At 44.7% G+C, this 71,655-nt stretch overlaps 1 protein-coding gene and 1 pseudogene across 1 annotated transcript; both read right to left on the bottom strand.

The window, feature by feature from the left end:
* Positions 1-19,363: 19,363 nt before the first annotated feature.
* On the bottom strand, positions 19,364-24,042 carry Fzd7 (frizzled class receptor 7). Its single transcript, XM_042667029.1, has one exon. It carries the CDS (start codon positions 23,261-23,263, stop codon positions 21,539-21,541), a length of 1,725 nt encoding a protein of 574 aa, XP_042522963.1. The 5' UTR covers positions 23,264-24,042; the 3' UTR covers positions 19,364-21,538.
* Positions 24,043-45,249: 21,207 nt separating this feature from the next.
* LOC122096438 lies at positions 45,250-45,719 on the bottom strand (annotated as a pseudogene).
* Between the last annotated feature and the right edge of the window lie 25,936 nt (positions 45,720-71,655).

Raw genomic sequence — 71,655 nt, 5'->3', positions numbered from 1 at the left:
GGGGAGGCAGCCTTTGAAAGTTGGCATTTTCTTGGTAGGAACTCAAGCCCCAATGGCAAGCTGACTTGGGCTGCAATGGAAAATAGATTCCAAAGCTGCCCCTGGAATGTGAACTTTTCCTGGAAACCTTCCACGCTGCTTCTGAAAGAACAGCAGGCATCAACATTTTCGCACCAGGAGTCAATTAAAGAAACCCAAATTATTGCCATTCCAATAAGCAGTGATTTCTCTTCCTTTTCAAATCAACTTGTTAGGATGGCCTCAGAGCCGGTACTAATTACACAATCAGATAGCATAAATCTGATTAGAAGCTTTTCGTCTTCTTTAATTAATTTGCCCCGCAATCAAAACTATTTTTAGTAAATGTTAAATATGTATTTAAACAACTTCAATATATGTCTTTTCTAAAACCTGCTGAGATTCTCTTTCATTCATCTTTCTTCTCTTTTGATGAGGCATGCTCCTAGAACACAATATTCAGATGAAAAGATTTGAGTGAATTGTATGGTTTCATTATTTAGTCTGCAATATAAAAACATATCTACAACATAAATACACAAAGATCATATTCTGTAAGTTACAGTGGAGGTCATTTAAGGTGGTCTGCAGGTTGGGTTCACTGGATAGGAAGAGGAAGAAGTAAAATGGTAGAAATATTAGAGTTAGAGGATAAAAAACTGTCAGACTTGTCTGAAATAAGACCTTCCAAGTATGATCATTCTTGCCAGTTACTTTCCTCTTGCTTCTCTTCTTTCTTCCCACACATCAGACAGGTGCAACTCTGCTCATCCAAAACATCAAAATCTATGGGCTGGGAAGGTGACTTAGTGGTAGAGTGCTTGCCTTGCATGTACAAAGCCCTGGGTTCAATTCCTCACTACCACATATGCAGAAAAAGCCAGAAGTGGTGCTGTGGCTCAGGTGGTAGAGTTCTAGCCTTGAGCAAAAGGAGCTCAAGGACAGCACCAGCCCTGAGCTCAAGCCACAGGACTGGCAATATAGATATATTGTACTATATATATATTACAATCCAATGGTTGCAATGGCAGTATTGTAGGTAATAGAAAACATCTTTACTTAGCATAGTGCCTAGTATATAATAGGCAGTCATTATATGTATGGAAGGAAGGGAGGGAAGGGAAGGAAGAAAGGAAGGAAAAGAGAGAGGGAGAAAAGGAAGGAAGAAGGGAGAGAGGACAGGAGAGAAGATATAACATGGTTAGGATGCATATGGTTAGGATGCGATGAACTCTTTGAAAGGTCACAGTTCTTGTTGAAAAGTATGACAAGGGGCTGGGAAGGTGGCTCAGTGGTAGAGGGCTTGCCTTGCATGCATGAGGCCCTGGGTTCGATTCCTCAGCACCACATAAGCAAAAAGAAAAAAGCCGGAAGTGGCGCTGTGTCTCAAGTGGTAGAGCGCTGGCCTTGAGATGAAGAGCTGAGGGACAGTGCCCAGGCCCAGAGTTCAGGCCCCACGACCGGACCCCCAAAAAAAAAAAAGAAAAGTATGACAAGTGGAATCAGTATAGTTAGACCAAATGCAGAGCGCTGGCTGGCACACGTCACATACTATCACTCGGTATGAGGAGCTGGTAATTGAGGGCAAATTCTTCCTCTTTTGTAGTAGTATTTCTTAAGTGTCTGAGATTCTATGTCATCTTCATATTGATGAGAATTATTGCTGTTATTTTGGGCTCCTCTCAGTTCATTATATCTTTGCCAATTCTGATAATTAAAAACAAAAAACAAGTACTTGGAGATTTTAATAAATTTAGCTGGTGGCCTACGCTTGTAATCCTAGCTTCTCAGTAGGCTGAGATTTGAAGAGCATGGTGCAAAGTCAGCCGGGCAGGAAAGGCTGTGAGACTATCTCCTATAAACTACTCAGACAAGGTTAGAAGGGCACTGTGGGTCAAGTGGTAGGGCTATCCCTGAGTCAAAGAGCTCAGAGACAATTCCCACGCCCAGAGTTCAAGCCCCATGACTGACCAAAAAGTTTGAAACAAAGCCAGGGACTGGTGGCTCACACCTGTAATCCTAGCTACTCAGGAGGTAGAGATCTGAGGATTGAGGTTTGAAGCCAGCTGGGGCAGGGAAATCTAGGAGACGCTTCTCTTCAATAAATTACTCAGAAAAATCTGGAAGTGGCGCTGTAGGTCAAGTAGTGGTCGAGCGCTAGCCTTTAGCAAAAGATGCTTAGAGACAGAGCCCAGGCCTAGAGTTCAAGGCCCATGACCGGCAAAAAAAAAAAAAAAAAAGTTTGAAACATTTCAGTTTGCTAGCTATAGAAATTACTTCACTCCCTTTAGTAAGTTCTGAAATTAGTGTTCTGGAAGCCGGTGATATTATTTTTTTAAATCTTTTTAATCTATTTTATGAATTTGCCTAGAACAATAGAAAGAAAGGAGAATTCCTATGTAATCATTCCTAAGAGGGAATGAAAAAACATCAAAAACTCCAAAAGAAAAAAAAGATATATTTTCCCTTTGCTATATCTTAATAATGCACATTGAAGTTATACACAGTGAGGGAAGAATTCTTTCAATATGTCTGCATGACGAGACTGGGACTGTTAGTCAAGGACGGGCCTGTCATCAAATGTAGTTAAATGATGTTTGCGCTGCTCCAGCGGAGGTGATAGGGGCCACTTATCAGGAGATGATGGGGACCACTTATCTGGGTCTCAGACTCCCGAGACCTCCCGTACTTTCTTCTTAGAGAAAAAAATCCAATTTGGCCAAACAATGATAAGAAAGAGGACTCACTACTACAAATGGGCCGTGGAAAGCAGAGTAGAAGTTTGATAACATGTAATAATATCTCATGTTTACATAGGAGCCCTTTCCTGGGGGCAAAGTGCTAAACCACCATTATCTCATTAACCTGTCCTGTGACCCTAAGAGAGGCCAAGTTGACTAAGGCTGGGGGTGAGTGGAGGAGAGGGAACCAAAGAGCTCTGTACAGTATTTTCACAATAAAAAAAATATATTAAATATAAAAAAAAAAAAGAGTTGGGTTTGGAACTCAGGCCTCTACATTTCCAGGCCAAGTTGCTCTCTCATAGCTCTTCCTGGCTCTCCCTGAGCCCATTCCAAATGATGAAGGCCTAGTCATCTGATGTGGCCTCCTTTAAAAAGGAGAAACGATTCTGTTGTTTTCCTTCTTTTGGTGTCTGAGAAATAGGTGAATCTCTCAAGGATTCTGCCTGCATCTTCTTAGAAGTGCAGGAAATGATCACTGTGGCTCAGTGGATTCCACAAGGGACCAGATGTAGAAAGCCATTGCTGCAATGTGGGTGCAGATACATGCCATCCTCATGCTTTTTCCTGGGGATTGAGAACATAGCTTCTATTAGATTACCTTAAGGATCTGTGATTCCTTGCAAAGAACCCTTGCATTCTACGTTTTGTTCTCTTGAGTTCTCTGAGATAGGGTAGCCATTCTATAGCAAATGATTAGTAGACTATTTAGAATTCTGACTATATATTCAGTTCTGATCTAGTTAGGTGGTCGTGGGGTGAGAAAAATTGATTTTTGTTAATAACCTACAAATCATCTATCTGAGTGTCAATACTTGGTTCATTTGGCTGAAAATAATTTTGTTTTCGTGATCTAGTGCACTGGTTCTTTTATGCATTTTTCTAACATTCACCGAGTGTGTTACTTTCCTAAGGTTGATGACCTGATGGACACACATGGCTTAAACAATGGGCATGTCTGCTCTTCTAGTTCTGGAGACAAGAGACTGAAGGCAAGACATCAAGAAAGCTATAGAAGAAGCTGGGTGCTGGTGGCTCATGCCTGTAATCCTAGCTACTAAGGAGGCTGAGATCTGAGGATTGTGGTTCAAAGCCAGCCCAGGCAGGAAAACCCATGAGACTCCAATAAACCATCAGAAAACATATCTCCAATAAACCATCAGAAAACCGGAAGTGGCATTGTGGCTCAAGTGGTAGAGCACTAGCTTTGAGCTGAAGAGTGCAGGGATAACACCCGGGCCCAGAGTTCAAGTCCCACGACCAACAAAACGAAAAAGAAAGAAAGCTCTAGAAGAGGCATTTTCCTACTTCTTTTGTGCTCCTAGAGGTTTCTGGCAAAGCTCTGTGTTCCTAGCCCACACAGACTACAATCTCTCTGTCATCTTTGGCTCTAAGAGGTAGAGCACTAGCCTTGAGCAAAAGAGCTCAGGGACAACACCCTGGTCCTGAGTCAAGCCCTACAATGGACCACCACCACCACCATCAGCAGCAACAACAACACCCAGTAAACTAGGCACTGGTGGTTCATGCCTGTAATCCTAGCTACTCAGGAGGCTGAGATCTGAGGATCACAGTGTAAAGCCAACCCAGGCAGAAAAGTCTGAGAGACTCTTATCTCTAAACAACCACCACCAATCTGGAAATAGAGCTGTGGCTCAAAGTGATAGAGCGCTAGCCGTGAAAACAAAAGCTCAAGGACAGACCCCAGGCCTTGAGTTCAAGCCCCATTACAGACCAAAAATAAAAACTAAAAAAATCAAGTAATGTCCCTTCTTCTGGGGGTTGCCCTAGGATGGTGCAGAAGTGTTGGAGGCCTAGGCTTTGCCCTTCTTTCTGGACACATATTCCTGTCCATTTCTCAAGGGAGTCAGAAATCTGGGATATGTGTAATAAAGAGCTTAAACTTTCTTTCAAAAATCATAATGCTGTCTGATGCCAGTGGCTCATGCCTATAATCCTAACTCCTTGTGACTGAGATTGTTGGGACTGTGGTTTGAGGCCAGCCTCAGAAAGAAAAGTCTGAGAGATTACTTCTCAATGAAGAGCTGGATGTGACAGCATTGTTCTAGCTCCTGGAATGTCTCACATAGGTGGATTGTACCCAGACATGGACCTGGGCAGAAAGTGAGGCCATATCTCAAAATTATCAGCAGAAAATTGTGCAGGAGGCAATGCTCAATGGCTAGCGTTTCTATCCGGTACCAGTATAGAAAAAAAAAATTGTAATTCCTGCAAATTCACCCTGTCACCAAAATACTACACAAGTTTATAGGACATCAGCAGCTGTGTCTGCCTCACCTTATGGTTTCCAACAAGGAAATAATGGAGACTTCTAAACATGCTGTTCTCTTCCCCAAGATGCCCCTGGGAGAAGAAGAGGGCATGTCAGGCTGTGGAATGGAGGAGGCTGGTGGCCTGGGGAACCTTCTTGGGTCCCTTAAGCACCTTAACTCCACATACTCAACAACTGAAGATCCTTCTCCAAACTGGGGTGATTCTTTTCATGTTTGGAGAAAGCCATGAAGGTATTCTCCTCAAGGAACTTCTGGTCATTCCTACCTTCAACTCCCTCATTCTCAAGGGGAATTTGGAACAAGAAGCCAGGAGTGACTTTTCAGAGCACCTGCATTGAGTCATTTGGACTTGGAGGCTGACTTTCCCTCTAGCATGAAGGCACTTGCCAGGTTCCCCTGCAAGCTTCTCATGTAAGCACACAAGGAGATGAGCTAAATCCAAATCAGTTCCCTCGGTCTATCAGCTCCACTGGCCATAATCCTCCGGTGAAACCCTGTCACATGGGGCGAGGTCATTAGCCATAGGTCATGGAAAAGCAGGGTCTAATTCCTTGCTAACAAGTAGCACATGATATGGAGCAAATGCATTTGAATCATAAAACTGCTAATCACAGTTTTAGTAATATTTCAAAGAATGAGGGGCAATTCTATGGAGACCAATAATTTGGTAGTCAGTACTGGAGGGGAAAAGTAAGAAGAGGAAGCAGTACAGAACAGGAATCAAGGGGTTTGGGCAAGTGAACCTTTTGGTGTCTTGGCTTTTCCTATCTTTAAAATGGGGACAGGAGAATCTATTTCAGAGCTGTTGAGAGGATGGAATGAGATAGGATGTGTAGAAGCTTAACTCACTCCACGTATATGCCTGCTACTTTCAGCCTCCAATGTTTGTTCACAGGGAAGGACAGTACTGAGCAGTCAATGTATATTCAGTTTGTTGTCAAAATAGTGATTGAATAAAGGTTTCAGAAAGGGTTAACATTAGTGTCTTAAGAAAGGGTTATCAAACAATCACCAAGAAGGCCATAATAAAGCTACCAGCACAACTATGTTTATCACAGCATTATTCCACATAGCTAAGATATGGAACCAACCCAGATGCCCCTCAGTAGATGAGAGGATATATATATATATATATATATATATATATATATTACATATATATATAATATATATATAATGGAATGCCTCCATCAGAAAGAATGACACTGCCCCATTTGTTAGGAAATGGAAAGACTTGGAAAAAATTATATTAAGTGAAGTAAGCCAGACCCAAAGAAACATAAGTCCCATGGTTTCCCTTATTTGCAATAACTAGTATACATCTAGGATAATCTTACTAGACAAGCAGAAAAGATCAAAAGCTATGTACATATGACCATATAAGATGATGCTAAGTGAAATGAACCCCAAGATAGGGAGGTTTTATTTTTGTCACTGTTATTTTTAATGTACTATATGATTTTTTGGTTTCTTTTATATATTCTTCCCCCATAGTATAACCCCTGTTTTCACATATTTGATTCTGGTGCCCTGCATCTTGTATCTTGTGTGTGTGTGTGTGTGTGTGTGTGTGTGTGTGTGTGTGTATAAATATTTCTATTTCGGGAGGGGAAGGGAAATAACAAAATACTGAAACAAGGATACAGGTTGACCCATTGTAACAATGAGATGTACAAGACACTATGTTGAAAACGAACTTTACAATTTGGGAGGGGGAGGGAGGAGTTGGGAAGGGAAGGGATGGTAGGGAAAAAACAAAGGAGGGGGTAACAATGCTATATATATGTATATATATTATTGTAAAGATACTGTACAGAGGGGATAGAGTTATATGAGTAAGGTAATGAGTACATTTCCTATGGAGCATTGTTACACACACACACACACACATACACATGCACATGCACACACACACACACACACAAACACACACACACACACACACACACACACACACATACATATATATGAAATGGTTATGCCAGTCTCTGGTGGCTCATGCTTGTAACCCTAGCTACTCAGGAGGCTGAGATCTGAGCATCATGGTTGGAAGCCAGCCCTGGCAGGAAAGTCTGTGAAGCTCTAATTTCCAGAAAACCGGAAGTGGTGCTGTGGCTCAAGTGGTAGAGCACTAGCATTGAGCTAAAGAGCTGAGGGACAGCACCCAGGCCCAGAGTTCAAGCTCATAACTGAAAAAGAAAGAAAGAAAGAAAGGAAGGAAGGAAGGAAGGAAGGAAGGAAGAAAGAAAGAAAGAAAGAAAGAAAGAAAGAAAGAAAGAAAGAAAGAAAGAAAGAAAGAAAGACAGAAAGAAAGAAAGAAAGAAAGAAAGAAAGAGGGTTTTGTTCAGAATTTCCTCTTGCTATTTTGCTTTCTGACATTTTCTTTCATGGGGTTTCCTTTTTCTTTCTCTCTCTTTCCTTCTTTCTCTTTCTTTCTTTCTTTCTTTCCTAGGACTCCTACTTTCTCTTCTTCCTTCTCCTTCTCTTTCTCCTGCTCTTTAACTCAATTCATCTTCGTTTCCTTTTTCTTGTAGAGTGAACAGGTAAGATCTCTAGGTTAAAATAAGCATCCCCAAGGAAAATAAGGCTAGCTCCATTGCTATTTTTCTGATCTTATGCAAGAAGTTATATACTCTACTTCAACTCTTTAATTTTAGGAATCAGGAATTGGAAGATACTATATTTACTCCCTTCTAGCCCTGCATTAACTGTCTTGCAGGTGGAATTGGTTGAATACTTTTATTTACATTTAGTTATTCGTGCTTAATGTTCTGAGTAGCAGATATAGTATTTTATCATTTTAAAATAAAAGGAAATTTAAGTAGGTATTCTGATTGTATAACAGAGAATGTAGTGTGTGTGTGTAAGAGAGAGAGAGTGAGAGAGAAAGAGAGAGAGAAAGGGAGAGAGAGAGAGAAGGAGAGAGAGAGGAAGAGAGAGCAGAACTGGGGCTTGAACTCAGGGCCTGGGCACTGTCTCTTAGCTTTTTACTCAAGGCTAGTCCTCTACCACTAGAGCCACAGCTCCACTTCTTGATTGATGATTAGATGGAGATGGACCTTCATGTTCAGGTGGGCTTCCAATCCTCAGAGCTCAGCCTCCTGAGTATTTTGGTGTGAGCCACCAGTGCCTGGCTGAGAATACATTTTGTTTTTTCTCAGTAGCCACTTCAGCTACTCAAATAAAGTCCAGTAGTCCTAAGGGATGGACATTGGATCATTATAAATAAATAATAGGGGTGATTTGTCCTGGTTATTTGAAGGAAACATTTAGTACAACTTATAAACCAAAAACCAATTAGTGAATGGGAGAGTTGTCTGAGGTTTTCCTTAGAGATGAAAGAAATGAATTCTTGCTATTTTTCTTAATTTTTACAGTGCTGTAGTTTCCCTCCTTATATGAACTAAGAATCCATTTTGCTCCAGGAAGATCTCTTGAGCTGACCCTGAATGAAGAATGCAAAGGTTTAATTTTCAGCCTTCTTTTTGTGTCAGCCAAGTGTGCTTGCTGACAGTAAAATGAAACTTCTTTGTGACTGGAGAGGAAGGTTTGGTTTGAAACATTTGTTCTCATTTTCTGGTCTCTGCTGACTTTATCAAGCCATTTGGCTTTTGAAGAATGTGGCAAGAAGGACTGGCAAATGCATGCTGTGCTGGAAGATGGAGGTGCTGATGGCCAATGTATGTGGCGTTGTCTTTCTAAGGAACTGTGTACCTTTACTAGCTTAACTGTTTGGAAGTTGCGAGTGCCAACTGTGATGAAATCGCAACAAGTCATGCTTCCAGGACTTCTGCTAAGTGTTAAAGAGTCTCATTTGTCTTTGTATAAAGGCAACATATGACATTCGCTTGACTTCCATGTCAACTATCAACCTTCAGAGAAGGGTAATGATGATAAAACCTTCTATAACTATGGCATTTCAATGGAGGAAAGGAGACTGGGGGGAGAGGAGAAAGAGAGAGATGGAGAGAGAGAGGAGGAGAGACGGAAAGGGAGAGGGAGAAGGAGAGGAAGGGAGAGGGAGAGAGAGAGAATGTTGAAAAAAGTATTTTGTTTTGTTTTTGAGACAGTGTGTTATGCAGCCCATGCTGGTCTGGAGCTCACAATCCTCTTGCCTTTATTTCCTGAGTGCTGGGATTATAGGTGTGAACTACTACACTCAGCTAAGAAATAGTGTTTCAGTTGTGAACAAAATTTTAAAAATTGTATGTTAAGAGGCTGGGAAGGTGTCTCAGTGGTAGAGTGCTTGCCTTACATGCCTGAGGCTCTTGGTTCAATTCCTCAGCACCACATAAACAAAAAGAAAAAAGCCAGAAGTGGTGCTGTGGCTCAAGTGGTAGAGCACTTGCCTTGAGCTGAAGAGCTGAGGGACAACACCCAGGCCCAGAGTTCAGGCCCCACAACCGGACCCAAAAAAAAAAATTGTATGTTAGCTGTTAGGTTTTTCTTCTGTATGTCTGCCTCCTTTAGATTCACAAAGCTTGAACTATCCAACTCAAGGCCCTTTTGATTTGAAATCATTCACACACACACACATAACTACCTCCACCAACAATAACAACTTTTCACATATTTTATGTATGACTTAAATTTCAGTGAAAATCTAGATTTTCTAAACAATGTGAAGCTTGTTTAGGCCCTTAATAAACATTCTCTTTATCATATTTAACCTATGTCAAGCATTCATCATAGGTAGTAAGATGCTTGTTCTGGGCAAAACCTTCTGGAGTTTTATTTACCAGGTTCTGCGACGAAGTCTTCTCTAGTGGAATCCCAGTGATCCTATGCCTTGTGAGTAAATGTTGTAAGCCTGCAGAACACAAATGCAGAAGGAGAGGCCCATGGGCCAGGGGTGCAAGGTACTGTTTCACCCTGCCATTCAGTGCCAGAAATAGGAAACATCCTACTGCTTCCTCTGCAGATGCACTGGATTTATTGTTTTTGAAACCCATGGAATTATTGTATGTATGTATGTATGCATGCATGTATGTATGTATGTGTATATGCATGTATGTAGGTATGTATGTGCTTAGTCCTGAGGCTTGAACATGGGACTTGTGCCCTTGCATGTCTTTTTCTGCTTACAGCTGACATTTTCCCACTTGAGCATTTTCCTGATTATCTGGAGATAAAGTCTCATGGACTTTTCTGCCCCTAGTGACTTTGAACTTCAATCCTCAGATCTCAGCCTCCTGAGAAGTTAGGATTAAGAGGCATGAGCCACTGATACTAGGCTTCTCCCACTGCTGCTGCTGCTGCCGCTGCCTCCTCCTCCTCCTCCTCCTCCTCCTCCTCCTCTCCTCCTCCTCCTCCTCCTCCTCCTCCTCCTCCTCCTTCTTCTTCCAAAAAAGTCTTGCCTTCAGAATTTACACTTCCTAGATAATCTTAAAACTCCCTCTGTTTTTCCCCCAAATAGTTTCTTATTCGTATGAGAGCCTGTTTCAGTGGGAAGCTTCCCTAAAATAGTCCTCCAATCTCCCTCCTTCTGTGCCTCAGTTGTCCTTTCTGGAAAAGGATATTTAATGTGGGAAGCTTGCACAGATGTCCCTTGAGTTCTTGTCCAGGTGCACTGCATAGTATGATTCCAGACTGTAAGATGAGAATGATAGCGATTTCTCTACTATAATGTATGGACTAAATGAGCCCGTAGAAGTGCTTACCACAGAACTGATGTATAATAAGCAGTTGTGATGGTGGCACACATCTACAATCCCAGCACCCAGAATACAAAGGCTGGAGGATTGTGAGTTTGAAGCTAGACTGAGCTACATAGCAAGACCCAATCAATAATATTGATGATGGGGGAAAATCACTTCTTTTTCTTGGGGGGGGGGAACCAGTTGTGGGGCCTGAACTCTGGGGCTGGGCGCTGTCCCTCAGCTCTTCAGCTCAAGGCTAGCGCTCTACCACTTGAGCCACAGTGCCACTTCCGGCTTTTTTTCTTTTTGCTTATGTGGTGCTGAGGAATCGAACCCAGGGCCTCATGCATGCAAGGCAAGCGCTCTACCACTGAGCCACCTTCCCAGCCCTCACTTCTTATATAACAACTATCAATGTTATAATTTCATTATCATCTTGGTATATGTGAAAATAATAATGTGAGTATTTTTGTAATTCCCAGCATGGGCCTTGGAAGGGGATTTCCATGATCTTGGGTTTTTTCCTCATGTTCCCACTCAAGGCAGGGGAGAGCCTGCCTTGGTCAACAAGAAGCTGAACTTTCCCGCTATTCTACCCTTTAGAGCCAGCATCTGCTTAGGGCTGGAATGGCAGACAAGGAGCACATAGCATGGAGGAGGCTTGTGAGGGGCATTTAAGGGGCTGGCCAGCCGTCTGAGGAACACCTCCAGCTCATTCTGGCTACCAGGCCCTCCAAACAGATGTAAAACTCCTTTACCATCAGGGCTGGGAAGGTGGCTCAGTGGTACAGCGCTCGCCTTGCATGCTTGAGGCCCTGGGTTCGATTCCTCAGCACCACATAAATAGAAAAAAAAAAAAAAAGCCAGAAGTGGCGCTGTGGCTCAAGTGGTAGAGTGCTAGCCTTGAGCTGAAGAGCTGAGGGACAGCGCCCAGGCCATGAGTTCAGGCCCCATGACCGGACCCCCAAAAAATAAAAATCCTTTACAATCAAAACAGCACCTGGGAATCTACGGATTCCTACTAAGAGAGGAAAAAACAAAAAAAGAAAAAGCAACTTTTGGGAACTAGTAGTGAAAAATCATATCCTCAATTCCATCGTATCCTGAATGAAATTTTCTTTCTTCCTTTTGAGTGGTTCTGGGTTAAATTAAAAAGAGTAATAGAGAATGGAAGACATTAAGACCTCAGTAAATATTTGTGGCATGATGATTAGTGACACAGAGCAGGGCCAGTGCTCCCCACTTTACCTTGTAGGGTATTTCCTCATGTGTCTAGTGAGGAACAATCACACTTGCCTCCTATATTGTTGGTATGAATAAGTGGATCATCAAACTTTAAACATAATGTTGCTGATATTTACAATCACTTGTTCGATGCCAAATACTGTGGTTAGGGTTTTGTGTGGGTTATCTTACCTACTATACCATATTATATCTGTATAGTCAGTGTTCAATAAATGATGTCAACTATAAAGATAATACTCACCAGCCCAGCACTGATGGCTCATGCTTGTAATCCGAGCTATTTAGGTGGCTGAGATCTGAGGATTGTGATTTGAAGGCAGCCAGGGCAGGAAAGATCATGAGACTCTTTTTTTTTTTTTAGAACTTCTAAAGAGCATACTTGCTTTAATATGCTTTACTAATAAACAGAGCCACAAAAAATAGACATCATTTATCAGATTCCACTCAAAATACTGTTTAATATACAATAATAACTCAATTCAAAGTGTGCTAAGTGATTGCAACACAGTTATCAACATTGACTAAGATGATCAAGAAATGCTTCATGGAACAAGTGACTTGTGCTGGAACTCGAACTATTTCATTAGACTGAAAAATTAAAGGGTACAGAGAATGTTGATCATGAGACTCTTATCTCCAATTGACCACCCAAAAGCCAGAAGTAGTTTGAGCACAAAAGCTCAGGAACAGTACCCAGGCACTTAGTTCAAGCCCAAGGATTCACACACACACACACACACACACACACACACACACACACACACACACACACACACGCTCATCATATCAACAAAGAAGCACTCTGTACAGCCCTTGGTGACATGTTTGTACCATCATGCTCTCTTTCACCAAGCTGGTCCAAACCTTTAGCCATATTCTGCCCTCTTAGGACACTATTTCTGGCCATGCCACATCTTTATATCCACCTGCTCTGGGGTAAAGATGACCATATTCAGAGTCTTCTGAAGGTGGATCTTTCATTGTGGCTTAGCCATGATTGATTACTTGTGACATACAACAAGCTGTTTTCATCTCACAGTCCAGTAATGGTTTCCTCACCTCTGGAATGCCATCTGATCAAGATACCACACTCCATTTATTTTAGTACTTTATAAGACCTGGGGAGAAAGATGCTTTGAAAACACAGACTGTTTCTGCCCCCCATGCCCTGGAGCTAGGACAGGGTATCACTTGCAGGTTGCAGTTCTGGCTGAGACTCAGGATAGCAAGTCCCAGCAGCCATTGGTCTAGACACAGGCACAGCACAGAGCACATGGTCGGCCTCCAGAACCATCTGTGGGAGCCGAAGAGGATTCATGATTTTTAGCTCAAGGTCATGTTCTCTACATCTGCTGAAAAAAAAAAAAAAAAGCAATTCAGAGACCAGCTGCCACTTTCTCTCTTTCCAGCTACTCCAGACCTGGAAACTAGAACTAAATGCTGTATGCCATTTATTTTCTTCTAAAAATTATGGACTGGAACCAGGCGCTGGTGGCTCATGCTTGTAATCCTAGCTACTCAGGGGGCTGAGATCGAGGACTATGGTTCAAAGCCAGCCCAGACAAGAAAGTGCATGAGACTCTTGGCTCCAATTAATCACCAGAAAACTGGAAGTGGCGCTGTGGCTCAAAGTGGTAGAATGCTAGCCTTGAGCTGAAGAGCTCAGGTACAGTGACAAGGCCCAGAGTTCAAGCCCCATGACCAATGAAATAAATAAATAAATATTAGAATAAATAAATAAAATTATGGGCTGGGAATGTGGTTTAGTGGTAGAGTGTTTGCCTAGCATGCATGAAGCCCTGGCTAGAAGTAATGCTGGGGCTCAAACGGTAGAGTACGAGCCTTGAGCTAAAGAATCTCAGGGACAATTCCCAGACCTGTAGTTCAAGCCCCAGGACTGAAAAAAAAATTAGTGTGTGTGTGTGTGTGTGTGTGTGTGTGTGTGTGTGTGTGTAATTAGTGTTAGGTTATGCAGCACATGTTTTGTTGGTGGCAGTGTTCTCTATTCCTTGCCCCACCATATTTTCTGAGCATATTTTTTCCTTTGGTTGAATGGGACTCTAGAATCTGCAAGGCTAAGCTAAAGTTTGGGGAATTACTTTTTTTTAAGAGTGAGTAGAATTCAATCTTTTTGAACAGCCTGCCTGTTTTGTGGGCTCTGGGGAATCTTATCACCTCCCTCCTCCTTTGTCCCTGTCTCCTAAATGCCTTTTCTTGCTTCTGATATGATTATCTCTCCAGTCCACTTCTTGAACTCTCTAAGCTGTATCTGATGGCAGGGCCGAGCAACACAAAGAGCTTCTCAGGTGAGAAGTGTGAAAAGAAGTTCACCTGGAAAGAAACAGACTTGAGTTCTGCAAAGAGTCTACAAAGTGAAGTGGACTCCAATGTAAGCACCCTTAAACTCCTCAAGGTAGCTTTAATTTTATTTTGTCGGAAGTCTTTTGAAAGGGGCTTTAGGAACCTAGAGAAGCATTTAAGTTCCTGTCTATGCATAACTGATCAGAATCTCTCTCCTAGCATTACAACCATTTCAATACAAGTTTGGTCCTGAAATATCCAGCACCAGAAATTCTAAGCTTACCAAGACTCTAGCTAAACTGGGCTGTCAAATGGCCACATGTTTGGCACCCAAGATTCTATGGACTACAACTTCTTGGGTTGTTTTATTGTTTATTTTTTTTAAGACAGAATTTCACTATGTAGCCCAGGGTAGACTAGACTTTTGATCCAATCAATTGCCTCAACCTCCAGAATGTTGGGGTTACAAGCACACACCATCATGCCTGGCCATCTTGGATTTTAAGGGAGATGAACTATCAGTAGGTAGCAATACAGTAGAGATTTTAACTCTCTCTCTCTCTCTCTGTGTGTGTGTGTGTGTAAGGGCACTGGGACTTAAGCTCAGGGCTTTATACTAGTGTTTGATGTTCTACCACTTGAGCCATGCCTCCAATTTTTTATTTTTGCCAGTGTAGAATTGTCTTGGGAAAAGAAAGTTGTCTTGTGGGTTTGTCTGCTCCAGCTGACTTCAAACCAAGATCCTCAGGCTTCAGCCTCCTGAATAGCCAGGATTAGCTAGCATTAGCCATCTGTGCCCACCATAAGATTATTATTATTACTGTTTTATTATTATTATTTTATCAGTTTGGATTGGTCAACATTAAAGTTCATATTGCTCAGAGGATTCTCTGATGTTGTTGGTTGAAGGATGGGACTCACTGACCTACAGGAGATAAAAATCAACCAGTCAGAGATTTGAAAATAGCTGTGGTGGGCAAGTTTAGTACCATACAATACATATGCTCATAATCATAGTGTGCTGGAAGAGGGCCTTGGCCTCTGTGGTGTCTGCACCCTGAGCAGGCAAGGCCCACAGAGCAAGAAAACTGATCTAAAACAGCACAAGATGTCACACAATATGAGAGTTCCAGGAGAGAGGCCAGGTGACAGGCTACAGAAAGTGCCTCAAGAGACCAGCGCTGGGAGCTGGGAAGGTGGCTCAGTGGTAGAGCACTTGCCTTGCATGCATGAGGCCCTGGGTTCGGTTCCTCAGCACCACATAAGCAAAAAGAAAAAAGCTGGAAGTGGCGCTGTGGCTCAAGTGGTAGAGTGCTAGCTTTGAGCTGAAGAGTTGAGGGACAGCGCCCAGACCCAGAGTTCAGGCCCCACGACCGGACCCAAAAAAAAAAAAAAAAAAAAAAAAGGAGACCAGCACTGGTGGCTCATGCCCGTAATCCTAGCTATTCAGGAGGCTGAGATCTGAGAATCATGGTCCGAAGCCAGTCCAGGCAGGAAAGTCCGTGAGATTGTTATCTCCAATTAACCACCAGAAAGCCAGAAATGGTGTTATGGCTTAAGAGGTAGAGTGTTAGCCTTGAGCAAGAGAGCTCAGGAAAGCATCAGTTCCCAAATTCAAGCTTTATGACTGACAAAAAAAGAAAATAAAAAGTGCATGGAATTTAGTGAGAACACACAAGTTTCATTCTTCTACTCATATCTTTGTGCTCAGCAAGTCTTTCAGTTGCTTCATCTTTCAGATAGGAATTATTTTTTCATGTTAGCCTTTGAGTAAGTGGATAAAGTCAAATAATGAGCCTTTAAAAACACTAAATGCCAGCAAATATCAGGCAATATTATTTTAATAGCATAATGGTATTTCTCTCATGCCATTGCCAAGACTGCCCAACACTGTGGTCAATTCCTTATTCTTCCTCGGGAGATGTCATCCTCACTCTGAAGTAGGCCTGGTGTTACCTACTGCAGATAATCTTTGTCTTTTTCACTTCCATGCATTGAGATTCTGGTACCTTCTACCTACTGGCTGTTGATCAGTGCTTGTAGAAATAGAACACTTGTAATAAACTATTGTCAAATGTGCTTTTATTCTCTACACAGTGATATTGAAATAATTCTAAAAGACTTCAAAAAAAATCAGCCAAAGAGAATAAGCAACACAGCGTATGTTTACTAAAAAGAACTGACATTTTCATGATACCTTTTAACTAGTTTGCTTTCATATGAAATCGGAGGAATACAAATTTAGATATAAGAAAAGTCATATATTGAGAAGAATTTAAAGTTGGGTGCCAGTAGCTCACATCTGTAATCCTAGCTACTCAGGAGGCTGAGATCTGAGAACGATAGCTCAAAGCCAACTGGGGTAGGAAAGTCTATATGAATCTTTACCCCCAATTAACCAGCAAAAAGCTGGAAGTGGAGGTGTGGCTCAGATGGTAGATCACCAGCTTTGAGCAGAAAAAGCTAAGGGACAGCACTCAAGCCCTTAGTTCAAGCCCCAGTATGGTCACACAGGCATATAAAACGAACTTAAGAAGTAAACTTTATGAAACTAGTTTAATGCACCAAAGGGCTAAGAGGAAAACAGACCCCATCTATGAATTGTTTATTTAAGTGCTGAGAATTTTGGGTCCCTTCTAGGATTTCCTGGAGCCTTGTAGACTGGAATTCACTGTGCACATATGTCTATATATAAATATACCATCTATAAATAGCCACCTGCCTTTGCAGTGAAATTAAAGATGGGAGAGTTGGAGGAGATTTCCTCAGGATAATTACAGGACTCAAACCCACAGCCGTTATATGACTATCATTCTATCCGAGTTTCTAATATCACCATTTTTCAGCAAGCATATTCAAAAAAAATTAACGGTAAGATGTTAACAAGACAATTATTTTTGGCCAAAAATTTCTCACCTACTTAACTTTAAAAGAGTAAGCATGGCATGGGATTGTTGTATAGACTGGTTTTGTTTTATAAACTGCAGAAAATTTTCACAAGTGTTTGGCTTCTTATCTGGGGATTAACACCAAACTGCTGCCAATGTTTTTCTCCAACTCTCTGTGTGCTCTTTGACAAATATTCTCCCTCACCTATTTTCTGCTAAAATGTATCCCCTTAAGAAAAATCCTCCACTGCCTATAATTCTTAGGTAAGACTTCATAAAGAAGGCATCACCATGTGAAAGGAATTAACGTGAACACTTTTATCTCTGCTTACCAAAAAAGCAGGTAGCAATTTATTCACATGCTGTCTTTGTTCTCCAGTGAAGGACCAACATCATTTAATCTTTAAGAGCCCTGCAACACTATGCAACCCTGACATAGGGAAGGGGCTTGCCACATGGCTCCCCAGAAAGGCCTAAGTGCCTTTAGCACTTAATTTGCAAGAAAAAAACCCTAAAAACCCATTGGGAATCTTCCACCTACTCTGAAAGCAAACATTCTTAACAGGCGGTATTAGCAAGGTGTTAAAAGAGGCATGCTTTAACATAAAGGGTGTCATTTTATGAGGAAAAACTGGATAAACCTTAAGAGACTTGAAGTCGCTCTTTTCTTCCTCCCTTGATGCCCAAATCTCCATCGTGAGGATGACTTCACCCTCATTGTGAGGTTCAAAACCCCGGGAGGATCGTAAAGACAATCGGCTTTGCAGTGTCTACACACAGGCAGCTTCCTCCTCCTGGAGCGATCTGTCTGTCACTGGTTTTCCTGCTAGCGTTTGTGAAAACCCACCACCATGTGTGTAAGCCTGCTAATTAAAACAAAAACACAACTGTTTCTGTTATGCTTTTGGAGAAACAGCAGAACCTAGCCTGCTGCGGGGTCTCCACTGCTGCTGGGGGGGGGGGGGGGAGGTGGAGGAGCTGGCACCTGAATTAAACAAGAGGTGGGCGGAAAAACCCTGGTAAGGAATATGAGGCTCCTGGGAGTTTGAGAAAGCCTTGAGCAGCCCCCTAGGAGCTGTGTAATGTCAGTAATGTCAAAGTGTTTGGGGGGAGAGAGAGAGAGGCCTTCCAGCCCCATCTGACTCCTAAGCTGGCCTCTTCCACAAGAGCAAAGAATAGCCTGGTGGCTCCTGAGGCCACCCCAGGGTCAGGCCTGGCGTCTATTTCTGCCAGAGCTGCTGAGTCACTGCTGTTCTCTTGTTCAGGTTACCTAGAAGGTAGAGGGAAGCCTTTAGTTCAAAACTCTAGAAACAGACTTCCGCTCTTATCTGGAAGCTTCAGTGGACTTTCCCTACAGTTAGGACACCCAAGTATTAACTATTTAGATAAAGTACATTAGGAGGTATCTCCCTAGCTCCCAAGCTCACTAAATTTCTCTCTCCTCCATTCCTCCTGGGGCTTAAACTCAGGGCCTGCTGGCCTTCCCTGGACTTCTTTTGCTCAAGTGTTCTTGTACTTGAGCCACAGCTGTTGGAGACACAAATTTCACTGCCTGGGTTGGCTTTGAACCTTGAGCCTCAGATCTCAGCCTCCTGAGTAACTAGGATTATAGGCAACAGCTACCAGTGCTCAGCATCTGAATTATTCCCAAGGGTATAGGGATCTCTAGATAAACAGCACAGCATAGTCACAAAGTATCTTTTAGCTCTTGCATAGTCACAAAGTATCTTTTAGTTCTTCATTCAGTAAGCATAGAACATAGGGCTGCTCTGAGGAAATGTGTGTTCTGTACCTCTAGTAGGTTGACCAAAGCTTGATGAGAAAAGGCCTAGGGTATGTGGGGTGACTGTGAAGAGAAGCAGGAAGCAGCCACAAAATTCCAGGAGAGTCAAGACCTGAATAACATCATCTTTGGGGGACATACCCAATGGTGTCGGTCAGATGTTTCTGTTTTCCCAGTCCTGGGGCTTGAACTCAGGGCCTGGGCACTGTCCCTGAGCTTCCTTTGCTCAAGGCCAGCACTCTACCATTTGAGCCACAGCACCACTTCTGGTGGCTTTTTCTGTTCATGTGGTACTGAGGAATTGGACCCAGGGCTTCATGTATGCTAGGCAAGCACTCTACCACTAAGCCATATTCCCAGCTCCTCAGATGCTTTTATAATAAAGTTTTGGGTCCCCCCCCCCATTAGTGGCACAGGAATATTAAAGCAAATAAATATTCCTTTTGTGTTTTTAAAAAAATTTATTTGTGATCTGTACATGTGATAAAGTGAGGGCTTCATTGTAGACTTTTAAAGGCAAAACAAACCAAAAAATCCAAAGTAAAAATGTATAAATACAATATATATTTTCTTACAAAAACGGGAGATTTACAAAATATACATACTGCACTTGTCTGTATTTTACAAATTTCACATGCACTTAAAAGAGATACAACACAAAAGATGCCAAAACCTGTGTGGTGGCATTTAAAAAGAAAACAACCAAAACCACAACTGACAGGTGAGTCAGTTTTGAAGGTTTAAAAAATACAAGTCAACTTTGCAATCTCATGTAAGAGCAGCTCTTCTCAACCAAATGTTACATATATTAAGTAACTTGTACAGACAGTATCCACTGACCAGCCCTTCAAAGCTGCTCTAAGAATCAGTGTGGCAAGATTGGAGGGCAGTGTCAAAGCCAAGTGACGGTCAGCTCCCACGATCCTTTGCTCAGTTTTACATCATTAAGCAAAAGAACCAGAGTTCTAGTATAAGGGGAAAAAAGTACATGATTTAAGATTAATAAATTTAAGTCTTCCAGCACATTTCAAAGAACTCCAGGATCACTTTGAAGTTTACCTTTTTTTAATGACTTTCTTTAAAAAATGGGGCCCATGGTTCAAACTTTCTGCTTCATTTACTATCATTTCTGCAGTGTGCAGATCACCTCCCCACCCAAGCAGAGACAGGGTCAATATACACATGATGTTTTTACAAGACATATGGAACTAGAAAAATAAAATAAAATGGTTGTTTACCTTTTAACTTTAAAATTTTTAACTATAAAAATTTTGAATTTAACCTTTAAATTTTTAACTTTCTTTTATGAATCTGTTGAGGGCATTATGCTTTTGTCTTTTATCTTGAAGTATCCCAATTGGAGGGGAAAAATAGGATGAAGGCTAAATGTAAGCTTATAGCTAGGAAAAGAAAAAGGGGGGGGGAGGATTACCCTAAACACTTTAACAGACCCTGTTGGATCATATGTTCTGAATTAAACGTGCTTTAAACAAACAAAACCCCTTGCATTTCCTTTATCCAAGTCAGATCCGCGGGCTGAGAGGGTATGCAAGCACACTGCCCTTCACTTTTCCTTAAAAAGGAATGTTTATCTCAACCAAATTAACAACTAAAAGGAAACCTCAGATTTGTGCTGATTTACCTATAAAAGTTGCTGTCTTCACAGTTATGCCTTTCTACAGGGACACTTTTGTTTCCTCTTTTGTCTCTTATAACAAAGACAAGAGGGAAAACACATTCCTGTTTTGAAAAGCAACAAGTCATCACTTCTTTTCAAGGTATTAAACCAAATAAAATAAAATAAAATAAAACACCCTTCTTTCTGCAGGCTGCCTTCCCAACAAAACGAAAAAGTAGCCAAAATAGCTACTCCTCTTCTCCATGGCCTCATCTTGAAATGTGACCGTCACTTCTGCATCTTCACGTTAGGATTGTAGCAGGCAGGCAGGCAGGCCTCCCAGGACTTCCAAATGCTTATTTTCCAAGACTTGAAAGGAGTAGGGGAGGAAAAACAGGAGGGAGGGGGGTAGGGGAAGAGAGACGGTAATGTCTGACCCTGGAAATTAACCCATCTGGGCTCCAGTTTGGCCCTAGTGAAAAGAGATTATGGTTTGAACACTGCTTGACAAGGACACCGCAGGGGTCCCCCCTCTCCCCAACAAAGCCTCGGCTGCAGACAGAGCCGTACCTTTTCCGCAGGCCTTTCAGGAGCCAGGGCAGCCACTTTTGCCTTGCAGCGGGGGGAGGACGGCTCGCAGCCCCAGCTCGGCCCAGAGCGGGAAGAACTCACAGCAGCTTCGGTTGCTCTCAGCCGACTCTACTGGCTCTAGCCAGCCCAAACCTTTCACAATGAACGCCTCCTCCTCCTCCTCCTGCAAGTCTTTGCCAGAAGTCTTTTCATCCTTTCTACCCAGCCTCCTCTCCAAACCTCCCATCACTTCCAATCTCTTCTCATTTCCAGGTCAACTCTCAGTGGAGGGGGTGGTTACGAAACCCAGCTTCCCCCCTGCCAGCTCCCCTCAAACCAGCACTTCGCTCCCTATAGTGAGTGCCTCTCCCCTACCCCTCCCCCCAGCAAAGAAGTCGGGGTGTGTGTAGGGGGGTCGCAGGCTGGGAGAAGAGCCGCCGCTCATACCGCAGTCTCCCCTTTGCTACTGTGGCTGAGTCTGTGGTAGAAGCGGCGCCATGACTGCAGGGTCTTGCCGGACCAGATCCAGAAGCCGGTGGTGATGCCCACGATCATGGTCATCAGGTACTTGATCATGAAGACCGTGAAGTCGGGGCTCATGGGCGGGAAGTGGCCGGGCGGGCAGGGGACGGCGTAGCTCTTGCACGTCTGCAGGAGCCAGGTGCGCTCCCAGTGCTCGCGGAAGGCCTGCTCGTAGAAGTAGCAGGCCAGCACGATGGTGGCCGGCACGGTGTAGAGCACGCTGAAGACGCCGATGCGCACCATGAGCTTCTCCAGCTTCTCCGTCTTGGTGCCGTCGTGCTTCATGATGGTGCGGATGCGGAAGAGCGACACGAAGCCCGCCAGCAGGAAGGACGTGCCGATGAAGAGGTAGACGAACAGAGGCGCCAGCACGAAGCCCCGCAGCGCGTCCACGCTGGACAGGCCCACGTAGCACACCCCGCTGAGCAGGTCCCCGTCCACCTGGCCCATGGCCAGGATGGTGATAGTTTTGACGGCAGGCACGGCCCACGCGGCCAGGTGGAAGTACTGCGAGTTGGCCTCGATGGCCTCGTGGCCCCACTTCATGCCGGCCGCCAGGAACCAAGTGAGGGACAGGATGACCCACCAGATGGAGCTGGCCATGCCGAAGAAGTAGAGCACCATGAAGAGGATGGTGCAGCCCTCCTTCTTGGTGCCCTGCGCCACCGTGCGGTAGCCGTCGTCCGAGAAGCGCTCCACGCAGACGGCGCGGTCCTCCAGCAGGAAGCCCGCCACGTGCGCCACGGCCACCATGAAGTAGCAGCCCGACAGGAAGATGATGGGCCGCTCGGGGTAGCTGAAGCGCCGCATGTCCACCAGGTAGGTGAGCACGGTGAAGAGCGTCGAGGCGCAGCACAGCACCGACCACACGCCCACCCAGAGGCGGGCGAAGCGCCTCTCCTCCTCCTTAAAGTACATGAGGCCGTTAGCCCGGCCCGGCTCGCACGGGGCGCCGCAGTCGCGCTCGCCCAGGAAGCGGTAGCCCAGGTAGGGGGGCACCTTGAGCTGGCGGGGACACGAGAAGGGGAAGGCGTGCCGGCCTCTGCCATCGGAGGCCCCCGGGGGCAGCGCGGTGAAGGGCAGATCGGGCAGATAGGGCGCCGTAGGATAGGCGGTGGGATTGCCGCCCGCGCCCCCCGAGCCGTCCGACGTGTTCTGGCCCACGCAGATCTCGCCGGCGCCGTGCACCGGGAAGTTCTCGCAGCGCAGGCGCTCAGGCCACTGGAAGCCGAACTTGTTCATGAGCGCCTCGCAGCCCTGGCGGGCGCGTTCACATAACGAGCGGCACGGCGGGATGGCCTGATCCAGCACGGTGCACACGGGCGCGTACATGGAGCACAGGAAGAAGCGCAGCTCGGGAGAACACTGCACCTTCACCAGAGGGTAGAACTGGTGCACCTCGAGGCCCGCGTCCTCTTGGTTTGTGTGGCCCAGCAGGTTGGGCAGGATCGTCTGGTTGTAGGCGATGTCCGTGCACAGCGGGATGGAAATGGGCTGGCAGAAGCCATGGTCCGGCACCGAGATGCCCTTTTCGCCGTGGTACGGCTGCGCCCTGGTGCCCGCGGGCAGCGCGCCCAGCAGCGCCAGCACCAGGGCGCACAGGCCCAGGGGCGAGCGCGACGCCGCTACGCGGGAGCCCCGCATCGCCGGCCGCGGGAGCAGCGGCGTTCTCAGCTGGAGGAGCGAGACGAGGCGAGGGCGAGAGGCGTGGATGCAGGGAGGCGCCGCCGCGCCCGGCGCATGGGAGTCCTCCCGGCGCCGGGGCCGGGCCGTGGGCGGCGCGGAGCGGAGGGCGCTGCCGCTGGGGTGCCTGCGCCGCGGGGGCGAGGCCGCCAGCCGCGGGGGCGCCGCAGCCGCCTCCGCCGGGCCCTCGCGCTGCCGCCGGGGACCCAAACGCGTCGGCCAGGGCCAGGGGCTCCGGGAGGGGCGGGAGGCGCCTTCCCGTCTCCGGCGAGACGTAACGGTGAGGCTTTCTCTGCGGCGAGGATCAACAAGCGTCTCCGGTTACCCTGCAAAGTTTGTCCAAGTCTCTCGACCCCCCAGCGCACAGCAATGCGCACGCCCCCCGCACCCAGTCCGGCCCCCTCCGGGCGGGAGCCCCGCGCCGCCGACTGCGCGACCCCGCCGCTGCCTCCGCGGTGCTGTTCCGTCTCGTTGCCCCGAGGCTCCGCCGGCCGCCGCCTCCCTCCTTCGCCGCCTCCTCCACACCCCCTCGCCTCCTTCGGCCCCAGAGGTCGGCCCCAAGTTTCAGTCGAGTGGCTGAGTCCGATCGGTGCCCGGGAGCCAGGAACTGGGCGAGCTCTTTTTTGGAAATCCGGTTATGCGGCGTCTCAATCTGCGAGGCCCTTTTGCGCCCGAGGCCTGAACCCGGCCTCTCCAACTCAGCGCAACCCCGGTCGGCGACTCCCGACGCCGGCCGCCGCCGCCGCCGCCGCCGCCGCCGCCGCCGCCCCCCGGGAACGAGTGCGGAGTAACGCCTGGGAGACGTGCTAGTGGCCAGGAGAAGCGTCGGGCTCACAGGGTTCCGGGCCGCCCCGCCCCCTCCCCTCCCCCCATTCACAAACCACTCGGGGGCGGGCCCCGAGACCCCGGGAGGCCCAATGGGGGCCTTTGTTTTCTCTGTGGCCGTCTCCCTATTGGGTGGAGGTCGGAAGGGGTTGGCGAGGGAACGGGGCGGGATGGGGGGGCGGGGAGGCGATGTCTGCTGCGCTCTGGGCGGATTCCTGAGGGGAGGGGCAGAGAACAGGGAGGGAAAAGTTAGGAAAAACTTTTACCCTGAATTTGCTCGGGAGAGAAAAACGCACCAGAAAGGGAATTGGTTTGAAAGATTTGCTCCTCTTCCGGGCACACTAAAGTACACATTCCTGAACAGAAGAGCGCATTTGCCAAAGCAGCGCCTCCGCGGAGAGACGTGACCCAGAGAGAGACACGTTAGCCGTGCCTGGCCGGCGTGTGTGTGCGTGTGGTGTGTGTGTGTGTGTGTGTGCGCGTGGTGTGTGTGTGTGTGTGTGCGTGCGTGTGTGGCAGGGGAAGGGTTGCTTAGCTGGACTCTTAACTATAGGTTTGAGTAACCAGGAGAAAGGAGTGCGACTTGCAAATCGTTTTTCTTTCCCCAGACTCCTGCAGAACACGTGGGGCCGCACTCCCGTCTCGCTCCCCTCCCCCAGTTGTAAAAAGGAGGAAGGGCCGCCTCGGAGGAGTAACCGGAGTCGGCGGGAGGAGGTGCAGCCCCTCGGAGGAGAGGGCCTGGGGCTGGGGTGTCCCGATCGCCGACCCAGCCACCCCGCCCGCGCGCCCGGTCTGGGGTCGAGCGAGCGAGCTGTCGTGGCTTTAGTGAGCTTTCAGCTCAGACTGCGCTGGGCGAATGGGTAGAGAAGTAACCTGAGACCAGTGCCCAGGAACTCTGCGTACGATTTGCTGGGCGTCTTCGGTGGCCCTGCTTTCCTTCCTTGTGTTGGATTGTGAAGTGGCCTTTGCAGAGCCCATCTCTTGCACAAATCATCATTTGATCCTTCCTTTGGAGTCTTTGTAGAAAAGTTTTTTTTTTTTTAACGCGAATTAGCAACCGAGGCATTTGTTCATTAAAGGGCTTCCAAAACACAGAGGGGTTATTTCATTTTCTTTATTTCAGAATAGAGTTTTCTATCGGAAAACGTTCTTTTGCAGCAGGCAGACGTTCTTTTGTTCTCGGTCAAACCTTCTGTAGCCTGCTGCAGACACTGGGCGCCCGCCCGCGCGCGCGCGCTCTCCGGTTCCTCCTGACCGGTCCAAAGTTACAGACCGGCCCCTCCAAAGTCCTCCCGGGTCAACTGGAAACATCGAGAATTCCTGTGCAGGATGGGGACGTGTTGAAAAAGAAAAGGAAACAAAATCAATCCCCCCGCCCCTCTCACACACACACAGAATTTTTGTTTTATTTAAAAAGGATTTAGTTCAGGTGCCCTGGGCTGAGGGACTTCCGACCAAGTTGTTTGCTGGCTGAAGTTGCTGCCTCAGAAGAGCTTCTTCAGCTAGAACAAACAAACAACAAACAAAAACCCAATTTTAAAATCTAAGACAGCGAATTGGATTCCCTTCCTAACAGTGTTGGGCTTTTGCTGTTTTTCTCTCTGTTACTGAAGTTTCCTTCCACTTCACAATTCTTTGTCATTGCCATTCCTGTGAATGGGTCTAAAGGTTTTAGTCCTTTGGACGCAGGTAGGGTGTTAGACTGCTCACATCCTGCATCCGGCCTCAACAGGAGTCATGTTATTTTTTTTTCCATCTGTTATTTTTTTCCTTCTAAGCATCGTTTTCCCTTTCACACTGGATCTTTCCCCCTCACTCTGGTCTCTGCCTCAAGGTAATAAAAGATCAGTGATACAGTGTTTTCTTTTACAATGTTATATTCTTCTCTTGTAATTTTTCAAGCTCTCCTCTTTTTTCCTAAATTATTATTCTATTGCTTACTATAGTGTTGTGTTGAAAGATGTTTAAAAGCATTGCTGCCACTTTGCTTTGTTATTTAAAGTGTGTGTGAGGGGGTTAGATTCCTTTATTCACACCATGAGGTTCGGGATATTCTTTTCTAAATCAAAATTTCATGCTTATTCATCAGGCCACTGATCTAGGTCATCTTTGCTTATTGAGGGAGGAATACCAAGCACTGTAATTAAATAAATAAAATGAAAACTGATAAGATAAAGCACTGTTTCAATACAACTAACACCAGTTAGTTGGAGTCTCTGGTCCTCATTTTATAGCCTGAAGACAGTTCAGATGTTAGGTGATAAGGACAATAATGTTATTTTGGGGGGACAAACTAAGGCAAAATAACAAATTTCAAATTTTAAAAATGAAGCTATGCATCTGAGACAGGAAACCCACTGATAGAAAATGTCACAGATGTGAGTCCTTTTTGCTCCGTTACATCAGACCAGTACAAAGTAGCAGAGAAGCAAAGGTAGATGTTTTTTCCTCTTAGCTCACTCAATCATCTTTTTAAAAGATTAGTCTAGAGTTAGGTCAGTGGTACAAAATTGCCTAGCACCTCCACTTCCAGCACCACAAGCAAACAAACAAAAAAAGTCCTCAAACCAAAATTAGTCCTAAAAAGCACAAATTTGTTCTTTGTGAGACAGTGTTGTAATTTTCCATGCCCTGCCTGACATAGAATGCTATGATTTTAAGGAACTAATAAAAGAAGTAGATAAGAAAAAGTTAAGTGCACATGTAAAGAGCTAAGCAATCCCGGGGCTGGGAAGGTGGCTCAGTGGTAGAGCACTTGCCTTGCATGCATGAGGCCCTGGGTTCGATTCCTCAGCACCACATAAGAAAAAAGCCAGAAGTGGCACTGTGGCTCAAGTGGTAAAGCGCTAGCCTTGAGCTGAAGAGTTGAGGGATAGTGCCCAGGCCCAGAGTTCAGGCCCTACGACCGGACCGCCCCCTCCCCCAAAAAAAGAGCTAAGCAATCTGTTCTTTAGCCCTTAAGATGAGTATAGCAACATTGAGTTACACTGTCAAGGATGAATTTTCTTTCCAAGCAATACCTTCCACACCCAATTCCCAAAGCCATTTACTGGTATCATCTTTGGAAAGCTAGAGGTGGAAAATTTTGTAACTGTCTGCTGCAAAACTTCCAATTGTCCCTGCCCTTTAAAATAACAAAGGCTTTAATTTCTTCACGTTATTGTCTTATGGATCCACAGAAAAGTGATGCTATTCATTAGCTCCTATTCATTAGCTGCATGTTTTCAAATGATACTTATTTTGGCTAAGTCCCAGGTTAATCTAGACTTACATTCTGATGTCAGGCCAAGTTTGACAATGGTCATCTTCTGGTGAAAGTCTAGCTGTGAGGATTTCTCATGCAAAACCAGAAAGGACATCTTTTAGTACAGACTCTCCTGTCCTGGCTGGCTTTGAACCTTGATCTTCAGAGTAGCAAGGATTATAGGCAGGAGTCACCAGCACTGAGTGTAGAACTTTATCAGATAGTTTTGACATTGTGATATTGAGGACTTGGGATATCTAGTTCTAGTTTGCTATTGGCTAATGATCATTTTTGCTTGAGGATCACATTTTTATCCTTAAAACACTTTGAAATATTATGAAAGTTAGGGAGGCCCAGACCAAAAAAGAAGAAGCACACACTATAATCTTGATTGATACATAGGTCTCATTCTGTAGAGATGATTTATATGGTAACTACCCTTATTGAATCGGACCACCATTTCCCTTGCTGGTTGGGAGTTGAATTAGTTGTCTATTGTTGTACAAAAACATGCCAAAATTTTAGCAGCTTAAAATACCCATGTCTCCTAGTTTCTAAATGTCAAGATTTGGGTGTACTTAGCTTGGCCCTTAGGTTTGGAGGGTTCTCCAAGACCAAAATTAGTGTGTTGGTGGTGCCTGCAGTTACCCTAAGGCTCCACTGAAGAACACTTCCAAATTCATAGCGCTGCTGGCAGTTGTCAGGATTTCACTAGTTGTTGACCAGAGCTATCAATTATTTGCCATGTGAAGCACACAAACTTTGGCATCTCGCTTCCTTCAGATCAAAGACTTAGAAAGCAAAAGAGAGCGAAAGATGGCAACCCAGATGGAAGCCACAGTCTTTCTATAATCTCATCTGGGAAGTGACATCCTGTCATTTTTGCCATAATCTGTCCCATAGAAACACTAGATCTAATGGCACTGAAGAGGTGGCAGCAATTAGGCTAGGGTGTAAAAGTCCTTGGAGGGAGGGTGAGGACATGGGGCATTTCAGAAGTTGCTGATTACCAGAGTTAGTCATTTCTTCCTTGCCACAGGATTATGAAGCTGAGGTCACAGAGGGAAACTGCTCTAGGTTGTCTGATTTGGGTGAGTTTGGGGAAAGTTTACAAATAAAAATATAGTGTGGTACCGGGCACCGGTGGCTCACGCCTATAATCCTAGCTACTCAGGAGGCTAAGATCTGAGGATTGCAGTTCAAAGTCAGCCCTGGCAGGAAAAGTCCATGAAACTCTTACCTCCAGAAAACTGGAAGTGGCGCTGTGGCTCAAGTGGTAGAGTGCTAGCCGTGAGCTGAACTGAGGGACAGCGCCCAGGCCCAGAGTTCAAGCCCCGTGACCAACAGAACAAAATAAAACAAAAACAAACAAACAAACAAAAAAAACCCAACAGTGTGGGCTGGTTATAGTGCTACTTGCATCTATTAGTGTCAAAATAGAACCCTAACTCTGGCCAATTGTTTTTTCCCCCTCCCTGCCCACCCTAAACACAGCTTTGGGGGTGGAGGAAGTTAATGAAAGACTAAAAGCAATCCTGGAAGAGAACACACACACACACACACACACACACACACACAAACTTCGAAGTGCAGAAGGTGGCTCATTTGGGAGGATCAAATCTGTATTTATAGGACGGAGTTGGAACCATTGTCTGAGAGGCTTGGGGCCTCTGAGTTACAAGGTGAAAGCATTGCCACCCTGGTCTACTATTGTAGGCAGAATTGAGGTATAGGAGGGTTGCAGACCAGTTAGTACATACTGGTTTAGTTCTGCTTTCACCACTGATTTCCTGTCCTGCCTTGGCAAGTCACTGAGCCTCCCTAACTTCCCTAGGGTGTAGAGAGAAAGAATGACATGAGGTTTATAAAATGCCCTATGATCCATGGGGGTCGGGGGAGAGGAGAATCGTCAAGGTAGCCTTCTGGTTTGGTTGTATACACGCATGAAGATAATATAAAAAGCCAAGTTAGAAGCATATTTAGTGGCTTTGGGTCTTTGCTGAAGTTATTATTTTTTTTACAGTGGTATGCTGGCAAATGTTTAACAATGACTCTTCAGCAAAAAAAAGCCTTGATTTGTACACATGCCAATTTCCAGGGTGTAAATCCTACCACAGCCAGTTTCAAGATCTCAAGCCAACGTGGTGTTAGTGAACTTGGAGTTGGAGAAAGATGCACAGAAATAGCTCCATAAGACCTTAAGAGCTGGCTGGAGCACACCTCTAGGTTTATGTTACTTCCCTTCAGATTATTTTGAGTCTCAAAAATAGTCATATTTTATTTTTATTGGTTGTACTGGGGCTTGAACTTAGGGCATCACACTTGTTAAGCAAGAGCTCTACTACTTGAGCCATACCCCAGCCCTTTTTGCTTCAGTTATTTTATTTTATTTTATTGTCGGTCATGGGGCTTGAACTCTGGGCCTGGGTGCTGTCCCTCAGCTCTTCAGCTCAAGATGAGTGCTCTACCATTTGAACCACAGCTCTACTTCCCGTTTTCTGGTGGTTTATTGGAGATAAGAGTTTCACAGACTTTTCCTGCCCAAGCTGGCCTTGAACGGACATCCTCAGGTCTCAGCCTCCTGAGTAGCTAGGATTACAGATGTGAGCCACTGGCACCCAGCTGCTTCAGTTATTTTTTAGATAAGATCTCATGCTTTTTGTCCTGCTCCCACCTTGATCCTCCAACATCCAACTCCCACACAGCTGGTCTTATAGGTGTACCTTATCACACCTAGCCAACATTAGCTATAATTTAAATATAATAATGATTTATATAGTACCAAGTGCTTCAGATACAGTATCTCATTTCATAACAAACCTGTGCGATTCAAGATATATATTCCTTTTTGCAGTAGCCAAAAATAGACTAAAACTTAAATATATTACCATTCTTTACTTCTTACTATACTGACCCTGATGTCTTTACAGTAAGCACAGCTAATTTTTGTCCTTTTATATGTCTAATCAAAAGCTATCCCAAATTTAGAGATGTCCTAGAATTTCTTGGCATGGGGTATTAAGCCTCAGTAAGCGATAACCTCTTTAATATTGACCTCTACAGTTGTAAATCCACTTGAAAGTGTCCATTAATTTTCCCTTAATTTCTCAATAGTCAATTTGATTCCCATTGCTGACACTGCACTAGTGCACTAGATTAGAAGTGTGGGAGGGTCTGTATCCCTATTCACTAGGGCAGGTTGGAAACTTGGTGATTTATCAGGTTCTCCCCATAAGAGAATCTTGGCAGGCCATTCCAGCAGAGAGCTAGGAGGAGAGCTGTAGGAACCAGACTCACAGTAGAGGTGAATGCCCCCTAGAAAATCTAGAAAAGTGAAGATGTGGGCTAGAGTAGTGGAACCTTTGTCAGGCTGGTTATCTTCTGAGGGCAGGGGAGAGGAAGAAGAGGAAGAGGAGGAGAGAAGAGAGAGAAGGTGGGGAAGGAGAGAGAAGGAAAGAAATAGGAAGCAAAAGGAAGAAAGGAATGAGAAATATACCTATAACTATGTTGGATGTGTGTGTCTGAGAGAGAGAGTTGGATACCTGTCTAGCTGTTTGAGACCTAATTTCTGATGCTTGAGTTTGCAATGGCTACTCTGAAATGTAGTAGCTGCTACTCCCAGAGTTCACTCGGTAGCACTTCCTCAGACTGACATTGCCATCCTTGTAGCACATGAACCCTGACCTCACAGATTGTGTCAGAAATAGATGAAGTGATCCAGCCATGAGGTTGGCTGGCACGAGACCACTGTCCAACAGATGTGCCTTCTGAACACCTCGTCGGCATTAATGACACGTGTTCACTGTGGGAGAGAGTGGAAATACTCTGGGAGAAACTGAGAAGTAGTCATTGAAAAGGAAAAGGCAGAAACCAGGAAACTTTGAAGAGGCAAATGCGGTGAGGCAACTTATACGCAAGGAAGAAAGGATGGTAGAGCCCTTTCAGAAGGAAAGAAAAAGGGCTGGGAAGGTGGCTCAGTGATACAGCGCTTGCCTTGCATGCATGAGGCCCTGGGTTCGATTCCTCAGCACCACATAAGCAGAAAAGCCGGAAATGGTGCTGTGGCTCAAGTTTTAGAGCACTAGCCTTGAGCTGAAGAGCTGAGGGACAGTGCCCAGGCCCGGAGTTCAAGCCCACAACTGACAAAAAAAAAAAAAAAATAGAGGGAGAAGAAGGAGGGGAGGGAATAGGAAAGAATAAAAGGAAGAAGGAAAAGAACAAAAGAAAGGACAGGGGCGGGACAAGAAATATCTTCCAAGAAGAGAAGACAAGGAGCAGGTCTCCAAGGAGCTATTTGCAGGCTCTGCCTGCCCACAGAATCCTATTACGGCTGCCAGTGGCACAAGCTGTCACTGGCAACTACAGGCAAGCTTACCAATCAAAGAGCCCAGGGCCTACAAGGATGGAACACATGGTGTCTTCAGCCTTTCTGTAGAGGGGTGGGTCCACAGCTTCAGCAGGCTGGCCATAGGATACCTCTGACAGAGGAAAGGTCCCCACTCTCAGTGGACAAGTAAGGCTCAACTTGAGGCCACCTTCACATTGCTCAATGGTCTTAATAAAGAACTTCAGAATATCTTCCCAGGACTGCAACTGGCACTGCACTGAGTGACTGCAAGTGTTGTAAGATAAGTGTTATTATCTCTAGAAGCCCAGACGACCTCTTTCTTCTGGGTTGTTAGGAGAGAGGAATATTCTGAGGTTTATATACTACATGGTGTGGAATGCTCTATTTTTTCTTCCATTGTGACAGAATCCTTAGGCTCTGGCTGGATATAAGATTAACTGCGATGAAGATTTCATTTCCCAGCTTCCCTTACAGCAACCACTGAGTTCTGGCCATGAATGTTAGAAATAATGCTGAACACCATTTAGACGGGGTAGGTGGAGCCTCTCCCCCTCTCCTAATGGGAGGAACTCCAAAGTGACCTTTAAAAAGGAGCAGCTGGGTGCCAGTGATTCATATCTGTAATCCTAGCTACTCTGGAGGCTGAGATTTGAGCATCACAGTACAAAGCCAGCTCCAGCAGGAAAGTCTATGAGACTATTATCTCCAATGAACCACCAAAAAGTTAAAAGTGGAGCTGTGGCTTAAGTGGTAGAACTCTAGCTTTGAGCAAAAAAGCTCAGGGATAGCACCTTGGCCACTGAGTTCAAGCCCCATTGCCAGCACAACAACAACAAAAGACTTAGAAGGGCAGCGATACAGAACTAGCCAGTGTGGAAGACCTGGTAATAATGAGAGACCCACAAACCAATTGCATGTCCACAACAATGCACTGCTATTGCTTCTAAATTGAACACAAACTGAGATAGATAGGTGACATTAAGTGAGCTGAAAGAAGTGGTATGAAGAACTTAAAGAATAGCTCAAAGTGGGGAAGAGTAGAGATGAAAGTGAAAAAACCCACTGCTTCCTGGTTCCCACTCCTGGAAAGTCTGTTAAAAGCTCCTTAAAGAGGGCTGGGAAGGTGGCTCAGTGGTAGAGCGCTTTCCTTGCATGCATGAGGCCCTGGGTTCAATTCCTCAGCAGTACAAAAGCAAAAAGAAAAAAGCCAGAAGTAGTGCTGTGGCTCAAGTGGTAGAGTGCTAGCCTTGAGCTGAAGAGCTGAGGGACAGCGCCCAGGCCCAGTTCAGGCCCCACGACTGGACCAAAAAAAAAAAAAAAAGCTCCTTAAAGATGGGCACTAGTGGCTCCTGCCTATAATCCTAGCTACTTAGGAGGCTGACATCTGAAGATCAAGGTTCAAAGGCAGCCTGGGCAGAAAAGTCTGTAGGACTTTTATCTTTAGTTAATCACAGAAGAGCTCAAAGTGGAGCTATGGCTCAAAATGATTGAACATTATCCTGGAGCAAAAGAAGCTCAATGACAGTGCTCAAGCCCTGAGTTCAATCCCCAGAACCAGCAGGAAAATAAATAAATAGCTTGCCAGGGGTCGGTGGCTCATGCCTGTAATCCTAGCTACTCAGGAGGCTGAGATCTGAGGATCTAGGTTCAAAGCCAGCCCTAGTAGGAAACTCCATGAGACTCTGATCTCCAATAAACTACTCAGAAAACCGGAAGTGGTGCTGTGGCTCAAGTGGTAGAGTGCTTTCCTTGAGCTGAAGAACTGAGGGACAGCACCCAGGCCCAGAGTTCAAGCCCCAGGAGCAACAAAATAAATAAATAAATAAACAGCTCCTTAAAAGGTGACAACATTCATCAAGGATCCAGTGTAGCAGATGAGAAAGCAGGGAAGTGTTTCTCTAGGAAAAAGACATGAAGTTACTTCCCTATTTTCTTAAGTGTGTGCAGCTCTGCTTTAAGATGGATGTGGAGGCATTTCTCTTTCCCGATCATCCAATAGAGGAAAGACTTCAGATAGAGCCGGAGAGATGAGAAGAATCTCTGGGCTCCTAATTCAGCCACTCATCTCTAAGCCTGGTCCAGTGAGCTCAGCTCTTCTGTGTCTTTGAGATTTGGCCCAGGTCAGATAAATGCTGGCTCTCTTTGGGCTTCATCAACTAAGGAAGCACTTCTCACAGTTGAAGGTCTCATGTTTTGTAGAAGGGGAATCTGTCTTTTCCTACAGTAAGGTTGGCTCCCACCCATGTAGTGTGACTGGTTAAGAAGGCCTATGCCAGACACCTTGAGTGTTCCCTTAAGGGCCACTTGCCCGTGGCTTTTTTCCCTTTCACATTTCCACTTAGTTCCCCGCCCCCTGCTTTCTTTCTTTAATATTATTATAAATAGCACTTAAAACTCTAGAGCCAGGCTCTTCAATTAGGTGTAGACAAAGTGGTTTGACTCCACTTGATTAAAAACTCTGTGAATGGGAGCGAACACAAACCTCAAAACATTTGCCTTTCAAAGCCAGAGGATCAAGAGAGAGAAACTGTTATGTGATCTCCAATTTGCCAGATGTCAATTTAAAGGGGCCTAAGAAGCCCTAAGCCTTTGTTTACCAAATTCTTGCTCTGAACCTAGTGGAACTCAGGACCATGTCTACCTGGCATGAGAGACCACCAAAAGGCCAAGATTGGATGGGAAGGGGCTGAGTGGGACTGGGACTGCTGGGGGAATCTTTGGAATTTTGTTTTTTGTTATTGTTTTTTTTTTCCCCTTAATTATCTGGGGGCTGACCTTTCAGAAATTGGTTCTCTTCGCAGTTAGGAAATTAACCCTTAATCTCCACAAATGAGGGCAATCAACCCATTTACTAAATAAACACAAATCAGGATGGCCTGGGAGTCCGTCTTTGTGATTTAATTTGAGAATGACTTCACCTGAGAAAGGAGCAGAGGCGTGGCTGGGCTCGTCACCTGGTAGGGTCCCCACGCAGATTGGCAGATTAGAGGAGGCTAAAAGAGGGCAGAGCTAAGACTGGAGGGAGATTTCTTTACTTTTGTGAGAAAACCTGAAGGGGTTTGGTTTTACCTTCTGAATTTATTGTAGGGAATTTGTTTTCATTTTGAAAGCGTGAAGCTGATTTGAGCAACTGTTAAGAGTGCTGGATATCAGAAGCTTCTGAGAGGAAACTGAGAACCCCTTTATTAATATGTTAGGGAATCTCTCCTTGCATTTCACTCCCTTTCTCAGTCACTGGTTATCCTGTTTATTGTTAATCATGGAAGTATATATAAGTCCCAGGCACTTAGCTGCAGTGGGGTACCGGGGTGGGTGCAAAACAAGTGCTCAATAAATCAATAAATGAATAAGGTAGAGCTTAAATTGAAAGGGGTGTAATAACACGTCATTGCTTTTGTTTATTTTAAAATATGCATTGGAATCTACCAAGTGTCTAGCACTTTGCCAGAAGCCAAAGAGTAATATATATATAATATATAACATGTAATATATATATGTGTGTGTATATATATGTGTGTGTATATATATATATATATATATATATATATATATATATATATATATATATATATATATATATATATATGTTCCTAACATCCTGGATTTTATTACAGTCTTGAAAAACGAATAGATTCTGTTTGTTTTTTGCAGGGACCTTCAGTTTTTCTTAGAGTTATAAAGTTTGTCATTGAGCTATGAACCAGCCGGTCCTTTGATTCAAAAAGGAGAGACTTTGCTGGGCACTGTGACTCAACCCTGTAATCCTAACTACTCAGGAGATTTGAGGATTGAGTTCAGAGCCAGCCAGGGCAGGGGGAAGTCCATGAGACTGTAGGGCTGTGTGGCTCAAGTGGTAGAGCGCTAACTAGCCTTGATCATAAAAGCTCAGCAAGCAGGCCACCTGTGTTCAAGGCCCAGGACCTGCACAAGAAAAAAAAAAGTGGGGGGTGGGGGGGGATTGAGTTGGAGAGTAGTTCTGGGACTTTTTTGTCAGAAGGAATCTCAGAGATAAATAATTCCTTCCTTTTATTTTATAGGTGAGAAAAATAGAAGCCCAAGATGGTAGTGAATTGTCTAAGTGCTGATGGAAAGGACTGGAACCAAAACCACATGGTTGGTTCCTGGACCTGTGTTTTTATACAAGAAGCTTGCACATTATGACCCAATCATACCATCTCTGCTTCCTGCTCACCTCAACTGGAAATGGCTTGTGGACACACCAGGGTTTAAGATCAGTGGCCACCGCAGTGAGGAAGGGGTGGCTCAGGGAGACCTTCAGACAGGCTGTACATGAGGCCACATTGCTTGTCTGCAGCCTGAGCTGACCCCTCACAGCTGCAGCTCCTCAGAAAGGAATTGGAGGGCCTGGCAGAAACCACTGCTGGGGTCCAGCCTGACCTCCCCACACACACAGCAGGGGAGGGACGTGGCGGTTCCGGCTGGCTGTCTGAGCTGGAGAAGGGGCTGCTGGCCCACTCCAGTGACCTCCAACAGAGCTGCTGCCAAAAAAAGGAGTTAAGACAGCCTGGGGAGTGAGAGAGGAAGCATCAGGGAAGGAGGTAAACAAAAGAAGCGCCTGACTTCTCACTCCAGCAAAAGGAGCTTTGGTCTACCTGTGAAACTTCTCTCCTTCTCTTCCCCTAGCCTTAAATTTACAAAGTGAATCTAGGCTCCAAGAGATGGCCCATTATTTTAGAGCCCTGGTTCTGAGCACCATATTGGTCATGTTGTGTTTTGGCACCCAGAGTTGATGAAGTCCTGACTTTAAATTCCAGCTGACCAGTTGAGAGTGAGCCAGCTGACTGAATCTACTGTCTGATATTAGTCAGATGCTTACTATTTTTATGAATAGCTAACATTTATTTGATGTTCATTGTACCCACCATGGTGCTAAGCCCTTAACCCATACACTGAATCATTTTCTCCACAGCAGCACTGAAAAATGGCTATTTTTTTTATCTGACCCATTTTATAGATGGAGAAACCAAGATCCAGGATCATAGCACAAGCAAATAGAGGAATAACACTTTGAATCCAGTTTTTATTTTGTTGTGGGAAGGGAAAAAGGAAAGGGTAGAAATTTAGCAGCATATTTCCAACAGTGTGAGCTACCTAAATACCGACGTATGTCTGGCCTGGAGAAAACACAGCCAGTGGACAGGTCTGGCTTGCGTTTTCTATGAAACTTCAGGGAAGACACATTTTAAGGCTAGGAATGTGGCTTAGTACTTGCTTAGCATGCAGGAAGCTCTGGGTTCCATTCCTCAGTACCACATACACAGAAAAGGCCAAAAGTGGCATTGTGGCTCAAGTGGTAGAGTGCTAGCCTTGAGCAAAAAAAGCTCAGGGACAGTACCAGGCTCTGAGTGCAAACTCCAAAACTGGCAAAAAACCCCAAAACCAAAACCCAAAACAAAAAGACACATTTTAAAAAATTATTTATAGAAGTTGGGCACTGGAGCTTCTACTTGTAATCCTAGCAATTCAGGATGCTGAGATCTGAGGATCATGGTTTAAGTCAGTGAAACTCTTAGCTCCAATTAATTAAAAAGCAAAAAGAAAAGAAAAGAAAAAAGTGGAATGCTGTGGCTGAAGTGATAGAGTGCTAGTCTTGAGCAAAGAAGGTCAGGGATAACCCCAGGCCCCAAGGTCAAGCGCGCGCACGCGCGCACACACACACACACACACACACACACACACACACACAATATTGTACAAAATAATGAGTTTGCTATGACACTCTTCATACTCGTATACCATATGCGCAGGTGTGCGTGCACGCGCGCACATGTGTGTGTGTGTGTGTGTGTGTGTGTGTGTGTGTGTGTATACACACCATCAATGGGGCTTGAACTCAGGGCTTCATACTCTTTCTCTACCACTTGAACCACCGCTCCACTTCTGGCTTTTTGCTGTTTGATTGGAGATAGTGTCTAATGGGCTTTTCTTCCTGGGCTGGTTTTGAACCTTAATCTTTAGCTCTCTACTTTCCAATTAGCTGGGATTTACAGGCATGAGCTACCAGGGCCTGGCTAATGCCATGTACTTGGATCACTGAAGATGTGTTTCTGTCTGCTTTCTCTGAGCCAGCTGTTTAAGACAACATCACAGGGCCAGGAAGCTGGTGGGCTGCCAGTGATGGTAAGGTGTATAGGACGCCTACCCTGGTTACCAGCTCATGATTCTCATTCTTTTGGGTAGCTGGAGAGCTTTGTCTTGAGCTGTTTCGATAGCTGCTAGTTTTAGGGTGATGGGCCTCCTCTCCCTTTTGTTTAGAGAGACACAGTTGAGAGCCCAGGTTTTGCGGATTTGAATCCCTTTTCAGTGCTTGTTAGTTTTGAACAAGCTGCTATAACTGGGCCTTAATTTCTTCACCTGAAAATTGGAAGAATAACAATAACAATAACACCTGCCTTTTATGGTTGGGAAATAAGATAAATAATACATCAAACCTAATATCTGGCAGGCTATACATGTGCTACAAACAGATAACAGAGTCAAGGCTTAAAAAGGCAACTCAGGAAAACAAGGGATGAAGTTTCTGATTCCTCAGAAGGCTGCCAGCGTCCTCTCTGCCCAGTTGAGAATGAAAATACAGCAGGAAGGGCTGGGTGGGAGGAAAATCTTTCTTTTATCTGAATATGTCCAGTGAACTAAGAAGCTGAAGAGATGGATATTTATAAGTTGCTACAGCCCACAGTAGTTGTTGAAGATTTCCTTTCCAAATCTGGATGCATACACCCCACAGTAAAGATATTTTGGGCTTCCTATGTTTATTTCTACTCGTGTCCTTTTTAGGTGTAGGCCTTTTAGAATCAAGAACTGTGCTAGGTATAAATGAAAGAATGGGAACAGAAAAAGAATACCTCTATTTCAGCTTTAAGTAATAGGTACATAGAGTTTATCAATATAATCATAATTTTCAGGGAATTTGAACTTCTGATAGAAAACAGAAGAAAAAAATGAAGTCCCAGTAGTATGTTTTCACCATGTTTAATTTGGTTGTGGGGTGTGTGTGTGCATGTATGTGTCAGAGAGAGAGGAGTCCAACGGATGGAACTCAGGACCTCATGCTTTTACTTAGTTTTTTTTTGTCCAAAGCTAGTGCTCTACCATTTGAGCCACATCACCACTTCTGGCTTTTTGCTGGCTAATTGGAGATAAGAATCCATGGATTTGTTTGTCCAGGCTGGCTTTAAACCTTGATCCTGAAGTCTTAGTCTCTGGAGTAGCTAGGATTATGGGCTTGAACCACCAGCACCCAACTCAATTTTTGTTGTTGTTGTTGTTGGTTGTGGGGCTTGAACTCTAGGCCTGGGCACTATCCCTCTGCTCTTTCGTTCAAGGTGAGCCACCGCACCACTTCTGGTTTTCTGAGTGTTTTACTGGAGACAAGAGTCTCACAGAGTTTCCTGCCCGGGCTGGCTTTGAACTGCGATCCTCAGATCTCAGCCTCCTGAGTAGTTAGGATTACAGGCATGAGCCACCGATGCCCGGCTCAATTTAGTTTTTTTTTTTTTTTGATTGCTGTTCTGCCCATTTTATTAGAAATACAGCCAATCTAAAATGCCTGGCATAACATTTTGGATGCTCACTGCATGAAATGCTCTCTGGAAGAATCAGGAATAGTTATTTGGTACCTGCAAGCTTCTTGCATCAAATCCATATTTGTATTTCTCAGGAGGTTTTGCACAATGGGCTTAATAAATCTGCGTGGAGTAAATAAATTGCTATTTTCTACGTTTTTGTTTTAAATTCTAGGCAATTAATTCTGTTGGTTTAATTTTCCTCATTACAGTTTCTGAAAACTTAAACAATGAAGTTTGTGTTTAAACATGTATGCAAAATAACAATTAAGGAACTGGATATGCATGCTAAGCCAGTGATTGCTTAGCATGCATCAGGCCCTGGCTTTGAGTCCCAGAACCACAAGGAAAAAAAAGATTATTGCAGGACTGCAGACTGCTGCAGTGGCACCTGTACCTATCACTATGGCCTTCCCCTTGAATAAAGTCTGCCTCACTATATTTAAAAGACCAAACTATTCATTATGAATGGCTCAGTAGTGGAGTAATTAATTGCCTATGGCTCATGAGGAACTGAATTTGATCTCCAACACTGCAAAACAAAAACAAACAGTACTTTGGGCTAGAGAGATTGCTCAGTGGGAGAATGAGGGTTTATGCTTCAATCCTGGGTTCTATCCTCTTGGAAAAGCAAGAACAAACAAAACACACTCAAACCAATTACAAAAATGCTGCTTTATGTTGTAGCCTCTTTGTTAAAAATTCATAAAGCAGTGAAAAGGTTTTGAGCATATCAAGTATTAGAACACTATCTTACTATTTAAAAACCACAGGTTTTGTTTTGATAAACCAGATAATCTAGTGTATATATATTTTAATGTTGCCAGTGTGTATTTTCTGTTTCTTTTGCAGTGTTAGGGACTCAATCCAGGCCCTCACAAATACCACTGAGCTACCTTCCCAGTCCCTCTAATATGTTTTTATCTGCATTTTTTCAGATGCAGAAATAGAATCTCAGAGAGGCTGAATCATTTCCCCAAGCTCAAGAGCTGGTGACTCTGAGGGCTGGGATATGACCAGAGCAATTCCATTCCAGAAGCAGAGCTATGACTTGATCCCAGTAACACGTATGCTCCTGGCCAATGAACCCTTCTGGCTGGAAGATCTCATTGCTGCTCAAACTCTGGGGAGAGAGGGCCGTCTCTAAAGATTCTCATTTCATGTTTCAGAACAGCTTTAATTGTTATAAAGTCCTTCATTATATTGAACTGCGATCTACCTCCCCAAGGCTCCCATTGATCTTCACAGAGCAAATTTAATCTCTTTTCCACAAAACCCCCCCTCAGGTACATGTGTGCCACCCCTCCCTCATTCTCCTCCTCCACAACAGTTTGTGGGAACCCTGGAAGCAGACCCTCTCATGTTTCCTAGCACCCAAAGGACTGAGGCTGAGGCTGAGCGGGAGGCTGGACAGACTTATGCAGGAGGTGGGATGTTATATCAGGTATTGACAATAGCTTCTAAGCAACGTTTGGGGGGTGGGGTTCTCTGGGAACCAGCTAAGCATTCTTACCATACCTGAATACCACACTTCCCTGTAACACAGACAGTGCTGTAAGATGTAACTGACCTTCAAAAGTGGGGAGTCCTAGCCTGGCACCCATGGCTCACACCTGTAATCCTAGTTAATCAGGAGGCTGAGATCTAAAGGCAGTTTGAAGCCAGTATGATCAGGAAAGTCCTCAAGATTCTTATCTCCAATTAACTACCAAAATGCTGGAATTGGAGCTATAGTTCAAAGTGGTAGAGGGCTAGCCTTGAGCAAACAACAACAAAACACCTCGAGGACAGCACCCAGGCCCCCGAGTTCATGCCCCAGGACCTAAATAAATAAATAAATAAGAAAAAATCGGGAAGCCCAGTGGAACAGCAGTAACTCCATTCCAACTTAATGGGGATCCATGGAAAAGGGAACTGTATGTTAGTGAGGATAAGACTTCAAAAGGCCTCAAAAAGGGGAGAGTGGAAGGCCTGAGTGAGGAGCAGAGGGGCTCTGCAGCAGGAATGATGAGGTGGTCCCCAACAGGCTTGATACCAGACCCTTGCCAAATGCAAGATCGTAAATGAATATTCTGGGCTGGGTAGGAGAGATCCCAAAGGGCAGGCTTTGAAACCATCTTTGCACCCTATCAGTTATGTTGTATAGGTCAGAATTCATGGGAGTATGACAGGATGGGGCTAATAGTAATGCCACCAAGGCTAACATCCCTGGGAGAGCTGTCAAGAGGGAAGAGGAGGAGCATCTCTATGGCCATCCCCTCCACCCTTTGGTATCTGTGATATCTCTAAATCTAAGCAAAAACGATTGTCCAAAATCCTGATCAGAACCATAGACACTTCAGAGAGGCAGAAGAAACAGCCACTAAATGCAATGATACCACGATGCTCTCAATGTGTCCAAAGGAAAGTTCACACATCCCAACAAAGCACATGGGCCAGGCTCTGTGTGTGTCCCTCCAGATGGATACAAGGTAAAGAAGTCCCTGTATCTGGCTATCCCTGTGTGAGGCTCTCTATGAAGCTCTTAAGGACCCATTCTCTTTCCAGGGCATTGAGGAAGGAGCAGGGGAGGTGACCATTTCGTGTGCTGTTGAATAGGGGGGGGGGGTATCGCTGGGCATCTGTACCACCTGTCATCTTGGACATGTGAGCTGTGCGGTCGCAGAAGGTTTTTCTGAATACCCTTAGAACAAGTGGAACCCCTCATCAGACAGACTCCCCTTTGTCTAAATCTAGATATTGCTTTCTAAGGGCACAGAGGGTAAGACTAGCCCTGTCAGCATCCCTTAGAATCTGGGGCCAAGCCTTTGAGCCCTTTGAGCAGACCGGCATTCTGCATCCCCTCAGCATCTCAGAGCGATTAGCATAACAGGACGCCAGGCCCATCAAGATAAGGCTCCTAATGGTCACAATGGCTTCCCGTTCTCCCCAGCCCTTCTTTATTGCTCTCCACTTTCTGCTCACTTCCAGCAGAGAAGAGTTTAGAAGCGTGGAGCTAGGCCAGCGGTTCTGCAGGCAGTTCCCTGCAAGGCGTGCGAGGGCTCCAGGGACAGGAGGCATTTCCCTTTAATAAGCTTCTCACACTACATTAAAGATAAAAGGGGAAGGGAAATATTTATATTCTGACAAAGCAGCTCTTCCCTTCAGGCTCTTGTTTTATTTATTAAGTTGCTCTGTCCTTCTCCGTCTTTCTTTCTCTGTTTCAGGGGCTAGGCATTCCTAGTCCATCTCTCCTTTAGTCATTAATTTTGTGGGCAAGTGACAGTGACAGAGGGACTTTAGAATCCATGTTAAAGAGATGGGATTATAGGTGGGTGCCATTCCCAAGTGATACATACAGCTGTTTCTCAGTCCTCCTGGGGCTTGCTTCCACGTTCACCCTTATTGTACAGCACTTGCTTGGTAGAGGTGTCATCACTTAGATGCATGATGACAACCTCTATGACCTCTTTTTCTTCTTTTACAGAGGTGCTCCTTTTTAACTTTTTGTGCTAGTAGGACTTGAAGTCAGGCCTCGATGCTGTCCCTGAACTTCTGTGCTCTACCACTTTGAACTAATTAAGCACTAGAAACCAGAAGTGGAGCTCAGAGTGGTAGAGTGCTAGCCTTGAGCAAAAGAGCTCAAGGACAGAGGCCAGGCCCAGAGTTCAAGCCCAGGCCTGTAAGCCTAGCTACTCAGGAGACTGAGATCTGAGAATCATGGTTCAATGCCAGCCTGGGCATTGTGAGACTCTTATCTCCAATAAACCACTAGAAAACCGAAAGTGGCACTGTGGCTCAGTGGTTGAGTACTCGCCTTGAGCTGAAGAATGCAGGGACAGCACCCAAGCCCAGAGTTCAAGCCCCACAACCGACAAAAAAAAAAAAAAAAAGAAAATTACAAAAAGAAATCATGTGAGGATTAAGTTTGTAGCTGCAAGTGAAAGTACTTAAGATAGTTCCTGACTCATAGTAAGTCTATACAAGAATGAACAATTGTTGTTATCATCCAAAAGTAACCAATGAGTAACACTTGACCCTTACATTACAGACATGCACATCGACTGTGTGAATATGCATAATGAGATTCAACATTTATCGCTACTCTCTCCCTCCCCTCCCGCTCTTTGTGCTGATTCCAGGGCTTGAACATGGGGATCTGGTCACTGTCCCTGAGCTTTTGTACTCAAGGCTAGAGCTCTACTACTTGAGCCACAGCTCCAATTCCATCTTTTGGTGGTTAATTGGAGATAGAGTTTCACAGACTTTCTTGTCTGGGCTGGTTTTGAACAGAGATTTGAAAATCTCAGCTTCCTGAGTAGGTAGGTATAAGCCACAGCAACACTATATTCCTCCTTTCACAGCTCTAGTTCTCTTACTTGCTCAGTTTCTCTTCCTTCCTTCCTTCCTTCCTTCCTTCCTTCCTTCCTTCCTTCCTTCCTTCCTTCCTTCCTTCCTTCCTTCCTTCCTTCCTTCCTTCCTTCTTTCCTTCCTTCCTTCCTTCCTTCCTTTCTCTCTCTCTTTCTCTCTGTCTTTTTTTTTTCTTTCTTTTCTTTCTTTTTGCTGCTCCTGGGGTTTGACTCAGAACCTGAACACTGTCACTGAGCCTCTTTGTGCTCCGGGCTAGTATAACTCTACCACTTGAGCCACGATGCCAATTCCAGCTTCTTTTGAGTAGTTTATTGGAGATAAGAGTCTCACAGACTTCCCTGCCTGGGCTAGCTTTGAACCACAATCCTTAGATCTCAGCTTCGTGAGTGGCTAAGATTACAAGAGTGAACCACTGGTGCTGGCTTGGTCAATTTCTTGAATGGCCATATTTGTCAAGTAGATTCTTCTCTTGTCTACCTCACTGGAAAGGTCTCATGGGTGCTGTGTTCCCTAATTTCTTCCATAGTTGAGAATGTCTGGCTGTTCCTTCTCCCTATAAGCATCTACTTTCTACATACAGTGTCCTTGAGTGTTTTGCTTTCTCTCAGAATCTTGTAGGTCATTTTTCTACATTGAATGTTGTTATTTAGAAGGACGAAACTAGGCGTAGAAAATCCCATCCTGGATTTTCTTTTGGAATGCTTAGAGAATTCTTCCTTTATTCTTGAAATCTTATTGATGGTTTTACATCAAATTTTAGGTTAGAATGGACCTTTTAAGCCCGCATATTCAAGTGTTTGTTGAGTTTGGTAGAAATTTTCTATTTCATTTTGTTAATTATTTTTCCTGTTCTACTTTTTTTTGGGGGGGGAGTGAGGGAAGAGGCTCTTCTTTCAGATGCAGATGATGACTTTTATTTATAGTTGCTTTAATCCTTTTCTCCCTCTTTTATTACTTCAAGCACTTCCCAGATGTGTTTTATTTTGAGAGCTGGTCTTTTGTGCTTTTATTGTTTTACTCATTTGCAGAAGAAGATGATGTTTTGATCCCCACCCCCCCTCCTCTTTCTTCTTCTTTGCTGGGATTGGGGCTTTATTCCCAGGCCTAACTTTTTTTTTTTTTTTGCTCACAGTTGGTACTCTACCACTTGAGCCATGCCTCCAGTTCTGTCTTTTTGCTTGCTAATTGGAAATAGTCTCTTGGATTTTTGTCTGTCTGGTCTGGCTTTGATTCTTAATTTCAGTTTCTTGAGTGGTTAGGCTTATACGTGTGAGCCAGTAGCACCCGCCATGCTTGTTCTTTTTTTTTTTGGTCGGTCGTGGGGCTTGAACTCTGGGCCTGGGCGCTGTCCCTCAGCTCTTCAGCTCAAGGCTAGCGCTCTACCACTTGAGCTACAGCGCCACTTCTGGTTTTCTGGTGGTTTATTGGAGATAGGAGTCTCAAGGTCTCTCCTGCACTGGCTGGCTTTGAACCGCGATCCTCAGATCTCAGCCTCCTGAGTAGCTAGGATTACAGGCGTGAGCCACCAGCACCCGGCTTCTTCTTCTTCTTCTTCTTTTTTTTTTTTTTTTTAAAGTATATGCCTTTTATTAATTCATATATAATCACTGTCTTCCAGTTTGTTGAAACAGTAAGTTCGACATCACTTGCCATAATAATGTCTGTCAAAGTGGCTAGCCATAAAAACTCCAGCACCACATTCATCTGAAGGGCACTCTCGATGATGGCAGCTTTATTTTGCCATTTTCATCCATGGTATAGTATTTCAGGACAGCCAGCTTAGCTTCTTTCTCTTCTGCTTGTTCTTCTTGGAAGTGGTGTAAGACTTTTTTTTTTTTTTTTTTGTTCTGCCATGAAATCTTAACACTAGATGAAGAGTGGACTCCTTTTGCATGTTGTAGTCAGATCAGGTACGTTCATTTTCCAGCTGCTTACCATCAAAGATCAGTCTTTGCTGATCAGGAGGAATTCCTTCCTTATCCTGAATCTTGACCTTTACATTTTGTGTAGTATCTCAGGGTTCCGTGGTGGTCTTCCCCTGAGGGTTTTGACAAAAATCTGCATGCTGGCCATGGTGAGATCATGGATGGTAGACGAGAAAGGACCATGTTTCAGTTCTTGCTTACATCTTTGGCTGCCTATTTTCTCCTTTTACCTCATCCTTTTGCTAGTTGTTTCAACTTCAAGATTACTGTGTGTTTGTTCCTGAGGGTTACCAAAGAGGCACAGGGATCTGTCCATTCCTGATACTGATAGTGCCTCTTGGCAGCAAGAACACACAGATGTTAAATGAGGATCAAAACCCTCTGTCAGGCGGGGAAACCAGACATGAGGTGCTGCGAGTGTCTAGAAGAAGGAGAAGGAGTTATGGAAGAGTTGTGGTGGTTGAGATGCTCAAAGCCTGGCATGGAAGGCTGAATCACTTATCAGTGAGCTTCCTGTCTGTGGAGGACTAGGGAGGAGAGGGCTAAGGATGGCCAGCAGGCATTACAATGTGGGTGGGATCTACACAGGGAAGGCTCACTTGGCTTAGACTTTGGGTCTTCTAACTTCATAGTCAGGGCTCATATCTTTCATATTTGCTAGCTATGTGACTTTGGGTCAGCTGCGTGATTTCTCTGAGCCTTATTTTCCTCACTGGTTCACATGGGAATAAGTCATTTCAAGGTGTTGTTAAATGCAGAGTAAGGGGCTGGGAAGGTGGCTCAGTGGTAGAGCACTTGCCTTGCATGCATGAGGCCATGGGTTCGATTCCTCAGCACCACATAAGCAAAAAGAAAAAAGCCAGAAGTGGTGCTGTGGCTCAAGTGATAGAGCACTAGCCTTGAGCTGAAGAGCTGAGGGACAGTGCCCAGGCCCAGAGTTCAGGCCCCAAGACTGGACCCCTCCCCCCCCCCAAAAAAAATGCAGAGCAAGTGTGATAACTGTCTAAAGAGCAAGGCACTTAGCACATTGTAATGAATGGTGGCTATTATTGTGGAAGCCCTTGAGTCTCTAACTAGATTGAGACTCTTTGGGGAAGGGATTGGGGTTGTATGTTATTACACTATGCCTCACATACAGTAAAATGATCAATAAAATGTATGATGAAGTTATTGTATTTGGTTTTATTTCATTGGAAATAGATACTCTAATTGGCTTAAAGTAGGGATGGGTGGACTGTATCCTGTCATCTCAATACAGCCTACTGTTTTATGGTTGTGCATAATCTAAGAACTGTTTTTTTGTTTTTGTTTTTTGCCAGTCCTAGGCTTGAACTCAGACTAGGGAGCTGTCTCTGACCTTTTTTTGCTCAAGACTAGCATGCTACCACTTGAGCTACTGCTACACTTCTGGCTTTCTGGTGGTTAATTGGCGATAAGAATCTCACAGACAGGCTGGGAAGGTGGCTCAGTGGTAGAGCGCTTGCCTTGCATGTCTGAGACCCTGGGTTCGATTCCTCAGCACCACATAAGCAAAAAGAAAAAAGCCAGAAGTGGCGCTGTGGCTCAAGGGGTAGAGCGCTAGCCTTGAGTTGAAGAGCTGAGGGACAGTGCCCAGGCCCAGAGTTCAGAACCCACGACCAGACCCCACCCCCCACCCCCCACCCCCCAAAAAAAAAAAGAATCTCACAGACTTTCCTGCTCTGGCTGGCTTTGAACCATGATCCTCAGATCTCAGCTTCCTGAGCAACTAGGATTCCAGGTATGTGCCATTGGTGCCCAGTCAGTTTTTACATATTTAATTATTTGAGGAAAAAATAAAAAAAGAATACCTTAAGAAATAAAATTAAAAATTCAATGTCTGTGAATACAGTTTTACTGGGCCATCCTTGTTCATCTACTTATGGGGTATGGCAGGTGTTGGCAAACTTTTTCAGTAAAAGCCAGATAGCAAATATTTCAGGGCTAATGGACTCTATGTCCCGTATGGCAGCTACTCAACTCTCCCATGGTAGCATGAAAAGCAGTCCTAGGCAATAAGCTCTAGGAGAGAATATCTAAGGACAGAAAACAGTCTTCTAGGGCTCCTAGACAGGGAGCCAGGTCTTTTGGAGACACGACTTTAACCAACCTATATTAGGATTTTGGTTAAGTCGCTTCATTTCTCTAGGCCTGTCTGGGAAGCAGAGAACTGAATAGATTATGGAGACTTAAAAAAATATTTTTTTAGAAGTATGGTGGCTCAAAGTGGTATAGTACTAGCTTTGAGCAAAAGAGCTCAGGAACAGCACCCAGGCCATGAATTCAAGCCCTACAACCTACACATACACAAAAAAAAGAGTAATGGGGTAAATTTGCTCAAAGGACATTAAATACATGTATAGAAATACCACAATGAAATCCTTTGTACAGTTAATGGATATGTTAAAACAAAAAACTAAACTCTCACTCTACCTTGCTCCAAACTCCAAGACTGCTATTATATCTCTGGTTCACCTCAAACCCACAATCCTGCTTCAGCCTCTCAAGATTTACAGGTGTGTGCTAGTACCCTGCTTAGAGACTTCTTTTAGCTTTAAAATTTCTATTTTTAAAAATTCTCTTTCAGTTTAATAACCTTCAGAAGGTCTGAAGGTATATGTGGGTGGCAGTTAGAATATTTCAATTGCAAACAATAGAAGTCAACTCTTATTAATTTAATCAAAAAGGTATTTACTCTAAAGATCTGCATGTAGGTCACAGAAATAAAGGAAAAGCAGAAAAATACAGGAATCATAAGCCAATGAAGAATCTCTTCAGGATGCTGTATAGTCTAGGTTGACTTCTGACCACAATTAAGAGTGAAATACCAATGTTATGTTTCTAGTGCAGAACATACACACACATACATACATACACACATATACATTATACACACATACACAGACACACATTTATATGTATATATGTCTATATTCATGATTGCGTTTCACAGGGAGTGATGGTTACCCAAAGCCAGGCGTTTTGACTAGAAAAAGGGGAAAGGAGGCTGAGTAGTCAAAAAAAATAACAGATGGGCTGGGAAGGTGGCTCAGTGGTAGAGCGCTTGCCTTGCATGCCTGAGGCCCTGGGTTCGATTCCTCAGCACCACATAAGCAAAAAGAAAAATACCGGAAGTGGCGCTGTGGCTCAAGTGGTAGAGCGCTAGCCTTGAGCTGAAGAACTGAGGGATAACGTTCAGGCCCCACTACCAGACCAAAAAATTAAAAAAAAAAAAAAAAAAAAAAAAAAAAAACAGATGCCCAGGACAGTGAAGAACACAGTTCTTTTTTTCCCCTTGGTAATATTTAATAAGAATGCCATGTATAAAATTACTCTGCACAGATCTTTCTAAAGTGCCAAACATTGTAGCAGGAGAGCCAGTGTTTCTTTCTTTCTTTTTTTTTCTTTTCTTTTTCCTGGTCCTGGCCTTAAACTCAGGGCCTGGACACTGTCCCTGCGTCTCTCTGTTCTCAAGGCTAGCACTCTACCACTTGAGCCACAGCTCCACTTCCAGACTTTCTGTTTATGTGGTACTGAGGAATTGAACCCAGGGCTTCATGCTGTTAAGCAAGCACTCTACCACTAAGCCACCTTCCCAGCCCTGAGACAGTGTTTCTTGAGTCACTTGCTCATTCTCTCAGGAAATAGTGAACTTGTGAATGACATTTTGGAGGTCACAAAAGAAGTATACTAGCGACCTGTAAGACTTTTGGGAAAGGAAAGGGTACTCAAGAAGACTTGGGAATAGAATTGTGTTCCTTTTTCAGTTTGAACCATTAAACTGTAGCCTGGCGTATGCCACTGCAACTCATTACAGAAGAGATGTTAAGCAATTCTCTAATTATATGTATTACATTGTGGGCAGAGGATCCTGAGACAAGTGACTTTTCTCACATGTCAAGGGGCAGAGCTAAAAGCAGGACTTGACTTCCTGACTTGAGTAACTGTTCTGAACCAGCTGCCTAGCAACCGTGGCCCAGGTTCAGGAGCCACCCTGTAAGCAGCCTTGGCTCCTGGCTCCCCTACTAACTGTGAACTTCTCAAGGACACAATTTCCCCAGGGGCCTCGGAAGATACTGGACACACTGCAGACATACTTAGTGAGGAATCCACTGGATAGCTTCTGTGGAGAAAGCCCAGGCCATCTCTGCTTTAGAGGAAGGGTGGTTCTTAAGAGCATGGAAACTATCCTCAGCCATTGTCAGCAAAATCTGGTCTCTGGTATAGAAAGGACCAGAATTCAGAGACTTTTTCTAATAGGAGATTGAGCTCCAGGCTCCCTGTGTTCATATTGGAAGACTTAACTGGCTCAGTGTGTACATTATTACTTCTGGCACATAATGAAACATGATGACCTCACAAAGCAAACCAGTGAGTGTAATTGTCTCCATTCATCTCTCCCTCTCTCTATGGGAAAAAGCTATCTTAAAGTCTGCACGTTTGCTCAGGAGGAAATGTTTACAGAAATTTGTCTTCAATCAAGTACTCGTGCATGTGTGCACTCTTTGTTTAGGAAAACGCAGCAGTTTGCTTAACTTACCTTTGAAGGCTTGTGCCCAGGCCTTGACTCAGCTGTCTGCCATTCCACAGAGACCAGGGCTCAGGCAGGCCCAGCTCTCCAGGGCCAGAGCAAGCTATGTCAGCCTCACAGCTGGTCCCTGGGAGGGTGGACCTCAGAGGGCATGAGAGCAAGCATTTGTTAAGTAAAAGGGCCTCTGCTCTTCTTGTTATTTATCCTTACTTATCTGAACGGGGTGAGGGGGTCCTCATTACTGCCTTCTTTTTTTTTCCTCAGGCAGTGAGCCTGTTCTCCAAGGCCTGGGTTTATGGGAACACAGGGATTTCTAGCTTCCATTTCCCAATCTAGAGTGTCTCCATTTGTCTGAAGGCATGTAGAGAGATCCTCAAAATTAAATTAACCTCAGTTTACTTTGGTTGAATGAATCCACATCGCTTTGCCCTGTAAGGAGTGAAGGGAGAAATGTTGAGAAATCAAAGACTTTAGAGATTGGCATACCTCTAAAAAAATGGCTCCTTTGGATATTATGTGGGGCTGGTTTATTTAAACAAAGTTTTTTTAAAATTTTTTCTCTATCGTGTGTGTGTGTGTGCGCGCGCGCGCGCGCGCGCGCGTTGGTACTGGTATGTAGCTTTACCTCAGGGCCTCCTTTAGGGTCTCCCTTTTGGTTCTTAGCTCAGGGCTGGTGCTTTACCTCTTGAGCCACACCTCCACTTTTTTTTTTGCTGGTTAATTGGAGATAAGAGTCTCAGGGACTTTTTTTCTGCCTGGGCAGGCAGATCCTCAGATCTTAGCTTCCTGAGTGGCTAGGAGTAAAGGCATGAGCCACAGGAGCTGAGCAATCCCCAACTTTTTTCCCCCCACTTTCACTTAAAAAATGTTTCCCAACCTCTTTTTTTTTTTCTTTCAAATTCATTTAGAGAATGATTTAAATGCTAGGAACATCCAAAGAATGTTTCAAGTTTCCATTCCATCAAGTGGCTCTGAGGAAAGAGCAGTTTAGGCAGGCACACCCAAGGCTGTGGGTGGAATCTGCAGCCCAAGGTGGGGTTCCTCAGCACTCCAGCCCAGTGCTTTGTGGGAGGTTTGCGACACCAGGCTGTGACTCCGCAGGGGGAAGGATGCTTGAAGGAGCCTTAGGAGAAATGAAGAGTGTTGGAAAGGATTCCCACGTGGCCCATCGTAGCAGAATTTGATGACATTCCCTTGCCTGATATTAATATTCTGTTCAGGGGGAGATTTTGACTAAGGCTTTTTCCTCTCCCAGAAAGGGGAAGCTTGAAGAAAAGGAAAGTTTTTAGCCAGGAGGAATGTACTAAAAGAGAGCTTCAGAAGGCAGGGCAATTCTTTGTGCAGTGTTTTGTTCACCAAATAAAAACCTTTTCCAGAACCTGATTCCAATTTATCTGTGTGATGTCATGGGACAGTCAGCAACTAGGTTAAGAGAAAAATGTGGCGGAGATGATGGGGGACGATCCAAGATACCAAACCCAAAAACGTGTCCCAAACTATATTAACATCTATGATCCTTTGGGTTCATTTGTTCCACCAGAATTGGTAGCCATCAAATGCCCCTTGAAATGTTTCAGTGTCCAGCGTCATGCTTGAAGGACTGCAGATAATTAAAATAATAATGTGCAGCTTTGCAAATTGGCATGAGTAACTTGTGTAATACCAGAAAAGAAAGGAAGATTCTGAGCCTTTTCAGTAAATCAGCTTTCGGGTTTTCTGCCATCCTTTCTAGTTCTAAAAGAAAGCTACCAAGATCTGTTGATGTAATCCCTATAGCCCAGCTGTCCTGGGGCAGGATGGCCCTCTGTCTAAAGTCACGTTCCTATCTTGTCACCTTTGTTTCTCTTGATCTGAAAAGGTCAGTTTAACAGAGGGATTGCATGTAAACCTTTGCAATTTCCATTTGATCCTATCAAGGAGAGAAGAAAGGATTACATCTGAATTGTCTGAAGGTTCAATGGCTTGCTTCACAATTTGCTCCAGACTCTATTGGAGAGTCTGATTGTGTAAATGTCTCATTCGGAGCTTGAATCAAACAAGTCTTGAAGGCTTGAGGAGGTGGGGTAGCTGTTTATTAGACCACTGCTGTTTATTGCAAAGTATTGAAATCTTAAAGGAGAGCATAAAAAGATGTTCTTGAACAGGGTTAGTTCCTGAAAGGTAGCACAAGGGAGTAAACCAACTGAGTTAGAAACAGGTGGGTTTGCTTTGCTTGAAAGACTCCTTTGTTAAAATAGTTATCAGTAAATGTTTGGTGTGATGCAATTCAGCCTGTATCCAGCTAACGTTTGACATTATGGCTTATAACTGCACAATCTATAATAGTATACATGTTATTGATAAAAGTCCTCCCCTGTAATCAGCACATAAAGAAAATCTTTGCACTCGTCATTTTAGCCATAGCTCCAGTCCTTTTAGCTGTTGATTGTTTTTCAGATAGGCTCTCTCATTTTTACTGTGCCATGCTTGAACTACTGACCTTACTACCTCTTTTTCCCATATAGCTGAAATCACAGACATGCCCCACCATGCCCAGTTTGTTTGTTAAAATAGAGTTTCGCTACCTCTTTGCCTAGATTGGCCTCAAATCTCTATCTTCCTTATCTCTATCTGCTGATTTCCACCTCTTGAGTAACTGGGATTACATCAATGGGTTATCATTCCCTGTGTGTGTGTGTGTGTGTGTGTGTGTGTGTGTGTGTGTGTGTGTGTTGAGGCTTGAATTCAGGCCCTGGGCTCTCACTGATATTATTTATTATTATTATTTTTAGCTGTCTACCACTTGAGCCACAGCTCCACTTCTGTCAGTCTGGTGGTTAATTGGAGATAAACCTGCCCAGGCTGGTTTTAAACTGTGATCTTCAGATCTCAGTCTCCTGAGTATCTAGGATTACAGGCATGAACCATGGGTATCTGGCTTTATAGCTCTGTTGTTAAATCACTAGTTTGTTCTAAAAACTATCATTGTTATCACCACCAACAAAAAATGTCCTGTTCTGCCAATAATTAGTTCTAAAAGTAAATGTCTCATTTCCCCATTAAAATTTATATAATCTGATTTGCTTCTAGTTCCTAATAAATAAAGATTCATTAAACTATTAGACAAGAAAAGGACATGCCAAGATTGATCAACATAAGCTGGCTCATGCCTGTAACCGTTCAAAGCCAACCCTGGACAGGAGAGTTTGTGAGATTCTTATTTCCATAAAAACTGAATGAGCCAGAAGTAGAGCTGTGGCTCAAGGTGGTAGAGTACTAGCCTTGAGCAAAGGAAGCTCAAGGACAGAGCCCAGGCCCTGAGTTCAAGCCCCTGGACTGATACACACACAAAAGATTGGTCAACTCTATAGAAATGTGACTCATTCTCAAGTTCTATGTATATGTGCAGATATATTTAATCTTGTTCTCATCTCTCCAAAACACTCGCTAAGTAGTATGGAATTTTCCCAAGATTTTTTTGTTAGTTGTGGGGATTGAACTCCCTCAGCTCTTTAGCTCAAGGCTAGCACTCTACCACTTGAACCACAGCGCCATTTACCGCTTTTTCTACTTATGTGGTGCTGAGCAATTGAACCCAGGGCTTCATGCATGCAAGGCAAGCGCTCTACCACTGAGCCACCTTCCCAGCCCCCACTTCCAGTTTTCTGTTGGTTAATTGGAGAAAAGAGTCTCTAGGCTAGCGGGGCGTGCCTGTAATCCTACTACTCAGGAGGCTGAGATCTGAGGATTGAGATTCAAAGCCAGCCTGGGCAGGAAAGTCCATGAGATTCTTATCTCCAATAAACCACTGAGAAAACCAGAAGTGGCGCTGTGGCTCAAGTGATAGAGTGCTCTCCTTGAGCTGAAGAGCTGAGGGACAGCACCCAGGCCCAGAGTTCAGGCCCCATGACCGACAAACAAACAAAAAAGAGTCTTATGGCCTTTCTTGCCTGGGTTGGCTTTGAACCCCAATCCTCAGATCTCAGCCCCCAGAGTAGCTAGGATTACAGGAGTGAGCCACCGGCGCCCAGCAGAACAGCTATACTTGAAAGTCTTATTTCTTTCCCTCTTTCTTTTTGGTGGAGAGCCAAGTGCACACGGTTGAATATGTATCATATGATACCTTATGAAGTAAATATTTATTGAATTAATAATGTTTGAGATATTATTTAGTTCAGTGGTTCTATTGATTCTAGCTTGAATATAAACTATTTTTCTCTACTGGGAGGAAGACATCAGCAGTCTAAATGTCTTGAAGTAATAGCAAATCATGTGGGAAAAAAGGATTAAAAAAAGAAATTACCAACCATTTTAAGACGTGGAAAAATAAGACAAAACTTAGACTACTTAGAGAATTTCTCGTCATGAATATTCTAAATTTCTTAGACCAGCAATAAGGTCATTTTAATACCATCACTAATCATTTGGAACACTCTGACATCTTTTCACTTCAGTATTCGTATATTTAGTAGAAACTCTTTAAAAAGTCATGCCACTAGCCAACAAAAGTCATTTCATGGTTATGATGTAATTGTAAGGTCATATTTCAGGGCTGTCAAGATCAAAGACTTGAAATATGACTTACAAAAACATTCAGAAAAGACCCCTCCAAACAACCTTTTGGAGGTCTTAACCAATAGCAGTTTGTCTTTTGTTTTCCTTAGATTTTTAGAAACAGAATTATACAAATTATATAATCTCCAGAGACACATGAATTAAAATTAAGCAGTAAAATAAATAATCCTGGAAAAAATTACTTCTTTTGATTTAAACAGTGGGAAATAGCTGTATTAAATGTATAATAATGAGAATAAAAAATAGAAAACACAAATTGTGAATTGAAAGACTAGGGATATAGCTCAGTAATAGAGCATTTACCTAGAATGTACAAAGCCCTGGGTTCAATCCACAGTACTTACTTTTCTCATATATATATATGTATATATATATATATATATATACACACATATATGTATATACACATATATACATATATATGTATACATATATACATACATATATATGTGTGTATACACACACACACACACACACACACACACACACACACACACACATATGAGTTGGTCCAAGAACAAAATATGGGTTGGGAAAACTAACTTATGCTGATTGTGTTGAGTGAAAGAAAAAAAATAATGCATCAAGAATATCTTCCCAGATCTTTCAATCTGTAAAGACTAAAATTCTTTCTGTACATAAAAGCAAATTGACATCAAGTTTTCTTTTCTTTTCTTTTCCTTCCTTCCTTCCTTCCTTTCTCTCCCTCCCTCTTTCCCTCCCTCCCTCCCTCCCTTCCTTCCTCTCTCTCTCCCTCTCTCCCTCTCTCCCTTTCTCTCTCTCTCTTTCTTTCTTTCTTTCTTTCTTTCTTCTTTCTTTCTTTCTTTCTTTCTTTCTTTCTTTCTTTCTTTCTTTCTTTCTTTCTTTCTTTCTTTCTTTTCTTCCTTCCTTCCTTCCTTCCTTTCTTTCTTTCTTTCCTTCTTCCTTTGTCGGCCTGGGTCCTGTCCCTGAGGTTAGCACTCTACTACATTGAGCCACAGTTCAATTTCTGGTTTTCTGGTGATTAATTGGATATAAGAGTCTCATAGACTTTCCTGCTAAGGATAGCTTTCAGATCTCAGCCTCCTGAGTAGCTATGATTACAGGCATGAGCCCCCAGTGCCCAGCTAATTTTTCTATATTTTTGAGCATCGTAAGCTCAGCTCTGAACTTGATCTGATCTGAATGAGCCAATTGCAGGGTGAATTCACAATGTTACTCATTTTCTTCTGCTTCTCTGAGGCGATAAAGACAGAAGACATCTGACTTCCTTAAGCTACAACAAGAAAACAAAACAAACGAAACAGAAAAATGTATAAGGCAATTTTGGCTGCTGCTGCTATTTTTTTTTTTCCATCATGAGCTGTCAAGCTTAAAAAAAAAAAAAAAAGGAAAAAGACGTGTTTGTGATGCGTCTTCTCTGTGGAAGGAAGTAGGACTCCAGCCCATCATCTTTCATTTTCTGACAGATTTGGCAGGAAGAGGACACGTTCCCAGAGGTGGAAGAACCAACTGAAGAACACATATAAGGAAAAAACAAAACAAATCTGCATTATATCTTTCCTTCAGAAAGGTAGAACTTTCGCTTTTGCTACTAAAAAAAAAAAAAGAACCTTCAGTAAAATATTCCAGTTGGTATAATATGATTGATATGTCCCCCCATATGAGACGTAGCTGATTCTTAGGACAGATTTTCCCATAAAGGTCTTCTTCATATTTCTTTTCACTAAAAGACTACCTCTTACTGGTGTCCATGGCTCACACATGAAATCCTAGCTACTCAGGAGGCTGACATCTGAGGATTGTGGTTCAAAGCTAGCCTCAGCGGGAAAGTCTGTGAGACTCTTATCTCCAATTAATCAACCCCCCCCCCCAAAAAAAAAAACCAAAACCCAGAAGAGGAATTGTGGCTCAAGTGATAGAATGCCAGACTTGAGCAATAAAGCTAAGGGGCAGCGCCCAGGCTCTGAGTTCAAGCCCCAAGACAGGCACAAAAGAAAAATTAAAAAAAGCTACCTCTCTCACAAAACAACAGTGATGATAATAATAATAGCTGTTACAATAATAGTAATAACATAGACTCTGCAACAGAGAGCAAGTACCACTGCAGAAGTGGACTACTATGGGTAAGGCTCCCAAGTGGGCTATTTGCCTATGTTATTAGCTGCTGCTTCTTTCCTCCTCCTCCTCCTCCTCCTACTCCTCCTCCTCCTCCTCCTTCTTCCTCCTCTCCTTCCTCCTCTTCCTCCTCTTCTTCCTCCTCCTCCTCTTCCTCCTCCTCCTTTATCCTCCCTCCTTTCCTTTCTCTCCTTCTTCCTCCCTCCTCCTCTTCCTCCTCTTCCTTGTTCCTTGCTGGTCATGAGGCTTGAACTCTGGACTTAGGTGCTGTCCCTGAGCTATTGTGTTCAAGGCTAGCATTTTACCACTTGAGCCACAGCTCAATTTCCAGCACTTCTTTTTTTTTTCCTTTTGTAGTTCAGTGGAGATAAGAGTCTCATGGATTTTCCTGCCCAGGCTGGCTTTGAACTGTGATTCTCAGATCTCGACCACATGAGTAGCTAGGGTGATAGGCACGAGCCACTGTGGTGCCTGGCTGTTAGCTTATTAACCCTCCTGTGCTCCTTTATTAAGGGCTTAGTTTACATAATCATTTTACAAATGAGGAAAACATGCTAAGATCTCATAACAAATAAGTAACAATACTCTTTTGTCCTCCTCTTGGCTAATACACTGGCTATTTCTTTAAGGAAGCTAGGTAAACGGAAAAAAGGCAGGACTAGGAGTGTGGCTTAGTGGTAGAGTGCTTGCCTAGCATGCATGAAGCCCTCGGTTCAGGTTTCAGTACCACATAAACAGAAACAGGTGGAAGTGGTTCCTGTGGCTTAAGTGGTAGAGCACTAGCCTTGAGCAAAAAGAAGCTCAGGGACAGTGCCCAGACCTTGAGTTCAAGCCCTAGGACTGGCAATAACTAAGTAAATAAATGGAGAAAGGGCATATGGGAATTTTCTTTCTCAGAGACATTGGAGAATAAATGATACCACCACTGGCTTGGACATTCCTTCTGTGACTGTTAATGGCTTAGTATTCTGTTTGATTCCCAGTGTCTGTCATACAGGAAATAGACAAATGAGAAGTAAATAGATGAATATATGCCCATAAAATTTGTTCTGAAATGAACTGGATTTTAAAACCACTGCCACACCAGCAGTCAGGGGGCCATGGTTTCTCTACAGAAGAACTTTAAGGAATGACAATCTGCTGAAAGAGGACCTGAGTAGGTGATCGTGGAGCCCATGGAGGGATGGGTGTCTTTGGTAACCAGTGCTAGTGGTGGTAACCCAGGGCTCACTGAAGTCCTCCCCAGATTCGGTGGTGGGTCATGAAGTTTCATGGCCATGAAGAACCTACTAACGATCACAGATAGCACAGGGAGCCCAAGAAACACACACTCTGGGTTGAGTGGAGCCTTCCCTACACTGCGGCCAGTGCGTTCCTGCTGGCCGAGCCGCAGCTGGCTGCTCAGGCGTGGTCTGCTTCGCGATGACAGTGTGATGGAAGAGGCTTTGCCTCACGACTGTGCAGTCCTGCCAAGCACCAGAACACGCACATCCACATTTACTCAGCTGCTCCCCTGAGAACCCACCAGCATGGTGAGGGCCACAGAAGTGGGAGGTGAGGGAGAGAAAGAGAGAGAGAGAGAGAGAGAGAGAGAGACAGAGAGAGTCTCTAATGTGCTCTTAGGCCCTTCATTAAAAGCAAAGTATCAGCAAATCTCAAGCATATCTTAAGCATAAACTCAATGACATGCCTGTTTTTAAAGCAAGGAGGTGGCAGTCCAGCTGGACCCAATGGTCACGTGTCCATGCAGTGAACCAATAGGGTGATTGAGGATGTGAGAGATAAAGTTTCTCTGACAGGGAAGAGATTTTTGAAACAGGCTTTAAAGACAAGAGAGGAGTGTCATTGCCAGGCATGGTCTCATAGGGAGACTTAATTCTAGCTGAACACTTAATCAAAGGCTCAGACTGGAAACTCTAGACTCTTTGGTCAGGAGCACCTGGAGGCCCAGGGCTTCCTGGTCTCTTCTTTGTCTGGGCAGCAATCCTTTTGGTATGTCTTTCATGGGTTAGCCCTGGATTAAGCAGGGGTTTCTTTCATTCTCTGGAGTTTTCTCCTCTGCAATCCAACCTCCCTCACCAGTCCCCAAACATTTTAAATCCAGAGGCAATTTTCCTTCTTCTCTCTTGGCATCAAACTGAGTTCTTGTGGGCCAACACATGTTGTAAGAGGAATGTACAGCACACGTGTTGGTTCTCGTGAAGGAAGACTCCCACATTCTTCCCAGAGCCTAAGATTGTGCTGGCTTGAAGCAGAAACTCACTTAGACTATATAAAACAATGGACGAGGGTGGCTTTCTTGATGTTTTCTGGGAAGACTGAAATCCTCATAAGCAACATCCTTCTTGCTGTTTTAGTTTATTCCTGCCTTCCTGCTTGCCTTCTCTTCCTTCTCTTCCTTCCTTCCTTCCTTCCTTCCTTCCTTCCTTCCTTCCTTCCTTCCTTCCTTCCTTCCTTCCTTCCTTCCTTCTTTCCTTCCCTCCTTTGTATACCAGGGCTTAAACTCAGGGCCTTGTTCTCTGTCTTAGCTTTTTTACTTAAGACTGGTGCTCTACCGCTTGAACCACAGCTCTACTTCTGGCTTTTTGATAGTTAATTGGAATCTTGGATTTGTCTGCTCAGGCTGGCTTTGAACTAGATTCCTCAGAACTCAGCCTCTTGAGTAGCTAGATTTACAGGCGTGAGCCATAGGCTCCTGGGCTGGCCTCATTTCTTTTTTTTTTTGGTCGGCCGTGGGGCTTGAACTCTGGGCCTGGGCGCTGTCCCTCAGCTCCTCAGCTCAAGGCGAGCACTCTACCACTTGAGCTACAGCGCCACTTCCGGTTTTCTGGTGGTTTATTGGAGATAGGAGTCTCACGGTCTCTCCTGCCTGGGCTGGCTTTGAACCGCGATCCTCAGATCTCAGCCTCCTGAGTAGCTAGGATTACAGGCGTGAGCCACCAGCGCCCGGCTTGGCCTCATTTCTTACAAGCAAGAAAAGGTGTGGAGACCCATCCACAAAGGCAGGATGATAAATGCAATCTTTCCCCAAGAAGGACAGAGGCAAGATTTCTACCTTCTTCTCTCCTGGGTTCTCTGGGTTACCATGTTTCTAGGGAATATAAAGAAAGAGAGATTTCCCAGAATAGCCCAGAGAAGATAGTTAAACAAAAATCTGGGCCTCTGGGTGCTTTTGACTAGCCTTTTGACCTTTTGAATACTATCCCAAAACATTTTTTGTACTTTCTCACTGGTGAAGTATACTGAAGTGGGATAAACATAAAATAAAATTAAGCTCATAAATTTAACAATCACACTTGTTTGTTCTTTGAAGCCACGACGAACTTATGCCCAAATTTCTATTTTATCTGTAACTATAACTTTGTTTTCACTAGAAGGGGAAGTTCTTCCAGCGGAGGGTAATTTAATTTTGTCAGTAACCAGACACATTCTGTTTAGATTTAGAATCCTTTTAAAATGGGAGTTTCTATCAATCACTCTCCCCAGGCATGTTTGGATTATGGGCTCTGTTAAAAAGAGGCTGTCTGCTTATTGATGACTTGAGGACCAGAAAGGGAAGGATGCCTTATCTGTAGCAGTTTACTAGAAGGAAATATTATCAATATCCATGGCCTAATTGGCAGGAAATGGCTTGGCCACAGCTCTCCTGCCACGTGGCCTCCCCTGTCCCCTATGGGACCGGACACGGCCTTCTCTGTGAATGGCCGTTGTTGGACACCGCCGAAGGGAGAGAATTCCAGCAAGAGTGAAAACATCACTTTCCACTTCATCACTAGAAGCCAAACACAGGAACCATATTCAAAGAATTCTTTGTCTACGAGATAACATGGAATTGGAAACTTGTTTAGCCAGATTCTCTTGTTACAATTTACTGCTTCATCAAGTGGGGGGCAGGGAGAGACACAAGCCATCAATAATAGGATAATTCCCACAGGAAGCTTGACATCTCCAAATGTGTATTTCAAAAGAAATCCTTCCTCTACCCACACCTCATCTCCCAGTGGGGGAAAAATAGGCCTGGGACTGCTTAAGGGTAGGAGGAACTCAGGCACAAGGATCCACAGACAAGCGTGGGTGACTAGGATATCGGACATGAGAAGGTGCCAAGGGCAGTCTTTATTCAGAATACCTTATCTCCCAGGTATGAAAGACCAACAGAGACAGCAAGGATGGGGGGGGGGAGAGAAGGGGAAGGGAAGAGAGGAGAAAGAGAGAGGAGAGAGGAAAGGGGAGGGGGAGGAGGGAAGAGAGAGAGACAGAGAGAGAGAGAGGGAGAGGGAGGGAGGATGGACCGACTTCTTCCTGCCGTGCATTCCTGGGACAACAATCGCCTTTGTTCCCAGACTGGTAAGAGCTGCTTGGAGAGCAGGCTCAGGGCAGGTTGCAGCCTGTGTGTGCTCATGAGGTCTCCTAGTGACCCAGGGCCCAGGTGGGTGGGCCTGGAATGCTGATAGTAGAGTAGGGCTTGAGGGGGTGTTAGAGCCCATTATCTGCCTGCCAGCACCCAGGGTTATCATCGTGAGTGAGTTCCTGAAGCCCCTTGGCCTCTTCCTCCAGCCCAGGGAAGCATGTGGCTTAGATGGGCTATTAGGGATAGACTGATATTCTGGCTGGCTGCTTTGAGGGTGAGGGTGGTTCTGCTCTAGGTTAAGGCACAATTCAACAAGAAATTCCGTTCCTGACTTGTTACCCTGAAACAAGAAGGCCTAAAAAAAATATGTAATTTGTCTAGAGAAATATATTGCTAAACTTGAAGGCAATAAGGAAAAGTATGAATGGGATGCATATAAACAAAACAAAAGAGGGGATTGGAGGGAAAAGTCAGAATGCAAAGGAGAGAGGTTGTCTAGGAGGCTAGAGAGGTTGTGTTTACAGCTTGGAATCTGCCCGGGGCTTCTGTCTTCTGTGTCCAATATAAGACTTCTTACTTTGGGCTTCATGACTCCCTTCCCTGTTCTGGCTGCCTGCAGCCTCTCCAATGTTTTGTCCTACTCTTCATTCCCTCCCTCTCCCCCTGCTAAATGTCCTCACATATGTCAAGTAGGTTCCTGTGCTGAGATTCCCCCCTCCCTCCCTCACCCCTTCCCTCCTTTCTTCCTTCCTTCCCTCCTTCTTTCTTTCTTTCCTTCCTTCCTTCCTTCCTTCCTTCCAACTTCCTCCATCATGGAGATCAAACCCAGGGTCTTGGGCATGCTAGGCAAGTACTTTACCTTTGAGCTACCCTCCCACGTCAGAAGCTTTGGACTGTTATTCAATACAGTGTCTCCTCAAAGCTTAGAATATTGTCATGTGCATAGTAGATACAAAGCAAATTGCTGTAGGATTAATGACTTTATTATAAGACATATTTTGAAATAAGGATTTAAAAATCTATCAATGTACTAAGTTGACATTGAATGTTTAATGTGGATCAGAAAAAAGAACTTTCTTAAAGATATATTTATATGGAGAGAAGGATGCAAAAGTCTATGAACACTTTGTGGAATTGGAGTTTTAACTCAGGGCCTTGTACTTGCTAGGTAGGTGCTCTACTACTTGAGTCACATTTCCAGATCCCCCCTACCCCTTCTCCGCAAAGCCCCCCACAGAGTCTTACAGAGCTGTATAAAGTCCCAGGCCTAGTCAGGCCAGTGATGTTATTTAATAACTTAAGTGGTGGTTGAGCATGTCTGCACATTGGTTAGACTTAACCCCAGGAAAAGGCTGCTCAGGCCAGTTGATTACAACCCAGCTGCATCTTAGGTCATAGGTTCCTGCCCTATGTGAACCTGTCAGTTTTTGTTCTACCCAAAACCCAGATCTGTGGCTCTTATCCTTGATTTCTTCCCCTGGCTAAATGTGATGGTAGCTGGTAGACTCCCAAGGATATCACTCAAAAAGATACAAATAGCTGGGTGCCAGTAAGTCCTAGCTACTCAGGAGGCTGAGATCTGAGGATCATGGTTCAAAGCTAGCCTGGGCAGGAAAGTCCAGGAGACTCTTATCCCAATAACCTACTCAGAAGAAGCCAGAAGTGGCGCTGTGACTCAAGTGGTAAGAGTGCTAACCTTGAGCATAAAAAGCTCAGGGACAATGCCCTGGCCCTGAGTTCAAGCCCCTTGACCACCAAAGAGAGAGAGAGAGAGAGAGAGAGAGAGAAAGAGAGAGAGAGAGAATAGCTTTATGTACATCCATGGCTGGAAAGGCCCTCCCACTAGCTCTTATAACCCAGAGCCCAAACTTGGTGAAACCAGGGGAACAGCACTACTGTGGGATGAGGGTGAAAACCTCAGAGCTTGTCTATAAATTCTCTTGGACCCCGGGTTTGGTCTGTTAGGTCTCCTGAACCCACCTTTTCCAGGAGGCATCTGGAAAAGAAAAACCACCAGCTGACTTCTACCAAAGCTATGTAAAGGACTGTAAAAACCAAAACAAAACATATAATATTCTTTCCCAGTTGGCAAATGAAAGGAGCTTTCAAATATGCCTGAAGCCTTCAGTGAGCTTCTATGCCCAAAGCCTTGCCCTGGTATTTTTCAGGCTTCCTTATCATCTTGAACAGCTAAGGAGGGCTGGGAAGGTGACTCAGTGGTAGAGCGCTTGCCTTGCATGATGAGGCCCTGGGTTCAACTCCTCAGCACCACATAAGCAAAAAGAAAAAATAAGCTGGAAGTGGCGCTGTGGCTCAAGTGGTAGAGCTAAGGAGGCACAGGCAGAGGGAAGAAGAGAAAAACAGACACGCCATGTGACTCAAGGCCACCCGTGCCCACCCTGCAGACCACATTCCATCAGCTCTCATCCTGGCTGAGACGCTTTTTCAGAGGCGCAGTGCCTGTGGGTCCTGGGATTCAGCTGGGGATAAGACTTCTAGCCTTGGGTTAATGAAGAAGCTATGGATTCTCCAAAATAAGGAAGAAGTTGTGTTTGGGAGGAATCTGAAACAAAACAGAACATTCCAGGTCCTCTTTGTCCTTATCTTCAGAGAGAAGATTTTTAGATCATGTATAAGAAGGGGAATGCTGAGAAGCGCTACTTGATGGGAGCTGATTGGTAGCTGGGTTGTCAGTGAAGACCTGGCATTTCCCTGACATTTTATGACAGGCCTCCTAGGAGGCTGCCAGGAACCAAGATTTCACATGTGCTTCATTTGTTGGCTGTGTCAAGGAAACTGCTTGTTCTCTGAGTTTTGGGTGTGTTTGTTTTAGTTTTTGTTTTTTTCTTCAATATCTCTGGACGAGGCCAGGTAAAGTGGTCAGGACGAAGTCCCTTGTTCTGAATCTCTGGGGTTCAGACCAGAGAATAGGCTATAGGATCAATATCAGGCAAGTGAAGACACATAGCAAAGCTTTTCTTATTTTTCTTTTCATTAAAAAACTTTTGCTGTATGGTTCTTATAGAGGTGAGCTACAGAAGGGTTACACTGATATGCATCAGGTAATAAGTACATTTCTGTTCATACAGTGTCATGTGTTCCCTCATTCTCTCATCTCTACCCATGAATAGTATTGCTCACTTTCTCAATGCCCAGTGCACTCCACTGGTGTACTTTTCCACTCTTTTCCCTTGGATTCTGTGCCCCACCCCCCGCCAGATGTGCACATGAATGTAGAATCACCAGAAAAAGAAAAAAAAACTAAAAAGGCTTTCGTGTCCTTATCTTTGGAGTTTGTCTCAGTATGTATATTCTTTTATGTAAATATGAAGAGGTACTCAGACATTGCACCTTTGTGAACCTCTCCTAACAAAAAAGCTGTTCATCCTATAGACAGTCAGGTCTGAGCAACCCAGAGTTATAACATATCTGGTTGTAAGGGGTTGAAGTCTCCAAGACTTCCAAGTACCTGGTTACAACTTTTTCACCTTAAGGGAAACTGAGGCAAGGAGCTGTTGAGGCCTCCCTCAAAGGTTATGCCAGGAGTGTCAGTTGGTGGCCAAGTCCGTTCCCCCTAACTGAAGCATGACTCTCCCTTCTGGTATGTTTATGACAGCTCAGAAAGTAATCTCACATGTCAGCATGAGCTTTCCGGAATACGTGCATCTCATATTCTGGGAAAAGCAGGCAGCGGGGGTGAAGGTAAGACAGGAAATCTTTTTGGAGGCTCTGAAAGCCATTCCGGTTTTGGAGCATCCCCAGCAACTCCCACAGAGTCAAGCCTTTTAAATTGCCTTTCGCAGAATGTTGGACAGAGCAAGCTTGCATGGGTCTGCTCTTGCCCAGGTTCCTTTCTGCAGACCCTGTGAGAGGAACAGAGCAGCGCCCCAGGGAAGAGGAGAGCAGAATGAGCTGATTGAAGGCTGTGGGCATAGACTGGCCGACTGCCACCATGTTGCTTGTCAGCAGGCTGCAGGGTGGCTTTGCTTCCTGGTTCCCTCACAGAGCCAGAGAGGCTAGGAGCCAGGGAGAACATTTCCGCCATTTGGGAAAAGCTAAGTCTGTCTGGCCTCCTCTACAGCTTGTAGCCTTTCACTGAAAGAACTATCCTGCTACTGGACCTGGTTGACCCTCTGTTGTTATAGACAGGAGATGCTGGCCCTGGACTGGGCCTCCTGTGAGGGACCTACTTGGGAGAATCCATGCAGCTGACCGCCCAGCTAGTATCAGCTTGTTCACCTTATAGACATTGATGCAGAACTCTCACTGCTCTACAAACATTGGTGTGTTACAGTGTCACATAGAACTTTTGGGAGTGGTGATCTACTATTCTCAGGAAAGGGAGGCTTGGCGAGGTGACATTCCTTACCCAGGTTTGCTCAAGAAAGCTAGGTTTAAGGGTAGGCTCCACCACTACCTTGTCAAATGACCTTGAGCTTGTTACTTGACCTTGCTGGGCCTCTTTCTTAACCTCTCCCAGGGAATGAAAAAGGTACCTAGTCCACAAAGCTGGTGTGAGAAGTGAATAGGGAAATCCAAAAGTTCATCTTGGCTTTCTGCTCACAGAGGAGCTCACAGTAGGTCTGTTCGAGTCTCGCAATGATGATGTATCTAGCATTCTGTGCCATCGACAACAACCTCTGCAATTGTGTGAAGACCTGAAGTGTCCCTGCCCACAAAGTGCTTCCAAAAATCACTGCTGCCTTCTACCCTCCCTGTCTTCCCCTTTGGTAGTCAAGAGAACTCTCCTTGATTGCATTTTATCGAAACAGATGAGAGAAGACCTCAGTTAAAGATGGGCTTCAAGCTAGGCACCAGTGCCTCACACCTGTAATCCTAGTTACTCAGGAGGCTTAGATCTGAAGATCACGGTTCAATGCCAATCTGGGTGGGAAAAGTCCTTGAGCCTTTTTTTTTTTTGTCAGTTGTGGGGCTTGAACTCTGGGCCTGGGCACTGTCCCTCAGCATTACAGCTCAAGGTGAGTGTTCTACCACTTGAGCCACAGTGCCACTTCTGGCTTTTTCTGCTTATGTGCTGCTGAGAAATTGAACCCAGGGCCTTATGCATGCAAGGCAAGCGCTCTACCACTGAGCCACCTTCCCTGCCCCAAGTCCTAGGTCTCTTATCTCCAATTAACCCCCAGGAAACTGGAGGCGCTGCTGTGGCTCAAAGAGATTGAGCGCTAATCTTGAGCCAAAAAGCTCAGGGACAGCGCCACAGCGCCCAGACCCTGAGTTCAAGCCCCTTGATGGACCAAAAAGAGAAAAGAAAAGAAAAGAAAACAACAACAACAACAACAAAAGACAAGACATAGGCCTCAAAACCTAGTTCTCTACATCCATCTCCCTATCCATTCTGTCTCTACCTGTTGACAATAAGAATATTCCAGCTGGTAGAATATTCCAGTTCTATTGGGATTGACTCTGGGAAAGGAGAAACTTCCACCTTCCCCAGTGAATGGAAATCACCTCAGCTTCTTACCCTTCGGTCTGAGGGTTGATTTAAAGAAATAGACACAGATATTTCCCAGCTCCAGGGCTGGTGCTACTGGCAACTTCAACAGCACAGACACCATCAATTGTATTGTGGTGGCTGAAGGGATTTATGGACATTTTCAGCGACTCTATGGACACAGACCCCTGGTTCTAACTGAACAGAGCCTGGAGGAAACACAGTGGCCCTTGTTAACTGGGAAGAATGAGTTTAATGTATACTGGGTGAGGCTGAGGGGTGTTGGGGGGGAGGAGGGGAGAAGACAGAGGAAAAGGGGTTCACCCTGTTAAATATTTACAATTTGAGCCTTGGTCTTGTGATTCCAAAGGTGGTGACAAGAGGGTAATTTCTGTAATATATTCCTCCCTCCAGACCCACCTTGCATGAAAACTGCAGTAGATACAAAACACTGCTCATGAATATTCATCAGGGAACTTCCCCCTACTCTTTGGAAACTGAGGCTAGTGCTAAAACTCTTCCTCCCCAACCCTCAAAAGCAAATACCAACCCCCTGCCCCTAGTCCACCCCAGGAAAACCCTGAAGCCCAGAGAACGGTCTGCATCACAGCAGGGTCAAAGGGCATGGCCAGGGGAGGGGTCAGCTTTGTTTCCACTCTGTTGGTGAAAGCCCAACCTTTATGGAACTTTTCTAGCTGCATTTTGGGCTATTTAGCTTCAAAAACAAAAGATTTATTTCCCCTTCTTCTCCTTTTGGGTTTTGTCCTCCACTGACAGGGGTGACATATGCAAGTCTGGAGGCTGTGCAAGCCAGGCCGGGCTCTCTTCTATCCTGAAGAAAAAGATAGGCTCGTGATTAAAAGAGTGACAATGTGTGTAAAGCCAGCACAAATGTTCCCAGCATCCACTGTTGCGCCTCTCCTTTTTTTCAGTACAGAAAGGAAAGATGGGGGATGTGACAATCTACTCTAGCTGTGTGACCTGTGTCATAAGGCATTGCCACCTGTTGCCTTACCCTGCATCTTTCTGTGAGATGAAGCTTATAAAGTTCTTTTCTTTTCTTTTTTTTCTTCTTTTGTCAGTTGTAGGACTTAAACTCTGGGCCTGGGCACTGTCCCTGCGCTCTTCAGCTCAAGGCTAGCGCTCTACCACTTGAGCCACAGCACCACTTCCTGTTTTCTGGTGGTTTATTGGAGATAAGGGTCTTACAGACTTTTCTGCCAGGGCTGGTTTTGAACCGTGATCCTCGGATCTCAGCCTCCTGAGTAGCTAGGTGTGAGTCACCAATACCCAGCTAAAGTTCCGTTTCTTTCCCTCCCTCCCTTCTTCCCTCCCTCCCTCCCTCCTTACCTCCCTCCCTTCCTCTTCTTTCTTTCTTTCTTTTCCTTCCCTCCTCCTCCTCTCCTCTTCCTCCTCTCTTCCTCCTCTTCCTCCTCCTCCCTCTCTTTCTCTTTCTGTTTTTGTGCTGGTGCTGGGGTTTGAACTCAGGGCCTCATACTCTTACTTGGCTTTTTCACTCAAGGCTGTTCTACCTCTTGAGCAACATTTCCGCTTCTGGCTTTTTGCTGGTTGGTTGAAGATAAGAGTTTCATGTACTTGTTTGTCTGGGCTGGCTTCAAATGGCAGTTTTCAGATCTCAGCCTCCTGAGATGCTAGGATCATAGGCAAGGACTACTGGTACCCAGCTAAAGGTTCTTTTTGTTTTAACAGATGGAAAAACTGAAGTTTATGATTAACTTCACCAAGGCAGAACCATCGTTCAAACCCAAGGTTCTGTCTCCAATCCAAGGACTTTCTCAATAGATAGACTTAATAATGTGATTTACATTTCTTGGAGTCACATATAATAAATCTGTGGAAGAAGGGCATTCTCCATTCAGATCTTTCAAACCATTGTCTCACATTGGCCCTTTATGAGAAGCAGCCAATCAGAAGGGTGTCAGGGCATGGCTGTACTATGGGACAAAGTCTCAATGGTTAGGCTCTAATTGGTGGCCATATAAGTAAGAAGTAACCTGACTAGCTTGTGTATGCAATCTGTGCATCAGGGATATACTCAAGGCAGGTATTTGGACAGGGATTTGTAATTAGGTCCTTCGCAATTAGTGATAGGTGACTTAAGACAAAGTACTGTCTGTCTCAACCCATCCTGTTTTTTAATGTTTGGATCGAAAACTGTATTTAAATTTCTCCAAAGAAAGTGGAAGTGTTCCGGTGGCTTTTTGGTGGCCACCATGATGCGACTAGTCTTTTTTAAAGATTTATTTATTTATTTTTGTTGATCATGAGGCTCCTGAGCACTGTCCCTAAGCTTTTTTTGCTCAAAGCTAGTGCTTTATCACTTTGAGCCACAGAGCCTCTTCCAGTTTTCAGGTGCTTAATTGGAAATACGAGTCTCAAGGACTTTCCTACCAGTGATGGCTTTGAACCATGATCCTCAGAACTCAGTCTCCTGAGTAGCTAGGATTACAGGCATGAGCCCCTGGCACCTGGTTTATTTTATTTATAGATAGGGTTATTCTCTATAGCTCAGACTGGCCTCAAACTCCAGTCTCAGCCTCTTGATTTCTGAGATCAGAGGTGTGTACCACCATTCCCAGCCTGTGTTTTTAGCCTTAATTCTGGTTAGTGTTGATATGGCTAAGGGACTGGTGGTCTGCGGGCATCATAACTTACTATTTCAACGAGTGGGTCTGGATGAGGAAATCCATGGGCGAGGTGCCTTGGTTGGAGTCTGAAAAGCACAGATGCTCTGGTTTGGTGGTGGGAGCCTTTAGTCCTAGGCTCACCATCTGTCCTTCTCCTATGCCTTTTGTTTGTGGACAGGAGGGAGCAGAGGGCATGGGGAACCAGTCCTGCTCAGTGCTGGCTTCGTTTCCAGAGCTGTTACATCACCAGAGCTGTTGCCAGAGGTGAGCACTGTGGGAAAGTTGCTTCCTTTCTGTTCTCTGCTTGCTGCTCCTGCCACAGCAACCAGAGGCAGACTGGCTCAGAGGTGGGTTGGGGAAGAGGTCAGCAGGTGAAGTTGTGGGATGAGACTCTCTTGCAGAGCATTTTTTTTCCCCTCCAATTTTGTGGCTTGAACATAGGACCTCACCTTCACTTAGCTTGCTTGGCTGGTACTCTACTACTTGGGCCATACCTCCATCCTTGTGGTGAGATTCTCTAGCTCTTCCATACTGGGATCTTGAAGAGTTGGTTTATCTCAGTGGTGGTTTCTTTATGTATAAAGTGGGCACCACGATATTCCTATCACATGTCAAGTGAACCCATGATTAGGTGATCAGGGTTCACAGCACAGAATGAGTACCCAGTTTACGTCCATTGGTATCGCCAAGTCTCCTTTAGCTTTGCTGAGGCCAGAATGTCCCTTTTTCCTGATTCTTGATCCAGGCCACATAGTCTCCCATGCTAGAATACTGGGGAAATGCCCATGCTTTGTTTTCCCCCCACTTCCCCTCTGAAGCTTGGGAGTGTAGAGAATGTGAAAATTGCACAAAGAAAGGTAAACTTTTACAGCAATCTGTTGCTAGGAAAAGGGAGATACTCCCCACCCCCATCCTAGCCTCAGCCTGACCCTCTGTGGGTTCATTGTCAGAACGCGAAGCTCTAAGCAAAGCCACGTGCTGTACACAGATTGCTTTAGAACACGCTCTGCTCAGGCCACCAGGTGGATGAACTCTCTGATCCTCAGGGAAACCAAAGACCAATGAACTTGGCGAGGTACAGTCAAGTCAGGAGGCAGACTCTGAGGTCCCCACATCACCTAAATCAGCGGCGATAGGGGGCCTCCCCCTGGAAGGCAGCCATGGTTATAAAAGAGTCCAAGAGTCCAAGTTTTCACCTGATTCTCAAAGGCTTCCAGCCAGGACATCAGAATTGAAAAGGGTCATGTCAGTGGGGAAAATAACCTAAAACAAGTGTGGCAAGGACAGAGAAGCTGGGTCAATGTCCCACCCAACATGGGACAGGCACAAGTGAGTGATCAGGATCCTCCCAGGGCTCTGCAGGCTCTGTGTGTGTGTGTGTGTGTGTGTGTGTGTGTGTGTGTGTGTGTAATGACAGGGACAGGGAGCTGGTACTTACCCCAAGCATGATCACATTACTTCTTGCGGCCAGGCCCTTGGGACAATCAAGGATTCTTTCTTTTAAATAAATGATTTAGGTTGACAATCCGACTCTAATTAAGGCCCAAGTTGCAGATTGTGACAAATACAGATGTCTGGGGGGGGGGGTGCTAGGCATACTTAGAAATTTAAGAGGAAACAGGCCTCCCCCCCTCTTCCCCGCCCCTTGCTGGGCCAGGACATTTCCTTCACTTAGTGGCTTACACTGATTCTCTGTGTCACCACTCTGGCCTTTTGCCTGCCCTAGTCTCAGAAATAGTAAGACTCTGAGAGTGACAACTAATTGTTACAGTATGTGGTCGGTGGCTGCACGCTAGGCCTTGTGCTGTCTTCTCACTGAGGGGACTCTCAACACCTTCAGCATGGGTCCCTAGCTATTTCCACCTGGATTTGTCCAGACCTTCTAACTGTGTCTGTGGACTGTCCTTCCATCTTTAGATGGGCCAGGTTAGCGTTGCTGGTGGATTGTGAATACATGTGTATGTTGGAGTGTTGTAGTTGTATGATACTGGGTGCATGTATGTGTTATGGTGCTATGTAGTGTTGGCGTGTGTTGTGATGGCTGTATTGTGTTGGGAGGTATATCCTACTGGGATGTTGGGTAGTGTTAGGATAAGGAAAAGACTTGTGGGTGATATGTGACAGAAGGAAAGCAAGATTCTATCTCATGCTTGGCTGGTCATTTCTTGGCGAGGGACTTCACTTTCCCTGCCAAAGTCCCAACCCTTGCTGTTCCCCGCCTGCCACAGCCTTCTCAGACAGAAGGAGATGACACAGCTGGCCCTGCATCTCTTTGCTCTCTGACCTTGATCTGGAGCTGGGAGAGTCTGCCAGGCTCAATGCCAGGAAGCAAGGGCTGGCAGCGAGGACTCAGGGTACAAGCATCTTGGCATGAGCAGATGGATTTCTAAAGGCTCTGCAATAAGCAATCCCTGTGATACAAAT

This window comes from Dipodomys spectabilis, unplaced genomic scaffold, assembly GCF_019054845.1.
Source record: "Dipodomys spectabilis isolate Male_0828 unplaced genomic scaffold, ASM1905484v1 ptg000373l, whole genome shotgun sequence".
In the NCBI taxonomy this organism is placed as follows: domain Eukaryota; kingdom Metazoa; phylum Chordata; class Mammalia; order Rodentia; family Heteromyidae; genus Dipodomys; species Dipodomys spectabilis.
The sequence above is the reverse complement of the archived record's forward strand: the minus strand, read 5'-3'. Positions and strand labels throughout refer to the sequence as shown.

Excerpts from the sequence above, each read along its gene's own strand:
- Fzd7 (XM_042667029.1), bottom strand. The coding sequence starts at position 23,263 with ATGCGGGGCTCCCGCGTAGCGGCGTCGCGCTCGCCCCTGGGCCTGTGC.